At 41.5% G+C, this 59,249-nt stretch overlaps 6 protein-coding genes across 6 annotated transcripts; 2 read left to right on the forward strand and 4 right to left on the reverse strand.

Moving 5' to 3' along the window:
- Positions 1 to 4,096: 4,096 nt before the first annotated feature.
- On the reverse strand, positions 4,097 to 17,960 carry mthfd1b (methylenetetrahydrofolate dehydrogenase (NADP+ dependent) 1b). Its single transcript, XM_038728126.1, has 27 exons — positions 17,767 to 17,960; positions 15,230 to 15,314; positions 15,060 to 15,119; positions 14,880 to 14,933; positions 14,465 to 14,601; positions 13,572 to 13,672; positions 13,303 to 13,439; positions 12,946 to 13,057; positions 12,714 to 12,841; positions 12,280 to 12,377; positions 11,318 to 11,491; positions 10,626 to 10,762; positions 10,496 to 10,542; positions 10,297 to 10,404; positions 10,125 to 10,199; positions 9,934 to 10,036; positions 8,979 to 9,055; positions 8,648 to 8,788; positions 8,488 to 8,556; positions 8,082 to 8,193; positions 7,760 to 7,899; positions 7,235 to 7,276; positions 6,880 to 6,980; positions 6,372 to 6,549; positions 5,924 to 6,031; positions 5,618 to 5,770; positions 4,097 to 4,915 (listed from the first exon to the last, which is right to left on the reverse strand). Exons 1-27 carry the CDS (start codon positions 17,802 to 17,804, stop codon positions 4,826 to 4,828), a joined length of 2,805 nt encoding a protein of 934 aa, XP_038584054.1. The 5' UTR covers positions 17,805 to 17,960; the 3' UTR covers positions 4,097 to 4,825.
- A 239-nt stretch (positions 17,961 to 18,199) lies between these two features.
- Positions 18,200 to 21,476, forward strand: cunh14orf28 (chromosome unknown C14orf28 homolog). Its single transcript, XM_038728127.1, has 5 exons — positions 18,200 to 18,486; positions 18,714 to 19,238; positions 19,515 to 19,604; positions 19,695 to 19,829; positions 20,256 to 21,476. The coding sequence occupies exons 1-5, from the start codon at positions 18,401 to 18,403 to the stop codon at positions 20,437 to 20,439; spliced, it is 1,020 nt and encodes a 339-aa protein (XP_038584055.1). The 5' UTR covers positions 18,200 to 18,400; the 3' UTR covers positions 20,440 to 21,476.
- Positions 21,477 to 24,627: 3,151 nt separating this feature from the next.
- LOC119909876 (kelch-like protein 28) lies at positions 24,628 to 29,628 on the reverse strand. Its single transcript, XM_038728128.1, has 6 exons — positions 29,473 to 29,628; positions 28,308 to 28,568; positions 27,574 to 28,211; positions 27,003 to 27,446; positions 25,379 to 25,587; positions 24,628 to 25,291 (listed from the first exon to the last, which is right to left on the reverse strand). The coding sequence occupies exons 2-6, from the start codon at positions 28,566 to 28,568 to the stop codon at positions 25,128 to 25,130; spliced, it is 1,716 nt and encodes a 571-aa protein (XP_038584056.1). The 5' UTR covers positions 29,473 to 29,628; the 3' UTR covers positions 24,628 to 25,127.
- Positions 29,629 to 30,993: 1,365 nt separating this feature from the next.
- LOC119909879 (TOG array regulator of axonemal microtubules protein 1) lies at positions 30,994 to 46,919 on the forward strand. Its single transcript, XM_038728130.1, has 23 exons — positions 30,994 to 31,252; positions 31,789 to 32,964; positions 34,563 to 34,629; positions 35,976 to 36,101; positions 36,294 to 36,559; positions 36,672 to 36,956; positions 37,039 to 37,268; positions 37,767 to 37,867; positions 37,959 to 38,123; positions 38,233 to 38,298; positions 38,583 to 38,752; positions 38,852 to 39,023; positions 39,379 to 39,615; positions 40,034 to 40,157; positions 40,406 to 40,511; positions 40,764 to 40,999; positions 41,423 to 41,581; positions 43,746 to 43,872; positions 43,968 to 44,083; positions 44,835 to 45,018; positions 45,163 to 45,382; positions 45,494 to 45,580; positions 45,672 to 46,919. Exons 2-23 carry the CDS (start codon positions 31,933 to 31,935, stop codon positions 45,926 to 45,928), a joined length of 4,533 nt encoding a protein of 1,510 aa, XP_038584058.1. The 5' UTR covers positions 30,994 to 31,252; positions 31,789 to 31,932; the 3' UTR covers positions 45,929 to 46,919.
- A 551-nt stretch (positions 46,920 to 47,470) lies between these two features.
- On the reverse strand, positions 47,471 to 53,726 carry ccdc28b (coiled-coil domain containing 28B). Its single transcript, XM_038728129.1, has 6 exons — positions 53,509 to 53,726; positions 51,909 to 52,334; positions 50,756 to 50,925; positions 50,383 to 50,537; positions 49,095 to 49,117; positions 47,471 to 48,969 (listed from the first exon to the last, which is right to left on the reverse strand). Exons 2-6 carry the CDS (start codon positions 52,142 to 52,144, stop codon positions 48,915 to 48,917), a joined length of 639 nt encoding a protein of 212 aa, XP_038584057.1. The 5' UTR covers positions 52,145 to 52,334; positions 53,509 to 53,726; the 3' UTR covers positions 47,471 to 48,914.
- A 769-nt stretch (positions 53,727 to 54,495) lies between these two features.
- On the reverse strand, positions 54,496 to 58,263 carry tmem39b (transmembrane protein 39B). The gene is made up of 9 exons (XM_038728131.1): positions 58,088 to 58,263; positions 57,193 to 57,395; positions 56,809 to 57,028; positions 56,505 to 56,588; positions 56,142 to 56,296; positions 55,477 to 55,810; positions 55,177 to 55,364; positions 54,964 to 55,084; positions 54,496 to 54,866 (listed from the first exon to the last, which is right to left on the reverse strand). Exons 2-9 carry the CDS (start codon positions 57,321 to 57,323, stop codon positions 54,633 to 54,635), a joined length of 1,467 nt encoding a protein of 488 aa, XP_038584059.1. The 5' UTR covers positions 57,324 to 57,395; positions 58,088 to 58,263; the 3' UTR covers positions 54,496 to 54,632.
- Positions 58,264 to 59,249: the final 986 nt, after the last annotated feature.

Genomic DNA, 59,249 nt, shown 5'->3' on the forward strand with positions numbered 1-59,249 from the left:
CTGGCTGGCATGTGTTGTGTTGAAAGTTGTCGAAATCGTCCAGAAGTTTCACAGACAGAGGTTAATCTTTGATGATATGAGACCTTACTAGATAACACATTCGGACATTGTTAACGTTACTGTAAGTGCTGTCAGTCTTGTTGAGCTTTGTTGGCTAGCTTGCCACCCAAGTTTCAAGTAACATTGTGATGCTGCTGGTACACAGAGGCGCTGGTGTCGAGACAAGGCCGGGCGAGCGGGCAAAATAACCGGGCTCAGCAGCCTCTGGACATAACGTTAGATAATGGCATAGATATAGAGACTGAAGAGGACATTAACAGAGGAAGTTAAGAAAAGGAAAAGAGAGTGACCAAGCAGGATGCTCTCGGATGATAGCAAGAGCTTCATGAAATAAAAGGCTGCAAAATGTTTGGCTGTGTTAGCAAAGTTTTTTACTCGCTAGTTTTTGAAGTTATGTAATCATAACAAATGCACAGCTATCCTTATTTATTTGACTTTAGACCGAGCCATGTCAGCTGTTTCTAGTATGTTTGCTAAGCTAAGTAGCATGCAGTAGAAGTTATATTTGTAGATTGACAAAAAATGAATGAAGTGAATGAGTGCATTTCCCAATATGTCAAACTACTCCTTTTTGACCATCCTTTGGTCAGTTTGGTGCTTATATGTTGAATAGGATGAATGGGGGATGACGACTGTTGGCCTTTGCTGTAGCACCACCAAGAGGAAAATGTCATAACACACAAACAATTTCACAATAGGCAGTTCACTAAAAAATATCCCACACATTTATGCTCCCATTGGGAAAAGCTGTTTTGATTTTGATTATAACAAGGCCTTTCCTCTGCTGACATCCTCTATACAAAAATGTACAATTCTTAACACACAAACATATTAGCTTTCACTCCATAATAAGCTGCTCAGTGTCAGCTGTAGTGATCCAGATGGGCAGAGGTAGCCAGCAGTTCATCTTTAAACTATTTCGGTGCATGATATTTCTAGCAGGGAAAGCTATCTTTTCTCACATTGTTTCTCTGCATTTTGCTGTGTGTGCTTATGTAAAAAACACCATCAGATGTGATTATGTGTAAAATCTCCACAACAGCAACACCTGTCAAAGTGGCTGCTGGTATTTTGTTTGCCACTGGCCCATATTCTGCAGCAGCATTGTGGTGAATTGAGGATGACTCACTGTTGAAGGTAAAGGGGTAAACGCACCCCTGGTGTTTATGCTTTGTTATTTGTACAAAATTGTCCACATCTTGAGAACAGCCATGACTCAATGTTCTGTTCTGAGCAATGCAGGAGTCCTCTAAAGACTGTGAGATCATCTGGAGCTCTGCACTACCTCACACCCTCACCCAGATTTCCTTTCCACACCATTACTTGCATGTGAAGGAGTTTTAGAAGCTTCACTTTCTTTACTGCAAACAAGTCAGCTTTCTCCTGAGCATTTTCAGTTTTCATGTCCCTAAATGTTTTCCTGCTGATAGAAAAAAAAGCATTTGTTTAATTTTAGTTCCCCCCAATATCAAAAGACAGAATTTATGTCGACTTTGCAGTTCACCACACTGATACAGCATCTGGTAATGTTTTCCACACCAGACAGTCTGAGTCACTGAGTCACTCTCCTTTGGTCAGTGCTGATTAGACCAGGGGGTTTTCAAAGTCTGAGACTGCAGGCAAATCAGACAAATCGCCCCACCACCACATCTTTAGTTTACTTGGTAAGTTTCGCTCAATGCTGATGATTATATTATTTGATCCTATAGACACTCAACATTTGAACCAAAATAGCATAATACTGCTGTTTAACATAACTTCTGACTACACCAAATAGTTTTTAAAAAAGGTCAGTCCTATGGCATTTATTAGTTTCTGATGGGGGGCAAACAGTTCCCAAAAACTACTGTATCTCTGAACTCACACATGTAGGCTATTTTATGTGATCTCCTTTTGATAACTAATGCAATAAGTGATGTAATATTGTTTCACTTCTGTTCACTGAGCCTCCCCTGAAACGCCCCCCTAGGGAGTCCCGCCTCACACTTTGAAAACCCCTTGATTAGACCTTTCTGAGCACTGCTGTCTGATTCATCCAGTGTTAAATATTTATGGCAGTACATATCATACAATATCTTACTCTCCAATAAATGTCTATTTTAAAAAAAAGTTACTGTCCAGTGTAGTTAGTGGATATTTTCAAAAACACACAACAAATGACATTCACTCTAATTTTTGAAGTTTTACATATTTCTATCAATTAAACACATTTCAGCTGACGACAAAATGCATGCATGTAAAAGTGACAAAATTTATGGCGACTAATCTATCGCGGTAGATTTCCCTTACTTACACGGTCTGTGGCACACCTTTGCAAAAAATTGCCAACCCCCTCAGAACACTAATCAGCCACCAAGGGTGTAGAATTTTATTGGGGCGGGAATTATCCACCCTTGAGTAGCGTTTACAGATATAGTTTTTACTATAGATGTTTGGTGTAACTTGGGAGTGAGCAGGCCATGTGACTGTAGAAAGTAACCTAATATGAAGTAGGCATTCAGAAGGAGGAGGTTCGGGCGGGTGCAGGTCTTTCTTCCTCTCCTGTAGAGGAGCACAACAGCAGATGGAGGGAAAGAGAAAGCCCATACATTCTTTCAGAGTTTAGAGTAATGTGCCTAAAATCAGTTTCAGGGGCAACCCCCACCTCCTCATGTACTCTGATAGCCACTATAGGCCTAGTCTACATCCTCTAGCCTACAGGTTCTCATTCCTATCCAGAAGGTGAACCGTAGATGTGTTTTCATGTCAGTTTACAAGAATGTTTTTCTAAACACAACAAGAAACTGATTTATATTCAACAGTCTTTCATGAAAGGACAATAATTAATTAATTCATTCACTGTAACCTCTACCTTTCATACAAGGTAGGTTGAGTGGGGAATCTTTCTTGCAATAGGGTTTCCCCTCAGAAACAGTTCAAGTGGTAGCATCCGAAACGGATGTGTTAAAGTGCTATTTTCTAGTTTGCCATCTTAACAGTCATCTTAAGACGGAGGAAAAGGAAAAAACCTGCTGCATTTTTGCTTTTCTCTGCTAATCAGGCAAAAACCTGTAGTGTTTTTAATCAAATTCAAGGAGGTAGAGTTTAGTAGGGATGGTCCCTAATATCCAGTGACTACTGGTAGCAATAATTCTGATCAAAAGAATTAAATCCAACCACTGTCCATTAGCATTTAATCCATGTATTTGGTACATAAATTGTTAACAACTCTTGTTCTCTACTAGGAGTCCAATCTGGTTTTTATATTTTGAAAGATTATGTCCTCTCCCCTCATATGCCTCTGCTGCCTACCTTTTTCAGACCCTCAGCCACTTGATTTCTAAAAATCTCCAGCTGAGTTTGTTTTACTGTCCCCACCAACAGTGACATGAAATATCCCCCTTTAAAAATAGGATAATTTCCCAAATGATGCCATATTGTTATCATTAAATGCATTTTAGAAACCATTTCCTGATTACTGTGTGATTTTTAGCTGAAAAACCTTCTACAGTCATTTTGCATTTGTGCAGTTTGTTCCCAGCATGTGATCACACAGCATCAGCAGTCAAGCAGCACTTGTACAAATGATTCAAAGATGTATTTGTCACATACTACATAGGCCTATTTGTGTGCAGTGAAATGTGGTATACTCTAGATGATGCGCTGAAAGGCTAATGTGCAATAATAACAATTCAAATATGAGGGGGAAAGAAGGCAACAACAGTTATAAGAGAAAAGTAAAAAGTGAATTATAATATATATAATTATTATATATAAATGTTAAAGTCAATCTTTTCAGTTCTTGATCGTGTTAAAAAAAAAAAAAAAAAAACACAACATTTCACATTTATAGGCAGTATTCAATAAGAAAAGTGTACACCCGCACAGGCAAAGTCAGACCATTATCCTGATGGTCTGAGGGAATAATAAAACTAATACTGACTGCAAAGGAAGGCATGGAAGTGGTAGAATAATGTGACAGACAGCAAATTGTAATTTCTAAGAACAGGTTCAAGAAATACAGTAAAAAAAAAAAAAACATCTCACATTTCAGAAATGGGTTTGATATGTGGCTTCAAGGACACTTTATTTGACCACTGATTTACAACAACATGACACTTTCCCAGTAGTGGCGACTGCTCCAGCTAGGTTAGAGAGGATTCAGTTCGAAAACAAGACAGGCAAAATAGGAAATTTGACAATAGACACAAGATTGCTCAGAAATAAAATATTATAAAACATTTTGTAGGGCAGCATTATTTTTATGTTCAGACCTTTTTTGTAATAGATTTGTTCCAAAGCACACACAATTCAGTGGATTGTTAAAGTCAACGGCCTGGAGGAGATGCTCATTTTGTAGTGAACACAAAATATACACAACTAGTTACCACAAGCCTCCAGATCTGCCACTTAAGCATCTAGGATTATTATTGCCACTGGAAAATACACGTGGGGCTTGTTTATGTGCAGAGAGCAACGTAGCTGTAAGAACTGTCAATAGGACATGTCCCCTTTACAAAAAGGTCTATCAATCAATCTCAGGGGGATGAACTGTTCTGTGATAAATTTTCTTGATTTACCCTTCAGCAGCCATCTGGGCAAAGCAAATCAATTATTTACAGATATCAGTGAGAGGGAAAAACGACAGAGGAGCTCGAAGCGTTTCTAGTTATTAGTACATCACATTTCATTAAGGCTCAGTTAGCACCCGAGCCTGCTAACTCCAGTTTGAGATTGGCATCTGTATGTATTCCTTCCTTACCATCATACAGTGCAGAGCCCTGCTTCAGAAGAGCCCGTTGACCTGTTCCGTCTCAGGGTCAAGGTCAATGTCGTAGAAACAAGGCCTGGTGGGCAGACCTGGGATTGTGGGCATCTAGGAGGAACAGCAAGTGAAAGAGGTTTATATAATCCCCATCATAAAAGACATTATATCAAAAAAGGTAACTTCTGGTATACTGTACACACATACAATGCAGCCTTTGAGCCAAGCAAAAGAAACAGACACAAACAACTTCTGCAGAGATACATGATGAATTTCAGGTGATGCCACGAGACTTATTACTAATTTTAAATGCATCGACAATGAAATGCATCTCCTGTATAGCAGGGTTAGATTTAAAGCTGAAATTATTAGTTGTTTAATGTATTATTATTATCATTGTTATTATACGAACAACTTTTTCAACTGATGTATTGTTTAAATCAATTATGGAAAAAAGTATTTGCTGGTTTTAGCTCTGCCAATGTGAAGTTTTGTTGTTTTAATTTTCATTCTTTGGGTTTTGGACAAACATGACCTTTAAAGCGTGACGTTGTCACACTGATTACAGCAGTGCGTGTTTACAACAAAGCTGACAATGTGCGATGCGTGGTAATTATTTTAATGAAAATATTGAAAGACAGCGGTGTTGAGTGAATACAAGTCACAGTTTGTTTTTATGAATAGGATTTTAAAATCCAGTTTTGTACATTTTGATGTGATACCTTTAATGCCTCCCAGACGTGAATCTGCTGCAAAACTGTGCAAAGCAAACAGGTTTTTTAAAGTTTTGTTCCGACATTAATGAAAGCTTACCGTGCCAACCAGCGGGTACAGAAAGCCAGCGCCCACACTGGCTCGGATGTCTCTGATTGGCAGGATGAAACCTTTGGGCACACCCTTCTTGTCTGCCTCGTGAGATAGCGACAGGTGAGTCTTAGCCATGCAGATTGGTAAATTGCCGAAACCCTAAGGGGAGAAGTGGGAACAAAGAAAAAAAAAGTTAGATCTTTTACAAAGGGCCTACTAGAGTATTCTCCTTCCACTAATGATGATAAACAAACAGCCAACAGTCCTGACAAGATACATGAAAGAAACTAATCGGCTAGGAGAGTTGCTGACCTGCTTGGTGTAGAGCTCCACCTTGTGTTGAGCCTCTGGGAGAAGTTCAATATCATCAGCTCCGTAGATCTTCTGGGCAATTATTCGAATCTTTTCAGCAATTGGGAGCTAGAGTGGAATTAGCAATATACACACTGCTGTCAGTGTAGTCCTTAAATTGACATGTTGGCCCACTAACGCCAAACAAACAAAATGTTAGGGCCCAAATATAGGAGGCCATTTTCTCTGAGCAACTGGATGCATGTGCCAGAGGGCATTTCTCAGTGGATGTGAACTACTTTTTTTTATCCTAAGTATGGCTGACATTTTTATTCTCCTTTACAGACATTTACAAATATAATAACATAAATGTTTTCTGGCAAATTCATTCACATACTTAACCTCAACCAATTTTGAAATACCTAGTGAATAGCAAAACGAACAACAGAAAATGCAAATGATCCCATACCTCCAAATCATAGAGGAACTTGAAGTTGCTGGGGGCCCCAGAGGCCCTCTGGACAGCCTGACCCAGGGCCACCGCACCGGCTCCACCCTCGGCCCAGTGGGAGCAGCGCACAGCGTCGAAGGCTCCGGCAGCTTTGGCCATGGTGCAGACCAAGTCCAGCTCGGCCTCAGTGTCTGTCCTGCAGAAGGGGTCAGAGCAGCAAAAATGCATTGGAGATCAACAGACACAGACGCTTTCATCCAAAAGGAAACGAGGGAAATCGACAGCCTCAAATTTGTGCATGTAAACATCCAGCAGACATTGAGCAACATTAGCATTAACTGCCGAGTTGGTTGATAATCTCTAAAAGACACCCTTTTCACATTGGACATGGTTATTTGATCCATTATTAATAAAAACAATATTGACAGTGGAGGTTTAAGTGAAATAAAATAAATAAAAGTTCTCTGTATCTGTGTGTGAAATGGATCATTTGTCAATTTCTACTGTGTTATCATCCATCACTTACTTGAAAGCATTGACCGCCACCACCACTGGTACGCCAAAGTGCTGTGCATTCTCTATCTGCTTCCTCATGTTGCTGCAGCCCTTCTGAAGCAGCTCCAGGTTCTACACATAAACACACGTTTAAATAAGCTTATGAGAAGGTAGTTAGCAGCAATTCTCAGTCCACATATAATGCTTATAAAAGGTGTTGCTTTAACAAAGATTTTAAATTTGAGGTGCTGTGCGGCACCTCATGCGGAATTGTCTTAGGCCCTCGGTAAAACCTAATAAATACACAACGTTGATTACCTGATGTTAATTTACACGATTAAGTTAAAATAAAAACCACACTTTGGTAGGCTGTGTTTATGCATTACCTCCTCAATGTATTCCTTAGGCAGCGGCATCCCAGCAGTGACCTGAACAAAAAGAAAAAAAAATGTAATGTGAATTTGAACAGCTGAAAAGAGATAGAGGAAATGTGGGAGGGGGGAGAGAGAGGGGGGTGACATGCAGCAAAGGGCCACAGCAAACCCAGGCGGCTGCAGACTTTAGCCTTGTGCATGGGGCACATTCTCTAGCAGGTGAACCGTTTCCCTCAACTGTTGGGTTCAGGATCATTAAGAAGCTAACAACTGCATGAATGAAGAGGTGAGTTATTGCTTTGCAATTACACTCCCTGCAGTGTGCTTTCCCTGAGGGAGGGTGAGACATTGTTTTGTGCAGAGGAAATACTTATTGTGCTGATGTTATCTTCAGACTTAACAATGGAGAAATGAAAATATCACATAAAATTAAACATAAAAAATGTAAAAGCACATGTTTTTTGTTTTCTAAATAAAAATCACTAAAGTAAATATTTTGTTATTAGGATACTGAGGGGAAAACTTGAGCAAACTCACTGTTGGTCCTCCTCCGTGCATCTTCAGGGCTCGGACAGTGGCCACCAGCACCACAACGTGGGGTCTCAGGCCTGAGTAACGGCACTTGATGTTGAAGAATTTCTCCATGCCAATGTCAGCACCAAAGCCAGCCTCCGTCACTGTTGGGAGACAATTGACAGGGGTTGGGAGACAAAGAGAACAGTAACAAAATGACAGCTGTGAGAAATATCTAATAGAATCTAATATCTGCCATCTGCTGCCACCTACCGTAGCACTGCAGTACCAGATCAGGCATGATGCAAACATGCCAAGATAGAGACATTTTCTCAGCTCAGCTTACCTACAAAGCCCTCGGGTCCAACCAGCTTCAACGCTATTTTATCAGCCAGGATGGAGGAGTTGCCATGGGCGATGTTGGCAAACGGGCCAGCGTGGACAAATACAGGGGTTCCCTGTGGATTCAGACAACACACATGTGACACAAAACCCATAACTCAATGCAATGTCACCCCTCTGGCACACACGAGGTTTGGATCACAAAAAGATTTAGCAAAAAATAAAAGGAGCCACAACAACAAACAACCAGAACATCTGAACTTTCAAAGCTTGTAAGATTTTTTTGTTAGTCTAAAACTATAAACACACATGTTCCTAACCTGATTAAAGTTCTAGGTGCTCTCGCACGGTCTTTGGTGTGTAAAGTTCTTTTGAGAGGAACTGTAAAGGTAAGCGCGTGTTTCACCCACCTCCAAGGTCTGCATCAGGTTTGGCTTGATGGCATCCTTCATTAGCACAGCTAGAGCACCACTCACACCCTACAGAGAAAAACATTACATTATAGGAGGCTGGTTTCCACAATACTTGATACAGAAGGTCCCGTCATGAAGGAGACTCCAGACTACTGACCAGGTCCTCGGTGGTGATGGGCTGTCCGCTGCGGCTGGTGGCCACGACCATCTTGGCAAGACGCTGGCGCATGTCCGCCAGGCTGCTGGTGAGGGCGAGCACCGCCATGATTTCACTGGCAACCGTGATGTCAAACTGGGCCTGGAGGACGGAGAGAGGGAATGTCCCCTTATCATTAACAACAATGACTGGCACAAGCAGAAAAGCTAAAAGCGCTGAAATCTGCTTTCTGAGATTAACTTTTTTTTGGGAGAGTCCTATCCTCAAGGACTTTAGTTTTGTTGTTAAATGAATTACATGTGTATTATAGATGTGGAGCTTATCTCTTTACCTCTCTCGTGTGTCCCTTCTCAGTTGGTGACTGGCCGATTGTGACCTTCCTCAGAAATCGATCATTTGTATCCAACACTGATTTGACACAAGGACCACCACATTTTGTTAGCTGTATATAAAGTCTGGGGCTCATTTATAAAACTGACTAATGATCAATTTTGATCTTAACTTATACAGAAAACTACATATAAGTAGTTATTAAAACCTTACTTGGGCGTCTAAATTATCTTTAAACAAAGTCTAGACTTGATGTAAGTAATATCCCTGCTGGTTGTGCAGGGGTGTTGCAGTTGCCCTGTTGTGAACTTTGCATTAGCTTCATTGAATAATGTCATCAATGTGAACAATTACCAAAAAGATGCGAGGAATTAATTGAGAGACACTCCCAAGCTAAGTGTTTGGCTTTTGTTGTCCACCCTTTATTTAGTTAGTTTATTTAACCTTTTATTTATTCTGGGAAGTTTCACTGAGAGGACGCCTCTCTTTCACAGGAACGTGCTGATCCCATTCGCACAGTTACACATTCAAACTGCCCAGAACAACCAGAGTCTGAACAGACGACCCACAAGCTCAGTTCTCTAACCTTTATTTAACCAAATAATAGTAATAGTTTTGATCTTGTCTTCCAAAAAGTTTCCTTTTCTCTTTTGGTCAATGGCTATTCCTGAGTAAACCCTCATTTGTGCTAGTGAGGGGAAATCACTGATTGTAAGCCAGGTGCTGTCAATTTAAAGTTAATTTGAGATTTATAGATCACAGGCACCAGGCGCGTAAGTTACTAATGTGCTTCTAACCTGCGTAAGCGAGGTTATTTAAGGTCAGTATCTTTTAGCAATCGAACGCAAGCACACCTGTCTTAAAAATAAGTTACAGTTAAAAACTGAGAATCCCTGGTCAATACACTCACTTACATGCATGCAGCAAATTTAATGAGGCGTCTCAGGTGTTCATACCTCTCTGCCAGGTGACAGAGCTTGGTTCCATGTCCAGGCGTGCAAATCGGGTGATCTCTTCTTCAGTCAGAGCGGAGGGATCCGTCTTTTCTATGCCCAGTTTCTAAACAAATGCAGAAAACTTAAATGTCTGCTGTACTTTGGACTGCGAGTCAAGTCAAAACTTACAAGTCTGTGACACGATCACTTACTTTCAGTCTGTTGAGCTGGATGGGAGAGAACGTCCTCTGTCCTCCACTGAGCGGGACCAAGCGGTTATACAGAGCCTAAAGATGCACACAGAGATCAAGATAATAGTTACAATCCATTAATTAACTTGCAAAAGTTGGATTTTTTTAATACATCACTGAACGGAGTACCAACCTTGTCAGATTGTGTAGCCTCGTGGAACATGCGAGCATCGATGGCAGCAGCCACCAAGTTGTTGGCAGCAGTGATGGCATGAATGTCACCGGTGAGATGGAGGTTAAACTAAAATGAACAAATTAAATAATTAATTAATTAAATGCAATTTGCATTCTTATACAAGCAGCACAGTTTTTAACTTGAACCAGCATTGTACCTCTTCCATTGGAATGACCTGAGAATATCCACCTCCCGCAGCACCACCTGTAGACAGAAGACAAAACTACAGATTCATACCAGCACACCTGTGCAACCAGTCACTGGGTGTGCATTATTCCAAAGCTCACCTTTAATGCCAAACGTGGGTCCCTGAGAGGGCTGTCGGACACAAGCAAACACATTGAGCTTCATGTGGGCTCCCAGGGCCTGGACCAGGCCGATGGTGGTGGTGCTCTTTCCTTCACCCAGAGGGGTGGGTGTAATTCTGCAGATAGAAAATCTCCATCAGCAGGGCCAGAGATGAACCAAGCACCAAATGACAATAGAATTTGGCTTTGGCAGATCAATTAATGCAGGTAAATTCAACAGAACATGTGGCGAGGAGTACACGTTAAAAAGATCTTTTGCCATTTTAAAATCTGCTGCATGGCACGACGAAGCATGAACTTGGTTAGCTGTGTAAAGTTGCCAGGTGATATGAAAGAAAGTAGCATTACAAACACAGGTAGGGATTAAATGGTTCTATATTGCTTATAACATTCTATTAAGATAATAAATAGCGCTATTGTTTTTGCCCAGCATTGATCAACTGTAAAGCAATAAATTATCACACACTGCCAGATTCTAGAACAGAAAAAAAATATATTGTAAATAATAAACTGATTTGACTTCTTAAGTTGACTTTTGGAGGTCAACTTAACCAGCTCTTGGCAGGTGACATTTTTCTGACACTGTCAGCATATCATTATGTACAAACTGAAACTTAAAAGTATAAAATAACACATTTTCCCACAGCATATAAAGAGTGCTGACAGCATACCCGGTGACCACCACATATTTGCCGTCTGGCTGGGCCTGCAGGCGTTTGATGATATTTAGCTGGACCTTGGCCTTAGTCTTGCCATAGAGCTCCACCTCATCACAGAGCAGGCCCACCTCTCTGGCTAGACGGTCGATGGGCTTGGGCACACAGGAGCGGGAAATCACGATGTCACTGTTAATAGAGACAACGCACAAAATCACTTATTGTTAAATAAATGACCGCTATCAGGTACGTGGGAACCTAACACTGACATACAGAAGACCGAAACTCGTAAATACTTTAGTAAAAAGTAATTTCTTCTTCAGATTGTAGAAAGTACAATATAAATCTTGAATACGAAGGATTTGGAGTCAGAATGCAGGATAGCAACATTTCTCCAGGCATCAGTCTTTAAACCTTTCATACTAAGATCCTCCTGATTGGGTGATGCTTCTGGTTGGCTAATAATAAACTCAGACACAGAACTTTGTCATTGGTGTGATGTTGAGGCATGCATCGTGTGTCATTACGCTACGAAACTATCCCCTACTTTCTGGCATCAGGGCTCCAATGTCCAGTATTGATGCTCTCATCCTCTTCCTCACAAAAACACAACTCTGGTCATGTCAATCTTCTTGTATGAATGACTGTTGTCTTTTTAAATGCTGGTGTGCTCAACTATACTTCATATCATCAGTGCTTCATATTTTCTTATGATTTAACTTAACACACACAGGTTTTGCAAGTAATACGTGTTCTTGGATTAAAACAAAACACAGGTAGGTATTTAGCCCTGATTATTCAAATAACACAATTTCCTTCAACAATGTAAGCACACTGTTCAAACGTGAGGCAAGCCATTAAACCAGCTCGTCTGTGGATTATTGAATTTAACAAATCCTTCCATGACAAGTTAACGGCGCACATGACTATCAAGAAAAGGGTTAGGGTTAGAGAAGGGGGAAGGTAAGGAGACAAACCTTGGCACCGGCTTCTGGAGGCTGAGTTTGGTGTAAGAAATGTTCCACATCCCTGGTTGATGGCTCTCCAGGAAACGCTTTGCGCTCAATACGGTGTTCTACACACACACACACACACACACACACACACACACACACACTGTGTGATGTATTTTTTCAACCTTATATACTGTGTTAATACATAATAAAATTATTCTTGCAGTGAAAATAAGAAAATGTCTTGAAGCTGCAATAAAAATGCACTTGCTGCAGCACTGAAGCAAGTCGTGACAAAATAACTGAAAGAGCAGATTTAGTCATGAATTAATAATATTTATTCGTCAGGTCTGATAACTACTGTGATGTATACAACACGCCCCTGACACTTTCTGAAAAAGCTAAATTAATGCAAACATTAAATTCAGCTCAGGATGCAGTCTCCGCATTGACCTTACCGCCATCAGCATGGCCACAGTCATGGGTCCTACACCACCGGGTACAGGGGTGATGAAGCCGGCCTGCTCCTTGGCTGAGGCGTAGTGGACATCGCCCACCACCCGCTTCCCGCTTGGTTTAGTCTCATCTGAATCCAAAGAAAAAGAGTTAAATACCACACAATCCCCTATGACTTCAACTGATGAACCTCCAAAGTAGACTGAAAAGCTTCAGGAGAGTGCAGAGTCCAACCTGGTATGTGGTTGATGCCACAGTCGATGACCACCGCTCCCTTCTTGATCCACTCTCCTTTCACCATCTCTGCTTTTCCGATGCCGACAACCAGGATGTCTGCTTTGCCCACCTGGACAGAAACAGCAATGGACATGAATGTTTTAGGAATAGAAGACTACCATGTGTAACAATGGTGCTAGGCTTGGTGGACATTCATTTTATGAGAGTTAGTCATTTTCAAAATCTGGCAAGACATGTTGTTATTGTTTATGCCACACAAGGGCAGCAGAGATCTTTAATTCCCAATATGTCATCACCAACCGATGCTATCCTGAGACTGTATTGCTGGGTTGGGTGAAGGTGTTACTCTTTTACCTCTCCAGGGAGATCAGCGGTTTTAGAGTGGCAGGTGGTGACGGTGGCGTGGTTCCACAGCAGCAGGTCATGCATCGGTGCACCCACAATCTTACTGCGCCCAATCACTACCGCTCTCTTCCCTGCCACAGACACACCTGCAGAGAAGCGGTCGGGCCGTCAATTCATTTTGGCCTTATGCAGTTCTTTCTCATATTATTATTATTGTGCAGCACAGACACTGATTTGCTGGGCAACAGATGTTTCAGGGTGTCAGTTGTTGCATTTACCAGTCTGTCTGATTAACTCCATGCAGCCATTCGGTGTGCAGGGGATGAAGCAGTCACCCAGGTCCCCACGAGACAGCTTCCCCGCATTTATGCTGGTCAGTCTGTAAACAGACCGGAACACATTGAACACTGCAAATTAAAGGTTCTGTAAATGAGATTCTGAACATTCCCTCCCTCTGAGTTTGTGTGTTGTCATTCGAGCTTCTTCTTCATCTCTTTTTTTTGGTAGCCAGTCTGGGCGCTCGTGCACGTTAGTGCATGTGACACCCAAGCTGTGAAGCTTTACATATACAATGGATGTTTGTATTGTCATCTAACGCCAGTTTTGGTGAGTTTTGTTTTGTTCCTGTCCAGCTTGAATGAAGTGTGTTCAACAATGATCCTCTTGGTACAATTATTTTTTCAACAGTCTAGTGGCTGGTCTAAAAAGGTCTCTCTAGGGATCCTTTCCATAATGTCTCATGTTGCACTTTCAGTGGATGTAGGCTACTTTGACGGGTGCATTTGTCTGCAAGGATTAAATTGTAGCCATTGCAGCCCGTTTCACAGTTACCCGCTGAGGCATAGAGCCAGAATATTTCAGTGAATTTATGGTCTGTTTAGACTACACCAGAGCTGGTGATTGCTGGAACACTGGAAAGACTAACAAAGACGGTGTTTGTGAGTTTTATTTTGTTTCGGTCCAGTTGGAATTAAGTGTATTTTATGATGATCTGCAAGGTTAAATTCCAGTTTTTCCTCAATGGAGTCTGGTGGGCCATAGCACCCATTTGTTTTTTTACGAGGCGCTGGTGCTCCAGTGCAACACTTAGTGGCAGTGAATTTCACATACAGCTCCTTTAAGGAATTCTAACAATTAATATGACCGAGTGAGATTTTTTCTTTGTGCCTACCCATCAACATCCTTCTCTGGGGCCACGGCGTTGGTGACCTTCTCTGTGTCCATCTTGTGGATAGAATCTAATGGCAGCTGCACGATGAGGCCATGGACAGACGAGTTCTCATTCACCTCTGTGATACTGTGAAGTACCTACAGACAGACAGAGAGCTTTTACCCCTCAGGTACTTTCGGTTTGTCATTTACGAAACCTTGTTTCGTTATGGCACCAATAGCACCCCATATCCCACAACCATGTTGAGTTTTAAAACATCAGCTGTGAAATTTTGGGATCTGTGGGCATGTCAGAGGTTGCACGCCTCAGGAGGTTAACTGCTTGGAAATTGGTAGAAGCGCCTTATCCACTGCGCCACCCCACAAATAGACATATAAAAGACTGGGCTATGCTAATACTTCAAATCCAGTCTCACCTCCTCTTCTGTTGCAGTCTTGGGAAGTCTCATATGTGTGGCATTTATTCCAATCTGTGTACAAAGAAGAAAAGATTAGGCCATAAAGTGTACAGTAGAAGTATGGTGTACATACTGTGTATAAATCCCTTGGATATAAAAAAAGAAAAAAAGAAAAAAAGAAAAAAAAGGTCTTTTTGCCTCTGCTGCTGCCTTCAACTTCATGCTGATGTACAGGTTTGAATCATCGCGGTCTCCAACCTGCAAAGACACACAGCATCACTTTGCATGTCTGTATGACTGTATCCATGCAGGGGCAAAACTAGCGAACAAAACATCCACAAAATGAGCTTTACACGTCTTATATTTACCTGTAAAACTACTAGACCAGGTCTGAAGTTGGGGTCCTGAAGCTTCATCTGCTCCACATCCTTCTTCAGACGCTCCCTGACCTGCCTGAGAACACAACACAACAGAATAAAACCCAGCTGTATTTTTTTATCTCTATGCAGTGACAGGTGCACCATTAAAATAGGAAAGGGATAGGACCTACGGTGCTCAAGCCACAGGCCAAATTCTTTTCTTTCCTTTGGTTACAGATTTTCTGCCCAAATACGTGACATCTGGCTATCTCGTTGTGAAATCGGTAATCATTTTCATTGCAGAGCCAGGTCCTTATCTTTATTGTTATACGTTTAATGGTTTGGTTATGGCACTTTTAGCTCAACTGTTCCCATAACACATAGATTAAGCAAAGTCAACCAATCAAAGATAAGACAGACAACAGGGACACAAAGTTACTGGACTTTAACTCAGAGCAATTAGAATCTATTTTAAGATTTATCATGTCTGTCTTAACAAAGCTCAACTCTGATTGCATTTCTTTTGTGTTCTATTCACACAATCAATCACACAACTAATCAGCTATATTGACCTGAGAAAAAGAACAGAGCTACTGAAAAATCTACACAGACTGTTTGTGTTTAACACACAGTCTTTATGCATCACATGAACTTCATTGGCAGTGGTGATGGGATGCACCATGTGATTACTATTGATTATGGATGCATGGAACAATGGAGGGACAACAGACTTAACAGTGTTTGTGGCCTGGTGTCTGTGGCAAAACTAGTGTTTTATATTCTAAAATGTTTGTCCAAAGGTTCATAGCGTGCTCTGAAATCCTTAATCAGAACCATGGATGATGTTAATGCTTTCATTTCCCATTACAAACACCAGGCATAAGACAAAGACAATAACATTTCAGCCCTTCTAAAGGTTAGGATGCAGAGGAAAACAATGACAAAATACATATTTTAATACATAACATGTAAATAAATAATATAAAACTTAGACGTGCTATTTAAACTTTGTTATTTAGGTAGATTTGTTTTACATATGACCTGCACTATGCTGCTTTTTATTTTTTTACCCAGGGATAAACAATAAAAATATACATCATCGCCAGACTTCATAAAAACAATCATTATAACATATTGCACAGCAATCCACAATCACAATGGCAGCTCATAAAATGGCATGTAGATCTTAATTTGAGGTCACTGATTAACAAAGGTCATATTCAAATAAAAGCTCAAAGCCTTTCTATTTTACTCTGCCTACTCTACCCAGTAATAGCTAAAAAACAAAAAACAAACTATGCTTTGCATTTAAATAGCATTATTTAGATTTTTTTTAATTTTTCTTAATTTACATCGACAGTTATTGTTCTAAATGGGGGAGGGTTGCTGTGTTCTTCCATCTTTTATTTTCACTCGATTTAAAATGGTTTAAATAAAAAAAATAGTTTAACTTTTAAATGTTTTTCTCTTGTATTGACTGAACTTTGGCATTTTTAAAAATTGTAAATCTTTCACCTAGAAATGAAGTTGCCTTGCCTAAACAATGTATGTACATTCATACAAATCACTTGTCCAGAATAATCAATGGCATGTCAGCTTTCGTCAAACTTCAGCGATAATAAATGTATAGCCTCCTGCTGAAGGCCCAGCAGATCTGTGGTTTGTGTTGCATTAAATAATTGAACTAATGAGTACTGTGAGGGGCAGTTAACAGGGTGCAGGCTGCCATGTCTTGTGACAAGCACATGCAACTAAATGTACTGCACTTCGTTGTCTCTTTGCCAAATATAGTTTGCTCTTACACCTGCCTCCCCCTGCCCAAACTTTTGGTAATAACCAATATTTGGATTAATTCAAAAGTATTAAAAACATAAGAAATGCATTTGCAGATTGTACTCAAATATGAAAACAGTGACAAATGCAGGATTAGACAAAAGTTTCACCACTGTCAGTCTCACCACTTGAGAACACTGGACCAATAGGACAAAGATCATATCACCACAGCTTCTTACATAATGCTGCAGGACTTGCAACCATCCAGTTTTGAATGATCCAACCTTATGAATTACCGTCAAATTGTAAATTTCACAGACAAAAGTCATTACATTTAGTGAAAAAACATTTAGACATATATGACTTAGACCCATCTACGCAACTGTAAGAAAACAAATATCCCATGCAAACTTGAGAAAGAGTCCACTGTGATTTCATAGCTGGTTATCCACAAGTAACGTTAATAGTGAAAACCGCTGGCACACTTCATTCACGTGGATAGCATCATGTGCCACCAATTCAGTGTCTGAGTTATGAAAATCGTTTTCTCCTTGCAAGACCAGTGTCTTTAAATACATAACAGTTGCATGGAAAATATGCATAAGGCTGGATCATGTACAGAAGTTAGTGGTGACTCAAGTGTGAATCAGATGGATAGTTAGCTGCCTAACGTTAGTTAGCCAGTAAACAGACACGTTTCTTCAGGCTAGTAACTTAACCCAACTCGGTTATGTGAGCATCCACAAACGTGCTTGATACAATATGATACTTACGCCGAAACCTCTTTCCCACTAATGATCTGAGCCGACATCTTTTGGTGCTGAAAATCCGTGTTGTAGGGGTGCTGGTGTGTCTGCGGCACACTCACTGCCTGACGAGAGGAGCGCGGCGAGTAGTGTCAAAAAGTTAAGTTTATGGCAAATAAAGCGCTACCGCCGAAAGAGAGCGTATTAACTTTCAGGAATTGCGTCGAGCGTAAAACGTAGCGTCGCTGCTGGGCATGACGGGCATGACGACGGAGAAGTACGGCTCTGGGCGGGGCTATTGGCAGACTGTTAACACTGACAGCCAATCATATACCTAATACCACACGTTAGAGGAACCTCAAAGCCAATAGCATTCCCAGTTTTGCTACACCACCCACGGGCGGGTGGGTGAGTGGGCGGGACTTCAGAGGACGTAATTACGCCGAGAATCAGCAGAGGGCAGCACTGTATTTACACACCGCTTAGATTATCCGTCACAAAAAACACAGCTGTGTTTATATGGGCCCAATTTGACGTTTGATCGGGATCGTTTTGATTAATCACCATTCAGGTACTTACCAGAAAGTGCTAGAAAATACTATACTCTGATATCTGGCTTTAAGTCCGATGTAAGTGAAGACATGAAGAAACACAGAGAGCTATGGAGAGTGGATTCTGTGTTTTGAGCGACAACGAAGACCTCCAAACGCTAATATCAAACACCGAGAACAAACTCCTCTTCGAAAGGTAAATTCATAGCCGCTGCTAATTTTGATGTGCTTTTGGGCTATGTGTATTCCCTGGAGGACAACTGGGCAATACTCGTCAATGCGTGGCTTGTTTTGTTATTGCAAGTCTGTTTGCGTAGCCTCTATTAACGCTAGTGGTAACGCCGCCGTCTCTTAAAATTATACAGTCCAATGTCCATCAGCGTTCAAACCAGCTCATCTGCTAACTCATGTGTGTCTCTTTAGGTCGAAGACGCTATTTGAAGAAATCCGCGCCTCCATAAACAACAATGACGAAGAGGACCGCTCCTTCTGGAGGCCTGTGCTCCCGTGGGGTGGCGTCTTTACCATCAAGGCAGGACGGAAGGCCATATCCTGCACCCCTCTGTACGTCAAAATCAACCTTAAAAACACTTGCACCATTGACGGCTTTCTCATGATCCTGTATGTGATTCTGCGGGACAACCAGGGCTTTCCCAGGGAGCTGGCAGTCTTCCTGGGCAAACATTTTGTGGAGCATTTCCTCCACCTGATGGACTCCTGTGACTACACCACAGTGAAGATTCTGTGGATCTGGGACAGGATGTCTAAAAGACAGTATCGCTCTGAGATCCACCAGGCGGCCCTGGAGATTGACCTGTTCGGGAATGAGCATGAGAACTTCACAGAAAACCTGGATAACCTCATGTCCACTATGCAGGAGAGTCTTTGCACTAACTGGTGCTGCCCAGCCCGCTTCCAGGAGTTCATCAAGACCACAATCAACATCAGGTATACTGCATACAGGCAGTGTGCTATCCTGATGCTACAAAGGGAACTTGATGCAGTTTTTCCCAGCTTCCTCCTGTGAACATTAGCAGAGATTCGGTGTGTCAGGACTTAGACCAGGGTTGTGCCAGTCTTCATCTAGTGTTGTTCTGCAGTGTTGAATTGTCTTTGTACTTGTTTTCTTTTTACAAAGTAGGTCAGTTCTAGTTCCCAAAGTGTTGTTGGATGGTTTACGTGATTTTCATATCTTGTGATTTCACTCCTGTGACCTTCCTCTAGCCCACCAAATGAGCTGCCTCACAGAGACCCCATTCAATCAGCCGTGGACGAGTTCTTCTGCCCCAAGCTCCTGCTCTGCTCAGAACTGGGGTGAGACATGAGGAGGGTGTTTGTCATCTTCTATTTCGGTTCAGTCGTACATCACTTCCTTCAAAAAGTGATCCTTATGTTTTTTAACAGGTGTGATGGTCTACGGGAGTTCTCTCAGAGAGTTTTCTGCCATGGACCCCCACCCTTTGTCATTCTCAACATGCAGCAGTGGAAGTCAGAGGAACTGTCCTATGTTCCTTACCATCTGGCTCTCTGCCAGCACAGGTAGGGCGCTCTCCACAGTGTGTTTCTATTGGCTTGGTATACAGTTCCATGCTTTAGCCACACCGTAGTGCAAGCCTCAAGCCACCACAGTAAATGGAAATCTAATAAAATCCAGTTTTTCTGTTACACAAATAATCTTAGCTGCTGTGTTTAGTTTGTATAAGTTGGAGAATAGAGACATACCTGAGGCAGGAAAACTGCTAGTAGTCTAAGCAATAAGAAATGCAAAAGCAAGGTGACTTTCTCCACATCGGCAAACAAGAAGAAAGTTAATTTAAAAAATATTTCTCAGTTGAAAAACACAAGATTAAAAAAATTGTTATATATGACATCCAGCACTGAATTTACATACATTTGTTTCTTTTTTTTACTTTTGAGTTTCCTGGACAGTATGAAGAAAACGGTATTAACTCTTTTTCTCCACAGGTACTTACTAGAGGGCGCCACACTCTTCAACAAAGAGGAGCATCACTACTCTGCAGCCTTCCAGATAGACGGCTGCTGGATGCACTATGACGGTCTGAGGAGTGACAATCTGATCCTGCTATACAAGCCACCAGAGTTGCTGCTGCTGTCCTCTCTGGTCTACATTCGCGCCTCTGACAAGTGACCTAGTCTTATCACAAGCGGACACACCGGTGTGGAGTCACACCAAGCACAAGAGTGAAGGCACTGACCACCCATCCTGTGATTATTCTGTCATGACTCCATGGATGGTATTACAGTGTTGTAATATTTTTTTACATAGCACACCATCACATTTTTTTTAATGAATTCCTGTCAGCTGTTGCTTCCTCTGTTAGCGGTGTAGAATGGCACATACATCCATTTCACCTGAATGCTTGCAGAGAGCTTACTGAGCAAAATGGAAATGACTTCTCTTTGGGCATGCTTGGAATCCAAGAATATAGTGGACTATAATAGTTCTGGGTTGATATGCATACGTGACAGTATCCGTGAACGATGCACATTGTATGCATATACAGTTACCTGACAGACGAGGGAGATTGATAAGATTTAAAAATGTCACAGTTGTTAAATGGATTACACTGCATTTGCTTTAAAGCAGCCTTGTACCGGAGATGACACTGACTGTATATGACATTACAAGTGTACAATTTTGGCAGTCTAATTTTACATTTATGCATATCAGCCCCTTCCTAAAATGAAATTGGTGCTTTTTCTATGTATTCCATTTACCAATAACCAAACAAGGCCAAAGTCCATGTCAGCTTAAAGTCTTAAAGTTTTTTTTTGTTAAGATGTTTAAATTGGAGGCAAGCATTTGTTACAGTGAGTCAATGTTTAGATACAATGTTCTTAAACTGTATAAAAGGGCAGTGTGAAATCTCATTTTAACTTTCACTACAAGCTTAAATATTACCCGTTTGTCTTGCAGGGCACAAAGCTGGCAGCATGACCATACTGATGCAAGCATTATTACACTCTAGCTCAGCACGTGGCGGTTAACGAAACAAGAATATGTAGATTTACATGTTTTTAAAAAAATAGTTTTTAACCTCAAAGAATTACAGGTATCACACAGTGCCTCTTCCAAGGAAAGTTTGGAAAAGTGAATCCTATGAAATATAAATCCTTGATCAAGATTTGTCTGCAAAATGCAAATACAAAATATTTTGTACTACACTTGTATTGATTTATTTAGTTGCACTTGTGCATTGCATGGATGGGTATAACAAAAGCCACATAAAAAAGCAGATGTACCTTTTAAGGCAGGCATTTATTTTAAACTGGGTACAACTGCACCACACAAGCAGACTAAAGTGTATGTAAAATGTCTTCAATCAAAACATGATAAAATGTGAAAAGCTACTGTTTCTACACCTAAGGTTATCTTGTACTTCCAGTATTAATCCACAGGATATAAAATTCAAGATAATCACCTTACTCCAGACACACAATGGGAAATGTAAAAGAAGCAGAGTGGTCATTTGGCAAACATTGACATCAGTTTCAAAGGAGTTTTCTTTCAGACACAAACATGAGAGTGGTAGTCCATTGCAGAACAGGTGTTAGTCGTCCATCTGCTTTCTTTTGAACAAGCACTTTGGTGAGAGTGGTGGCAAAACATGACATTGGTTAGGCCATCATAAAAATACGTACAAACTCAATTAGAACATCCCTTTTTTTTCTCTTCTTTTTTTGCAGATTCACGTTTGCAGATTTTCATCAGCATCTCTCCAAAATTCATTAAAGCAGTAGTTACTATACACCTAAGAAATCATGACATCGTACATAACATTGATGCTAGATGAATCATGGCAGCAGCACACAATGACGCCTGCGTCATTTGTGCTGCGGCTGTTGAGTGACTAACACAAGCTAGTACAATAAACAGAGAGCAGAATTGGCAAACAAAACCAGGTTACAGAACATAAACAATACAAATTATAAATACAAAATAAGTCATTCACATCTTTCTGAAATAAAATATTTGCAGAAATACGCTTGGGTTGGTTAATGCGTTACTCTTTCAAAATAAACCAGAAATCGAAAGGAGAGTACTGTACTATATAAGGTGATGTAAAACAATCTGCAACAAACTAAATGTCTCACCCGCAACATCCCGACCAATTTGCAAGGCAAATGTTGTTAAAAGGTTATCATCTGTAGTGATGGTTTCCATTAGCATTTTATTAATACGTTTAAGTCTAGTGTACATGGGTAAAATGGAAGAGCACATGTCCTGTGTAGTGTTTACAAGACTTGTATGTGGTGCAATCAGCTGAATTGTTTTTGTTGTGTTTTTTTAAAGCTGTTTACATCAAATTTGGCCATTTATTAATAAATTGTGAGCAATCCATCTGAATCTGCCTGAACAAACATAAGCCTTGTAAAAATTAACCAACATGCACAACAAAATGACAACACAAGATGTGTGGTGGGATGAGACAAAGTCAATGATAACATTTTTGTCCACATTACCAGCCAACAGTGTGAATCAACAGACATGCCAGGTGGGGTTCTTTTACAGCAGTAGGAGATGCCTTGGCTTTTTAGAGACAAACACGAAAACATATTCATCCACAGAGAGAACAGAAGTCTTATTGCATTATCTAAATGCCATTGTCCTAAATTAAAACATATGTACAAATTACAATATGTATCAAATAGTTTGGTAAGTGCAATGCAGAGCTTGGTTAAAGTTTCCACTTAAGTGCAAACGTCAGTGCACAAAGCAACTCAAACTAGACTTGAACATCAACAGTGACTCAACAAGACACAAGACACCTAGCCTAGCCTTTAGTAGTCTAGTGCCCCCTCTATTGCTGCGCATTGCTTGACCTGGAGTCCCCCACACCCATGGGAGCACTCCGGTTTGTCTCCCAGGACTGGTGACAGTGGCATCATGGCCTGAGTTGGCTTAACACAGCCCTTGGTGCTTTACCATCCATCTCCATATGACATCATAGAAGATGTTATGCTAATATAGTTCCAATAAGGATGAGAAGATCCCCGCCCCGCCAATTGTGGCATACCAGGGAAGAGGTTTCTAGCACTGAAGGTGGGACAGATTTTTTATTTTTTTTTATTTTTTTTAAAAGAGTCATGTTTTGGCACTTCACATGAAGCTGTGAACAAATTACCTCACACCTGAGCTTGCAAGCAAGACCATGGCCATATGAGGTTCATATGAGTTGGTGAGTGCAAAGAGCAGGTGTCAGGCCCTATCACAGGCAGAAAAGTCTTGTTCATAATTAAGAGAGTGACTTTGCACTGAGAACAGGCATTGAGATGATAACGATACATGCTCACATCCTGCAACAGGGATAATGTGAGGGAAAGGGAATGCCAGCGAGGACATTTTTTTAAAGAAAGAAATTTAAATAAAAACAGACAGTGCTAATTTTTAGAACCACAGCTTCCCTTTCAGTAGGACTATATTTTATTGCATGGTTGGGGCTATTAAATTTTATGTATTTAAATGCACATAAACCAAATAACTAACATCGAACGCAGTAATGTAGAAGAGGCTGACCTAATTGTGTGAGGCAACACAAACAGCTGAATCCTGAATCCTAAATATAGCACCAGTTGGTATTGTGTACAGACCAAAGGGTGAAAAGAGGGCCAAGGTCGATTTCCACTATTGTGAAGAGTAGCAAGTGCATGACCTGACCTTAGGAAGATGTAACAGAAGCCAAAACATGGAGGTTTTTAAATGGCTCCGAGGATGAAGCAGATACTACTGGCAAATGCTCGTAGGAGAATTTGTCGTTCACCTCTACACTGACCCTTGAAATCAAACTACAAACACACATCCCCCCCCCCCCACCAGTGCAGAAAAACATTTACAGGCAATGCACTAGAGATAGATATATTCATTTCTATATATTTCATTTATACTATTTACAAGAGAGAAAAAGGCAGCCCTTTGAGATAATATAAAGATGCAACTTTTCTCTTTTTTGTGAAGCACTGATTTTGATGCAGAACTCCTGCGTTGCTGAGCCCAAGCATCAGTTCTGCACACAGACACCTAACAAAACAAACAATCAATCCTATCTGACATGCATGTACCCCTCAAACATACACACGGACATCCACACTACATGGCCAACAACCACATATTCATACCACTACATGAGCAAACTGCAGTGTTCTACAAAATTTGAACACATGGTTCCAGTTGCAGCAGGAAAAACAAAATAAAAATTAGTTTTCAGGTGCGTGTGTGTTAAAAACAATGAATGGCATGAAGGACACAAAAAAAAAAAAAAAAAAAAAAAAAAAAAAAAAAAAAAAACACACACACACACACACACACACACACACACACACACACACACACACACACACACACACACACACACACCACACCCCAACACACACCTTGATGTCTGCTAACACAACAGAATTTTGAAACAAAAGTGACAAGTTTTCTCCCACAATCCTCTGGGAAATGGCTCAGAGTCCTCATTGTGGTCCAGCAGCAGTAGAGCGGTCGTCTCCTCTTGCCCGTGACAACAGCCATCCAATCATCTTCCCCTTCCCCCCCGCAAAACTTTAACAGTGCTTTCTAATCTCAGCAGCCAGTCTGTGGTCCCCCTCTAGCCAGCCAGCTAGCCCGGCACATCCATCCACCCAGCAGGCTCTCTCTCCCTCTCTCTCTCTCTCTCTCTCTCTCTCCCCCTCCTCTGGTGTGCACGTTGGTGTGCAGAGCACCTCTGCACCTGGAGGATGAATGTGGGGAAGGAGGAGGAGACGACGACAACAAAAGAGAAAAATCTTTGTGTCTAAGTTCTCTTATTGGGTCCTAGCTGGCTGAGCCATAGGTCAAAGGGCAGTCAGACCAAAGTTGCAACGGCAATACATCATGCCGCTCGAGTCCAACCAGCTGTCTGAGATAGGGTCATAGCGCTGGACAGTGTTCAGGTAGGACGACCCGGAGTGACCTCCTACCACATAGAGGTAGTTGTCCACGATGGCAGATCCCACACCTGGAAGATAATGTCACGGTCATATGTAGCAAATTATATACACCTCTAAATCCTTAAATCTGTAGTTAAAACTTGATGTCTACTCACCAGTGCGTGGTTCATTCATTGGCCGACAAGCTGTCCACTGGTTCTGATGTGGATCATACCTCTCAATGCTGGACAGGTGTGACACTCCATTGTGTCCGCCCACAACGAATATGAAGCCCAGCATGACACCCACTCCGAAGTTGATCCTTTTATCTGCCATGGGGGCTACCATTTCCCAGGCATCCTTGCTGGGGTCGTACCGCTCCACGCTGTGCAGAGCAGATGTAGCACAATTAACAAAGTCCAAATGTAACTTGATTCGACTACACAGCCCTGTACAATTCCGCAACAGACCCCCAGCTAAGCCACATTTCAAGAAACTCTGTAAGTGAAGCAACAGCTATCTGGAATATGTAGTATGCTTTGTTAACAGTCTGAAGTACTGTTAAGTAGGGCTGGGCAATATGGCCAAAAATGTTATCACGATCAAAAATTTCGTGTCAGTCGACACAAGTATTATTAATTGTGTTTTAAACTGTTCATTATGGTCAGAACATGATGAACACCTGCAAGACAGTAGATCATTTCACCAATCTGAGGTAGAACATTCAACATAAAGTCTTTTTTCAGTGCTTTTCCTAACAAACAAAAACAAACATCTTAATAGAAAGCTGATTTGTTTAGGATTCAAATTAACAGTGACAAAGAGGACAACAGTTCAGGTGGTCTGATTTCACACACATACACCCAGTGCAACTAGTAATGAGCCCACCAATGGCAGTGATAAATTACCAGACTTGACCAGAGTCCAATGAACCCCCCTGACAGCGACTGGAACACTGGGAATTTGGGATTGTTTTGCAATGTGCAAGGACATTAGCACCGGGGGGGGGGGGGGTCCCTGTCCAAAACACATTCTCCTGAGGGGTTTTGGGAGTCAAGGAAACAAGCAACAGAGACACTGCTCTCCAGAGATCCTGTGCAACAACAGAGATCTAACCAGCAGCACAGAGTCAGGCACCCTCTCAATGAAACTTCTGTTTGGACTCTTCTTCAGTCATTAACAGGGTACTGGCCATTTTCTCAACAACACTCCATGTCCTTCACTTGATTCCCAGTTCTATTAAATAACTAACAAGCCCTTGAGGGAGAAAGCCAGGTTAGGAGGTCTAAAAGAGCTAGAAGCTTTTCACAAAGATCAAAGACCCTTTTATTTAAATAAACCTTAGGTTTCTGATGTCAAATGTCATCTGTTGGAGCAAAGAAAGGTTAGTTGCATGTTTTGATCCTATGTGGTGTTCTGCAGTCTTCAAATTATACAGACACACATACATACATACATACATATAAAAAATGAGCAGCTACAGAATGAGTGATTCAGTGCCTTGTTAATTATTGGGTTATATACAGAATAAGATAACAGTTATTAATGTTCATGTAATTTACCCATTAAACCTGCTGCTGTCCAAATTGTACGGGGACTGAATGCTTTCCTATTCACCATTTATACATACAAATAAAATGTATCAAATTTGTTTAGTTTTGGCACTTCAAAAAAGTTAATTAGATAAATTGGCACAGATGTAACTCAAAATCCCCTGTTCCTGATGTTTAACAGTCCATAACATACAACACGTTACCACAGGTTAACCAAAAACAGAGCATATCCTCTCAGTGGTGGTACCTGTTCATATGGGCTGGGCCATAGCCGCCAATAGCGTACACCATGCCATCCAGTACCGCGGTGGCAAAGCAGCTGCGGGACTTTGTCATAGGTGCTACAGGCTGCCACTCCTTCAGCTTGGGGACATATTTCTCGACTGACTGGAGGTAATACTGGCCGTCATAGCCTCCGAGGGCGTACAGCTCGCCAGCCAGGACCACCACCCCGAGTGTGCTGCGGCATTCAGCCATCCGCTCCACCGAGGACCAGGTGTTGCTTTCAGGGTCCCAGCTCTCGACCGTGCTCTCGTGCCTCCGATAGCTAATGCCCTGTCTCATGTGCGTGGCGATGCCTCCAACCACATATACCTTGTGGTCCAGCACTGCCACTCCAAATTCATATCGGGGTACACTGAGCGGCGCCAGTCCTATCCACGAATCTGTCTGAGGGAAATACATTTCCATGCTGCAAGAGTAAAAACAGTATTATGATTAGCCTGTTTGTTTTTAAACACAGAACATAAAGAAGGCATAGAAAATATAGTTGCCTTTTCAAAAGTGCTTAAAAATTATGATCTAGACATCATAATTACCTTTCTAATGTTGCAAATAGTCCAGCCTTGCCTCCTACTGCAAGCAGGACCTTTGGGGCACATCTGGGCCGTGCTGACAACACAGTCTGATAGGAGAGCCGGTGCTCAGGCATAAAATGATATTTGAGGGCCTCGTTGAGCAGGTGCTTGCACGCATGATCATCTCTTATAAGGTGGTTGGCCTCATACAGGCGAGTGAGAAATTTGACGCTGAGGAGTGGAAGGCGAACACAGTGCAGCAGCTGAGCCAGATGTTGCTGTCGTTCAGTTACGTCATATTTGATCCACGATTCCAGGGCGTAAAATACAGTCTCCTCTGTGACCACCTTAAGGCAGTCATTGGACACAATTTCATCTAACTCAGCCCTTGTCAGTTCAAAAAACTCCTCTGTCTGACAAACTTCCTCAAAGTTCTCACAGATGAACTTGGTTGCAGCCAGGCACAGGTCATGACAGCCATAGGTCTCTGCAAAGCGGGAGATGCCAATACAGTTCCCAGCGTCCAGCTGGCTCTCTAAGAAGGAGCAGCACTCCTTAAGTACTAGCTTAACCTGGAGTAAGTTGGCAGCCGGTAGCAGAGATTCAACTGTTTCCTGGGAAATAAAAACTGTGCCAGTGTAGGCGTACTCAACGATAGCCTAGGAGAGACAGTAAAAACATCACATAAACAATAGCTATGGTACAGCAGTTAATCAGTGCAGTTTGTAATTGTGTCTTGCTGGCTCCAAGCATACCTGCAAGGCAGTCTCATCGATGCACTGGAATTCGACCTCTGAGGTCTCCTTTTCCGACAGGTTACCCGTGAACATGGCCTTGAAGTAAGGGCTGATGCTGGCCAGCACTACTTTGTGGGCATGGATCTTGGCATCACCCACACGGAGGACAATGTCACATAGTTCGTGATCCTGCCGCAAGAGCTGGAGGCCTTGCAGCAGCTGCTCTGAGTGAGGCCGTTTCAGACTGGCAAACATATAGGACTGGTCCTGCTGGTCCATCTAAGAGCAGGAATCCACATATCAGTGCAGTGTTGACTGTGTTGACATTTTTTCAAAGGCTAGTGATTCAGCAAAATGTTCTGATTAACTGGCATGTTATCAACAACCAATGGAAATACAGCAAATCCTAGAAATGAACTAGTTGTCAGCTTGCCCATGAGACTACAAGCCGGAAAAGTCAACAAAAAATATAGGCCTGTGCAACATGACGTAATTACAGCACGCGTTAAGGAAACATCCCTGGGCAGTTATGCATTCAGGGATGTTTTGAAGTAATGCAGTAGTTATAGACCCGTTGTAAGCAGTCTGTGAAGCAAGCTAAAGATGCATGATGTTCTAAATCCAGTGCTAACGCTGCTTAACCAACCGTACTGGACAGAAGACATACACATTTCAAGTTAAGTGCGCATACGCTGCTGGGCATTTATGCTTTGCAACATTTAATCCCAATAACGTTATCTGTTACTTTGTTGACTGATGCCTTGGCTTGATTTCTGAACGAAGGACCTGGCTAGATCAAAACTCGGTAGCTATCCTCTTAGCTTTAACATTACATCAGCAGACAGCTAGTTGTCGCTAGCTAAGACACAGTAAACCATATGAACAGCTTGAATTTTGCAAAACACACACACAATGTCCACGGTTTCATATTGATATTAACATCGGCGTTCACGGGAACATCGTTATCGTCAACAATGCTCAACACCAGCAAATACACAGTGCCTATATCTCTGTCTCATTGCACTGCAGTCAGCGAAGGTTAGCTGCTAAAAATAAAACACGGTTCCTGTGGCTAGCTGCATCGCTGATTGATATACAGTAACATGGCTGACAGATGCAAAACGTGACGTTATAGCTAGCTGTCAGATATTATTTGTATATCGTGACAGAATAGAAAACAAACCTGTAACCTATAGTCCGTCTGGCGTGCCGCTGTAATGACCGATTTTGCGGTGGCGGAGTTCAGCAGCGACGAGTGTGAACCCCGGGCGGCTATCAGGAAAACAACCTACTGCCAAGCTAGCCACAAAGCCACAGATGAGCTCTTTTAATAACGAGCAGCACACCCACTTCCGCTTTTTTCAAAATAAAACGACACGGAAAAGCACTGATGTCAGCATGTGAAACAATAGTAAGCTTTACCTGTATTTTTAAAAGGATTTAAAAACATTACTCTGCAGAGCTTTTTGATAGCAACAAAGCACACACCGCAGTATAAGTATGTGTTGTATAAAAGTATATACTTTATAGCAATATAAACTATTTAGTAACAACTTAACTTCACTAAATGTATAAAAATAATTTCAGCAAAAAATACTATATCTTGTCAAGGAAAGGTTCTTCAAAAAATCTGTTTTAATATAATACTCACATATGTAGAGTGTTTTTGTGTGTGAAAGTTAGTCAATGTCAGTGAAATATATATTGCATTGGATTATTATTGATGCTTTCATTTGTAACTAGCATTTCACTGTTGTAGCTGGTCCAGGTGGAGCTAACTGATTTAGATTAGATTAGTTGGATAGTTTAATCCATCACAATGCATCATATTTGAAGCTCATCCTGGGATATGTATTTAAAAACTAAATTTGGAAATTTACAAGTAATTGTAGCTGTCAAAAAATGTAGTGGAGTATAAAAGTAAAACATTTGCCTCTGAAATATATTGTGAGAGAAATATTGTGCATAAAGTTGCTTAAATTTAAAGTAAAGAAAGTCACATCAAAAGTGTGCTTTAGTACAATACTTGAGTAAACATACTGTTTTCATTGTTCATTGTTGTTTTCATTTTATTGTTAAAAGCCTTTTAGCATACATTTTAGAACCTCATTTGTGTCCCACAACATGGGTGCATCCCTGAAGGGCATTTTAGAAATCATCAATTAGAACTATTCTAATGTCTAAGTGACCCAAGTTTTTTTTGTTGTTGTTCTAATAAACCGTGGATGTATAGATGGCTAATAGAATATACTATAACATACATTCGGGATTTGTAGCAGTCAAAAATGTAGTGGATTAAAAAGTATAATATTTGCATCTAAAATATATTATGAGTTAGATATTTATTAAAGTTGCCTAAATTTAACGAATAAAAAGTTCAGTAACCTGTTTTTTTGGTTGTTCTATTAGTAATCAGTTTATAATCCGTGGATGTATGGCAAATAGAATATACTATATACAACATAGAGAAAGAGAAAATATTGACTTTTCTTTATAGCACACACACACACACATATATATATATATATATATATAGATATGTGTGTGTGTGTGTGTGTGTGTGTGTGTGTGTGTGTAAACCAGTGCACAAACATTAAATAAACGCATGTTACACGTTGTTTAGGTGGTTGTTTCATTTTAACTTTTCCACTGTGCTGATGGTGATGGTACAGTCTGGAGCAGGAGCCTGGAGGAGCGTCACCATGGGAGCGCTCAGTTTGCGACATGTATTCGCCATTTTGCTGCCTCGGCGTGTGTATGTGTGTGGGCTCCTCTCTGTGAGAGTACCTCTGAAGCTCCCAAACATTCAACACTCCAGACACCAGCTTAAACAACCAGGGAAAATGTCTGCACTTAGACAACTGTAGCTGCCGCAGCATGACATGGACATTTGGACGACGTAACATTAGATAACGTTAGCCTCGTCGAGCGTCACCGAAGAGGACCTGGGGAAGAAATGCAAGGTCTATTTTCTTGCTGTTTTTGTAACTTTGCTCGTCCAGTCAGCCAGCATTCACCACTAACACCATTAGCGGAGTAACAGTTAGCGAGTTAGCTTAGCGCCGTTTGAACGATGTTGCTGTTAGCTATGATTCTCTTTGGCTAACTAATGTAGGCTGCTTAACGGGAACCGTGTAGTCAGGGACTGATTGCAACATTAAGCCCATTGAATGCATTACTTAGTATCGAATAAGCGCCATTTCCACTTCATAGTTACTAATGTTAACAGTAGCAGAGAATATAGTAATGACGTTACAGCAGTAAACGTTATCTCAGTCATTCTGCTGATTACTAACGTTAAAGCCTGGCAGCCACAAGTGGTTGTGTGCTCTAATCAAACGTAGTTCATGGTGTTGAGTAGCAATAAGACACTCCCTCAGTTAGAATAATGCACAATTACTGTGTTATAACATACATAATTACGGGGCCCCTTTCCCCTAAATCGTAATTTATTCAGTCCTGTGCCATGTTATTAATTGTCTATGTTTTGCATTCACAGCTTGACAAACAGGAGAGTGGTTTTCCATCAGCAACCACTCAGGATGAAAGCACGAAGTAAGGAGGAGGAATATTACTGTCCTCGTGGGATTGCGTTTGCTTTTTTGGATTCTCAAATTTGACCACATCCATAAGACCATCAATAATGATACCCGGATTGATCTCCAAGGAGTTACACATGCAGCTTCTGGACCTGAAGAATTACCAAAATCGCACAAATGGGGTGGAAGAGCTCAAACATGTCCTCTCAGAAGTGGACATGAAATCAGTCCCATCTGGCAGTATTGACGAGTTCATCAATTTTCTCCCGCGACTTCTGGGTGACAGTAATTTTAAAGTATTATATGGCACCTTACAAGTTTTAAACTTGCTCATTCAGAAGCTAGATACAGGTGTAGACAAATATTTTAAACAGATAGTCTTAGTGGCTCTGAAGGCCCTGGGGGACACTCGCACCCTCACCAGAAACGAATACATGAATGTGTTTCGACAGCTGATGAAAAGTGTGGCGCCGCAACAAATATTGGATCATGTCATTGGCAACTTGAAACACAAGAATTCAAGGGTTCGTGAAGATGTCCTTAACATCATTATGGCAGCTATGCTCACTCATCCTAGGAAAGATTTCAACATCCCCAAGCTTTGTTTTGAGGTTGCACCATACCTGGCAGACAGCAAAAAGAAAGTCCGTCACGCCGCCCTTGAGCTGTTTGCTGTTTTTGACTATTGCCTTGACACAGGGAAAAGGCAGCCCCTAATAAAAGCTGTGGACATGGTCGAACTCAATGAGGATGCAGAGGGTCTTATGGCAGCTGTACAGGCAAGACGAGCAAGGCACGTCCTTCCGAAACTCACCTCAGAGGGGATAGTGGAGTATGGCTTGGTGGTGCCCAAACCAGGACAGCGGTGCTCCCTGCAATATGGTTCCGGAGCTGATCTGGACTGGGTGATGAACGGAGGGCGGACAAGCAGTGCCAGGAGCCACAGAACTGAGCCAGATTGCGACCGATTGTACGGCTATGGGAGCGTAGGCTCCCTCACCGATGACCTTCCATTTCAAAGGAGGATTGTCAGCGCGGGTAAAGGGAAGAACAAACTACCGTGGGAGATGTCAAGCTCCTCATCCACTGAAAATGACCAGCAATGCAGCACCCCTAATGGAAAGTGCTCTGAACAGGTGGGGTCCACCAACACTGTCGACTACTTCCACTAACTCTGTGATTCTCTGTCAAAATAAGATATACAGCTTTGAGGGATGTTCTGGTGTATTGTAGGTTAGTTTACCCCGATAACAGATGGAAATTTTGACATTAACAAAGCAGTTATTGACTCAACAAGCAATGTTCCCCTTATTTTTTGTTCTTAAAATACTCTTTGAAATCACCCAAAAATAGGGCTTAATCAGTCATTTGTTGACTGCCTGTACAGGGGATTTTAAGAGCACCAGAAGGTTTTTCATATTGACTTTGTTAATTTGATTGGCTCCCAATCAGCTAGCAAGTGCAGGCATGGCAAAGAGCATGGAAGGGGTGGTTATTTTTGTGTGCTTGCTTTTTCCGCCTCCCTTTTAGACTCGTTTAGTTCACAGAGGAATTATGAAGCTAAGCCTCATTAAAAATTAATCTTCAAAAATCTGGGGAGTTGGCAGTTTGTGTACTGTCAGAATTTTACACTAGTTGTTTGAACAAGTTGAATCACACCCAAAGGCCCCAGAGAAGTCCAGGGAAAGAAAATTAAATGCAGCAGATAGGGACAGTTTTATCTTACTACACTACTATTGTCATCTGTACATGAGTGCTGTTTATTTTTTAACATTATTAGCAATCAATCGGTATCTGTTTGCAGGGTAACAATAGGCCAAGTTGTATTGTTGAATATGTGGCTCTCAATTCATTATAAACAGAGAGAGGAACAGATCCCAGAGCACTTCAGGATCAGTGACTATTCCTGGAAGAAAAACAGTAGATGACTCATACCCCTGCACAGTGACACTGTCGCTGCAAGGATGAGTATCCATTGTCTCGAGAATAGGCCCTGTAACAATCTGGGTCAACCTACCACTTTGTCAGGTTAAAGGACGTACTGGAATGCATACTGGATCACATTTTATTAGCTAACAAACTAGAATGCTTTGTTAAACATAAGCTTCTATAAGCTCTTTTCTAATAATGTCTATTGGTTTTGGATGAGTGTGTTTGTTTCATGAGGTATTACTTGACCCTTTTTTGTTCTGGAAACTATTATCCAGCTCAGAGCCTCCATTTGAAAAACCTTCTGTTTACAGCGGTGTCAGTTTCCCAGCAACCCCATTACCACACAGCACACTTATCGAAGGGGGCGTGAAGTATAATTGGTAATATCACAGGGGTTATGCTTGTAAAACATGGCTTATTTACGTCTGTAGTGTTGATTGCTATTGTGCTAAGTGCTCCACACACACACTCTCTCTCTCAAAGGCTGAGATGCATGAACTGATGGAAAACAGTCATAATTCTCTCCCAACTATATTCATTTATGTTGGACCAAGATTTCAAAGGTTGCATTTAAAGTTTCATGGGAACAGTTAAGATCTAAGTCTGTTTACAGTAGCAGAAGATTCACCTAATTGCCAGTGTCTCTTGTCTGAGCTGGCCAAGTATCTGCTACATCCCTTTGTTCAGGCCAGTGGATGGAATTACATTTAGACTGTTTATTTAAGCATTGCTTTACATTCGTTATTTGAACTTCATCCACTTTTGTTGCAATTAAAGGAAATAATGTTCTGCCTACTAATAGGTCGCCAGTGAGGATTTCCCTCACCTGTCCAGGAAGCTGAGTCCAGAGACTTACATTCCCAGTTTCAGTAAGTGCCAGTTCTTCTGTCTCCCAACATTACACTCACATGTATCCCATATGAGGTTACAGTTATTTGGTGACCATGACAGGACTTCAGCTGGACTCCAATTAGAGTGCCTTTAAATTGGATTAGCATGCTGAATCAGAGAGGTCACCATGCCGTATGTCACTAAATGCCCGGAGATGAGCACGCTCGCAGATAAGTCATACCTGTTACAAACACGCAAGAGACCATTACACAATACCACCCACCAACTGTTTAGTTTTCTAAAAATCTAGCCTGCTGGATGTTATGACTCCTAACAGAAAATAGTCATCAAACTCTTAATAATTTTACCTTAAAAGTTTCACATTGCCGGATACACTGTATGCTTTCTATGGAATAATACTTACCTCAGTGCATCCAGTGAACAGATTCAGAGCATGCTGCAGTGAGGCAGGCTAATTGTGAGAGCATAATTCACCCCTAAATGTTACTCAAGCTTAGTCAGGTAAGACAATGTTGTAAAAAGTAGACCCTGCTGTATTCGATTTATCCTCAAATATCTTGAAGCTCTTGCAATTAGCTGACTGCAAAAGAAAACTAAGCCTAGCAAATGTGTGGTGTCACTGACACTATAACTGTAGCAAGGGGTCGTAGGTTTATAGCTTGTCAGTGGCATCAAGTTAAAAATGACCTGCCAGCTGCTGACTACCCATTAGTTTGGACACAAGCAGAAAATGTTGGGGAATGGCCAGATTTATGACAGCAAAAGCCATTGTTGCCTACTAAATTATTTTATCCTCACTGAATCTTATGTTGAGTGTTATCACTGGCTATTTGATTCTGACCACTTGCACAGAGATTACACTCACTTCCAATACTGCTACTAATCCTTAATTTAAGATTACAGTGTAGGACGTGTGCTCGAAATATTAGAATGCAGTCTTTTTTTCCTATAACAATCAACTGTGTGTGCTGCCAAATTGTTCTTGTGTAATTGTCCAGTTTTTATGGCTGCAGCTGTGTGTGACTCCCTCTACATAGCCTCTTGTGTGTCCCAACTCTCTGTTTTCACTGGCAAGACTGGACTTGAACATTTGTTCAGTGCAGCAGTCAGGCACAGACATTGAATTATGTATTAAATAAGGTTTTTAATAGACAATAGATAGAATAGAAATCAATACCAGAAAGAAAGAAATTAAAGTAGCCGAAGATAGTAACTAAAGTTACACTCATTATATCCCCTTTGTACTATCCCCTTTTTAAGTCATCAGTTTACGGAAGGATTGTTACTGTCATTTAATTTATCAGAGTATTGGGCATCCCTGTTAGGTATATAGAGTGAATGGCAAAATATACTTTTAATGTAGGTTCTGCAGAGCCTCAGAAGCCACACTCCTCCAGAAGGAGGGTGTCCCCTGCACGCCTCAGAAGAAGTGGAAGCCTCAACTTAGACCCAGACATCTTTAAAACCAACTTCTCTGACACAGATGTTGGTAAGGAGTCATTACTTCGTACCGTCACTTTAAAGTTCCTTTTGAATGTGTTCACATACAGATAAGCAAAAATGAATAATAAGAACTTGAGTCACATAAATGGACAGTTTTCAGTATCCAGCCATAGTTCCACCTTGTTACAACCTACTCAGTTTTTCATGGTTCCTGACCTGTGAATACTCTGTCTCCCAGTGGCACCCAAGGAACACATGATCTCAAGAAACCCCAGTGTTGAGCGCACATTTTCCCTCCCCTCGAACCCCACTACGTCCGGCTCCTTCCTACTGCCCTCTTACCCATTGGCTACACTCCCAGGAGGCATGCTTACTCCAACACTGTCCCGCCGTCATGCAGACTCTTCCCTCTCTATGTCCAACACCTGGCCCAACAAGAGAGAGAACAGCCCTCACCAGCGAGACACCAGCCCCTGGAGAGACACAGGCGCAGCCAAGGGTAATGTAGTGAAAACACCTAAGTCGTCATGTGGGCTGTCAGCTGAATTTAAAAAAAACATTGTGGCTCCTTTGTGTCATCTGTTTTTTCTTATCCTCTGTGTACTACCCCTTTTAGTCGGACCATCTCTCTAGCAGATGCTCTCCCAGGCCTCTCCGTGCTTCCCTCATGAGTTCTTCTTCCACTTCGTCATTCCGTCGGGCTCTGAGCAGTACCAAGGCAACCCTGTCTGTCTCGCCAGTTGTCCCTACAGCAGAGCAGGTCCAGTCCCACAATGGCCAGAGGTCCAATGCTCCAGGCAGCCCTCAGAGTCAGCAGCTAGAAAGGGACCTTCATCTGGACACTGATAGCATCATTGCGGTGAAAGAATCTCAAGAGGATGATCCTCTGGACATGCAGGAGGTCAGTAAACTGTCTGTTTTTCCACAGAAAAGATAAATAAATATATATACAATTTTTGTGCCAATGTGTGTTTTGCTCACAGATGTTGAACTCTCTGCGCTCATTGCGCAACAGCGCTGCCAAGAAGAGGGCCAAAGTGAGCCTTAGCAGTTCAGATCAAGATCCAGACAGCCCTGACTCAGCTGTGAGGCTGGATCTAGGCCTGGACTCTCCATCACACACCTCTCCAATGCTTACAAGCTCAGCCAGTGAGAGTGGTCTTTCCAGTCTGAGCTCAGTCGCTAACTCCAGCTTCAATGGCATCAAAACCAGGTAGAGGATCTACATTTTGTGTATAGTCACTGCACAGCCACTGTCTGCGAGTAGACTCTTACTTTAAATATCATAGGTTCCTCCTGTAGAGTAGATAATCCAATTGGATGTTATTTTGCATATTTAGCAAGGCAAAATAAGACATATTAAGGAGAAACTCTGCATGTTTTATCATGTGGGAGCTTTATTTACATATGTCCCATGTAAACAAAGGCATAAAGACACTGTATAACACGTTTTCAAATGATGCATTTGATTTTACGATTTCATTATTCAAATTGTGTTTAATTTGTAATGAGGATCATAGTATGTGGGGGACATTAGTCAGCTCTAGTACCTGTTGTTAAATTCCAGTTAATTGAGTAAACGTTGTCACAGAGCTGGTGACGGGTAACAGCAGTGGTAACACAGTACCCATCTTGTGTTTGTTTGACAATGTGCGGAAATGTGTTAAGCAGTTTTCCAGCATCATTTGTCACCTGTCACATCTGTCAACAGTCCCAGAAACAGTGCCTCTTCAGAAATGAAACCTCGCATTGCAAGAGTGCCTTCTGCAAAACTGCGGTCTTCTGTGTCCATGGACTTCAGCAGCCTTCAAGGTATAAAAGCGATAAAACGGTTTTGCCCAATCTGTTTTATTGTCTATTATCTATCTTATTTATGTCTTTGTTTGGTTTTTTTTTTTTCAAGGATTGTCTCAGAAGAGCGAATTGTCATCTGAGGTGGGTGTTGTTGGGCAGCGAGTCACTTACTCCAACGGATCAATCAAAACTGAGGAAGAGACAACAGGGCCGTGCCCTCCACTGGTCAAAGCAGCCTTCCGTGAATCAGTCAGAGCTCTGAAGCCTGCCAAAGGTCCATAAGCAGTGATATCAAACAGAGCTTTTCCTGGATTTTCCTGGTAATAGCATTTTGTGTGCTTAAATAATTAAAGCCATCAGTATTCCTCTCCTTTGGTTCTTAGGATCTCAGAGTCACAGCAGCAGAAACTCACCAGCCACAGAAATGTCCGAAGGAGTCATTGGAAGAGGTCGGTCTCACAAGTCATCGTTCAGTTCAACAATAAAAGTCCTGTTCTGTTGCCAAGGTCTTCTAGCTGAGTGCTGTTTTACAACAGATTGAAAGGAGTTATGCAGAAACATTGCCAAAGGTTGCAGTGGGCATTATTTTCCAATTTGGAAATGGAAAATATTGCTCACTGCAACAAAATTCTCAGTGTAAATAGATGGTATTACTGATTATTCTAGTAGCTGAGAAAGTTTGGTGTCTACCTCTCTGATAATACATTAAAGCAATCCCCCTCATGCTTCTCAGGCATGTTTGGCACCACAGTGTCCTCCAGCCGTCCAGGAGTCGGCTTGTCACTGGAGCAGGGTGATTTTGAGGCCAAACCCCCCACTGATCCCTCAGCAGGCATCTACAGCCATGCTCTGTCTGGCAGTCACCCAGACGGTGATGACAGCCCACGTCCGGATGAGGTTAAGGTTAGTCACACTTTGTCCTGTGGTAAATCATAGTATGTCATGCAAAATTTCCAGATACCAAAGTCCTACCTGGTGTGTTTTCTACCAATGCATGTGCAGCAGAGGGGGAAGAATGCAAGGTTTAGCCGAGAGAAGATGAAGCTGCAGTGTCTCGATCAGCAAGAGGAGCAATTCAGTCAAGGGAACCACACACGAGACAAGATTCGCCACCGAGTCCGACAGATGCTGTCTGACTCGCCCACTGAGGAGAATAGATTATTAATAATCAAAGGCAAGAGAAAGATTTGCAAACCTCAACCAGCTGTTTTTATTTTGCGTATAACTTTGTATTTCTTTATACTGTGGGGTTAAAGGCAGAGTTTACATTCTAGCTTTTCCAAAGATTTTCTTAGCTTCTCATCGATCTTTGGCTGCGTCGAAAAGTGTTAACTATATTTGATATACTGTATATATGCCAATGTAAAAAGCCAGTGTGGAGAAGAATGTCCACTAAAACACATAAGGCATAAATTTGTATCATTTTTGTTGCCATATTGCACTTTCTGTGTTGTTTTATAGTTTATCCTCATGCTCAGCTCATAATGTTTGCAACCAGAGACTTGAAAAGTTGATTTTCTCATATGTAGATCTGCATCTGAACGGCAGCACACTGACCTCCACTAAAGCAGATCTTCTCTCCGAGGAGTCCCCTATCAGCCCCACGAGTCCCGTCAGCCCACCAGGACACCAAAGCCCCATAAAGTGCTTCACTCTGCCCCACCAGCCGAGCCCGCCCACTGTTCCCCCCAACCCCAAAAACCCGTCCCGTCTTAGGAGGGCCCCTAGCCTCAGCAGAACCCGACCATCGCTGTCCCACAGCTCAGGTTAGTGGGTCTAACCTGAAAAACTAAGACTTCATCTACCTGCTGCACCAAGTGACAAGCTCAATCGTCTGTTTTTTAAACTAAAAAATGTGCATCTTTATTATGCTGCTATGTATCATCTCTCAGTTGGTCTGACACAGGCTTGTATTGTAGCAATATTCCGCCGCATTATTAATAGATGAACCAGTGCTTTAACAGGTCTTTGTTGATAGAAACTGTTGGAACATTAATTAGACTGTCAGAGCCATTAGAGCATGGGTGAATAAGATGTTTGCTTTGGATAATGTGCCACAATGCTATGTTTTGACAACCTACTGTTAATGCACTGCCGCCCACACACGCTGCTTGTTTTCAGACTGATAGAGATGTAACATGAGACCGAATCTGTGTGTTGTGTGGTGTCTGATGGGCCATCTAGATGAGCTCTCCCCTGGTACTGCTGGCCACAAGAAAAATCTCTCGGAGCCTCCGGAGCTGTGTCCGTTTTCCAAGCCTGAGCAGGCGCTGACGCAGAGCTTCAACCTGCTGAACTCAGAAGAATGGTGAGGAACACTTGCATTTTTCAGCTGCACTGCTTTGGAAGAGAATAGTTTTGATCCATCATACTAATAAATCAAATCTAGGGATCCTACAGAGGTTTCTAAAATATAGAATAGCATGACAAATGCACTTGCAGGTGTTATGATACAAACACCACGATCATCATACATCATACTAACCAGGAAGCGTATCTTCTCTGCTCTATCAGTCTATGAAATGGCCACCAACTATCTTTATTCTTTTACTTCAGGGAGAAGAAGATCGAGGGTCTGACGTTCCTGCGCAGTCTGGCTCACTACCACTCAGACACACTCCAGGGCAGGCTTCATGATGTCTGCCTATCTCTCGTTCAAGAGGTACTATAACTTTGTTGTGTAACACTCCCACACCACTTTGACCTATATTCATTTTGCTAGTTTACTCCATCTGAACTTGCTTCACTTCTAATTTATCTATATTGATATCTGATTTTGCAGATCACTTTCATAAATCCGTGCCTTAGTAATCAGGCTTGTTTAGTGTTTTTGTCAGAGTTATGTCTTTATCTATATTTGATGCTGGAATGATCCTGTTACCCGTGAGGTATTAGTAATGTCCATCTTATTCAGGTGAAGAACCTGCGGTCAGGTGTGTCCAGGGCTGCAGTGTGTACACTGGGCGACCTATACACCCACCTGCAGAGGGCAATGGACCAGGAGCTGGAGGGGACAGTTAAAGCTTTACTGCAGAAGGCCGGGGAGTGTAACGCCTTCATTAGGCAGGATGTGGATGCAGCACTGGACTGCATGGCGCAGCACTGCACAACCACTCGTAGCATCAGTGCTTTACTCTCTGGGGGTATCAGGTCAGTGTGTGTGTCCACATACACACACAGTGAAGTGCTGTTTCACTACACTTACAATATGGAATGTCTGTGGGTTCTTGTGAGGCGGCTGTGGGAAAGTGGGTCGTCCATTAATAGCAGGGTTGGTGGTTTGTGCCCACGACTCCTCCTGTCAATGTGTCGAAGGGTCCTTGAGCAAGACACTGAACCCCAAGTTGCTCCTGATGGGCAGGCCAGCGCCTTGCATGGCAGCCCTGCCGCCATCGCTGTGTTTGTGTGTGTGAGAATGGGTGAATGAGAGACAAAACTGTAAAACGATTTCTCTGTTAAAATAGAGAAGTGCCGTATAAATGCAGTCCATTTACCATTTACTTTTGCACTGTTCTTAATACCAAAGGCTTTTTGAAATTTGAATTGCTGAAGTGGTTTCCCATCTTCCGATAGTCACCTTAACCCAGTGGTGAGAAAATGCACAGCCCAGCATCTGGCAAATCTGGTAGAGAAGGTCGGTGCTGTCCGTCTACTGTCTGGAGGTAAAGATCTCAACGACAGAATCCTACCTGCCGTCACCAAACTCACTCAAGACTCCTCACAGGAAGCCAGGTATGTAGAGGCACATTTTTTGTTGTTGTTGTCTGCATGTGTTTTCAGTGAGGTATTTACAAGTTAGAGCCATCGGGCTTCATTCATGTGTGTACACACAGATTTGATTTTGGCTTTTGCGTTGGCCTAAACTTGAGTGCAATTCATTTATATTTTCAGTTTTAGAAGATGCTGGTTGGAATGAAACAAAGAGTTGATGGGTCTACCAGCTAATTCACAGATAATCCTTAACATGGTTTGTAGAAAATTCTAGGCCATTCAGTGGCTAATAAAACATAACTCATTGTGAAAATACAAAATATGAAATTTTCCAAAGGATTTCATCCTTTCAAAATTTTCAGGGTTTTTTTGTTTTGTTTTTTAATTTCAAAGTAAATTAGATGAGTGATGCTTTAAAGTGGTTGCTGCAAGCTATGAAATGACAAGTGACAAGAAAAATAGACTACAATGTAATGCAAGCTTCTAATATTCAGTTTTTTTGACACTATCTGAGGATTTTACTCCTCGGCCCTGTTTCAGAAAGCAGGATTAGTGAAAATTCTGAGTATGTTAAGCCTGAGATGAGGGAAACTCTTGAGTTTTCCGTTTCAGAGGGCGAGATCAGATAATCCCTAGATCAGTAACTCCGGCAACTGATGCTGTGAATCAGTTCTCCTCCCGAGGAGGTTAGGTTCACAGGATAAGTTTGAAAACACCAGTTTCTCTCTGACTTTCTCCCCTCCCGCGGAGCCTGAGGCGGCTTTCTGACACACCGTTTCATTTCCTCATTCATTCTGTCGATATCAAAGCACATATCTGAACGCATTTACATCTTTAAAAACTATATAGGCTATTCGTTTTTCACCCAAACATGATCTTGAACATGACCGCTTTATGATCAATCTGTCATCAATGTAAGGACAGATCTCCGCACATCTTGGATTTGTCCTCAGCACAGAATAAAATTTATGTCCGTCTTTAACGCTGTGACTCTGTGGACAGTCGCACTGAAAACACTTCCTGTGTGCTAAATTACTGCAGTAATCACTATTTAATATGTAACCTATAAAACTGATCAATGAACAGTAATCTTTCATATTGTAGGCTAGTCGCACAGATTGGAACATTCTTATCGTCGTTAACAACTGGAGATAATGTGACTGTTTCTGAGTGAGGATGACTGTGATGCAGCTGAAACAAATAGGCCTAAATAAGGTTTATAAGTGAGTTTTTCTTTATTCACTGCTGATAGTCTGAATGTGATTTGACAGTATTAATAAAATACGGAATGAGCAAGATTTTATTAATGTAAAATAGACGTCTAAAACTTTAAGCTATAGACACATTTTCCACTGCAAAAAAAAAAAAATGAATAAGCTAACCTGCTGTGTGTGACTGTGACTTTACAATCACAGGTCCATGAGTAAACTGGTTCTTATATTTGATCTATAGGCCTATTTTCATAATTAGGTAGCCGAATTGCCACCGGCATTTTGTCCTGTCGGGTTAGAGCTTAATAAATATAGCCTTCCTATTTAAAATCAAATGTAATGAGCTGTAGCAATTTATCATTCATTAAGGAAATTCCAGTCGGGTAAATAATGAATGAGCAACGCTGTATAGTAGCCTGTTAACGCATTGATCCTTCTTCCACTTTTATAGCCTATCATGGTCTGCTTTGGAACGCATTCTTATTAGGCCTACTAGCTCCACTCGATTCAAATGGAGACTCTGCCCTTATTTACCCGTTGCCATGGTGAATCGTAGTATCGGCAATCCATTGATGATGGCTTTTTTTCACCCCCATGCACAGGCTCAACATACTCAGGGTTGATTGAACTTATTCTGATCAGCTGTTCTGGAACTGAAAATTTCAAAGTTTCCCACCTCAGGCTTAATCAACTCAGAGCTCAGGGATAAGCTCAGAGTTTGTTAAGCCTGCTTTCTAAAACAGGGCCCTGGTCAGTGTTGATGCTGTTTTTGTTGGTTGTCTATCATTTTGTAATATTTAGTTGCCCTGTGTATGTAAGTAGGAATAGAAAAGATTGTTTCAATATAATGCAGTATTTCCTCCCACTGTCCAAAGACATGCATGGCCAAAGATAGCATCACCGCTGAGAAGCCACTGTTAATATCTAAAAGTGTCAGAGTTCTCACTATTGCACTGGTTCCCACACGCCATCAGGTACTTTGGGCGTCGGATGCTGCTGTCCCTGTCATCCCACCCTGACTTTGACAAGATCCTGGAGAAATATATCCCCACCAAAGACCTGCCGACTGTCAGAGACACGGTCATCACTCTCAAGACAAAGGTACAGTGTTTTTTTCTTGTATGTGTTTATAACATTGCTGTTTTTGGTACAAGTCAAACTGTCATCTTCCCTGGACACTGATGGGTTTTTTTAAGGGTCTTGGTGAGATGCCTCAAGACACCCAGTCAGCCAGGGGTAGACGCTCCCTCCCAGGCAGTGGTACAGTCAGAGCCTCATCTCTCACCAGGGAGCCACCTAACCAGACCATCAGGTGAGTGTAAATACCAACCAGTAAAGCAGTGTAAACTAAATTCTGCCTTGTAGCAGAGGTGTACCTTAAGCCTAGTTCACACTACACGATTTTTAGCCCGATTTGCTGCTCGGCGACCATCAGACTGTGATCGGGGGTAAATCAGTGGTCGATCGGCGGTCGCCAGTTGTTATGTGTGAACTACACAACAACACATTTCTGACACCTTGCCGACGTCTGCCAGATATCTAGCATGCCAAATATCTGGAGGAGTTGGCCGACTTGACATCCACATCCAGCCAATGAGAGCAGGCAGCTACTTTTCACCGCAAAACACTTTTTACTCTCTGTTGCACTGACAATCCCTGCTACCTGTGTGTGCTAATCTATTCTTTCATCCATATTTTCTGTCTTTATAATTGGTATCTTCATAATAACAAATAACAGTTGTTTCATGTGTAGATTTACGTCATTTCCCGTTTCACATTTCACATGTGTTTTCTTGACAAAACGTGGTTTGGAGACCAGCATCGGGTGAGTCCTTGTCAGCTCGTGTAGTGTGACCCCATGTCACTGATCAGTCACGTAGTGTGAACGCCACAACGACTTCAAGACGGCAAGTTGTGTAGCGTGAACAGCACTGTCATTGGCCGACGCTGAAAGTCGTGTAGTCTGCACGAGGCATTACATAAACTGCATAATACACAGTGAAAGTGTGTTATTTATACTTTCCTCGCAGTTTTATAAACAGTTTGTATTTCATCATCTACAGGGAGTCTAATAGCCATTACAGCTGTAGATCTCAGACACAGAGTATTGCAGACAAGACTGAATACATCAAGCAGATCTCAGGTCTGCTGGGTTCAAAGGACTTCAGAGAGAGGATCAAGGGAATCGACCAGCTTGCAGCCGACTGCCAGCACAACCCCAACATGGTCATCAATAGTATATTCCAGGTTAGTTCTTGCATTTATTTCAAATCCTATCAATATTTCTTTATGTGCTTTACCATTACCACTGTACAATTCAGTTTCATCATGAAAACCAAACTCTCTCTCTATTGCCTTCTCCTCTTTTCCCTACGGTTTCCCTCCTTTCAGGTGTTTGATGCCTTCAAGGCCAGGCTGCAAGAGTCCAACAGCAAGGTCAACTTGCATGCCCTCGAGTCTCTACAGAAAATCATCCATTTCTTGAAAGACAACCTGTCCCAAGTGGTCAACATCCTGGTCCCAGCAATTGTGGACAATCACCTCAACTCCAAGAACAACGCCATCTCTTCTGCTGCTATTGGAGCTATTAATGCACTTATCTTAAATCTTGGTACTCATTTCTAGCATTCACATTATTTCTGGTAGAGGTAAAATTAGAAGCTCAGTCTAATTGGAGAATTGTAATTATTTGACTGTGTGATTTTCTTTGTTTCCATGTCAGATAACATACTTCTTCTTCAGCCTTTGTGCACCAAGGCTCAGTTTTTAAACGGCAAAGCAAAGGTGGATCTTATTGAAAAGGTTGCAGGTATGTTTGTTGTAAGAATTAAGAGCACTGTAGTTTGTTTTAGCCTTATTGGTTTAAATGTCTGACCACCTCTTGTTTCTTCTATTTCCAGATCTTGTGACAGAGCTCTACCCTCGCAAGCCCCAGATGGTGGAGCACAAAGTGCTGCCCTTGCTGTGGCATCTCCTGAGCACCTCTACCCACAGCGGCACTATTCAGGGCCGGGGCGGCAGCGTGAGGGGTGCTACCGCCAACCTGTGCCAAGCCCTTTACGCTCAGATGGGGCCCAGCCTGATCGAGTGTGCTCAGGCCTCCCAGCCTGCCAATGTCCATAAATGTTTAAATGAGGTCCTGAGGACCTTGTCCTAAAGGTAAATCAGAGTCCAAACACAACCAAATGTTGGAAGAGAAGAACGTTAACACTGACCTTACTTGAAGACGGAGATGTTCTACATTTCTTACAGTGCCTGCACTTTTATATCAATAAAGAGAAAGTCCTTAAAAATTAGGAGCTCTTATTCTTATCTCAGTGAGATTTCCTCTGGTACAGAAGCATAGACAATTGTAACATACTGACATCAGGTCTTACACATACTCAACCTGCTCTCTTTGCACTTTGAAAAGGTAGCTCATTATCATGACAGACTTCATGAGTTTTATATTTTACCATCCTATTCTTTGTCATGCTGTTGCTTTTTTTTCATAATCTAAACATGTACTGTAGACAAATCAGACACTATTGCAGAATGTAAAATTGAAATGCACAATATGTGGAAGACAGGGACCTGAAAGATGTATATTTTTGCTGTTTCATCAAATGTGATGTGTCTTATGCAGTTGTTTTGCAGATTAGTAAAGCAAGATTAATTAATAGTACAAAATACGTTTTGTACAGCTCAGTTGTGTATTTGCACAGTATTAGCTTAATCTGTTATCATATGCTGTATGATGGTACAGTTTATAATTTAACTATTGTGTAATGGTTTAAAAGTCCTGTTAATGATGTGCTGAGTTGGTACTGTCTGTCTTTTTTTCCCCCTTGCATGAACAAAATTTACTGGCAGAATCAAAATTGTGTATATTTTTGTTAAGGAGTTATATATGTACGCTGATACCTAGATCAAGGTTGGGTTCAAACCATTTCCCCAGGGTTGGGGAGAGCGTGAAAGGAAAAGGAGATGAGTTTTACTCCAGGTGTTGCCCGAGAAACCATGAAGGCCCATATCTGATTCTGTGTCAGTATAGTGCCAGTCTTCAAGTAGCCTTTTAACTCATCTATTGTTAAATTATATTGAACTTGTTTGTGAACAAGAGCAAAGACAGAATGCTATATAAATAAAGTGTTTTATTTCTGTAAAATTAACTTCCAGGTGCCTCATTCAAATGTTAATAGGATTGGAAATGGGATAGAGGGGAATTGACCACAGCAATTCGTGTTTAAACTTGACAAGTTACATTTGACTGCTTCTCAAAATGAAAGGTGAATTAAATTATATCCAAGAAACACATTATATGCTTTATAAGGTACCTAATTTACCTTTATTAATCAGTCGGTACGGTTTCTAAATACACATGCGATTCTTACCAGCTTTTACCAACTACCAGCTTTCTGTTTTGACTGTGCCTAATTCACATAAGGCTAAAGGTAACCAGTCTCCTGGTGAATTGCCCTTCTTAATATGTGAAGTAACAGTAAATACTCGCTGTGAAGCAGAGCTGCAACAATCAGTCGATAGACAGAAAATTAATTGGCAACTATTTTGATAATCTATTTGTTGTTAAATATTGTTTAATAACAAAAAAAGCCTAAATTCTCTTTATCCAGCATCTCATGAAACAGCATCTGATTTTCTGTTTTATATCACTGTAAACTGAGTATCTTTGGGTTTAGGACTGTTGGTCAGACAAAACAAAACATTTGAAGACATCGCTTTGACATTTTTAAGCATTTTCTTAAAAATTAATGAATCGAGAAAAGAATCTGCAGATTAATCTTTAATGAAAATAATTGTTAGTTGCAGCCCCACTGTCAAGGATCCAGAATAAGAAATGTATTATGTCACTGTAGAGCGCTCCCAGGCCAAGGCCTTAGAAAAGAGGTAGGCTTAGCAAGCAGTATAAAAGACTTCTGTAATAACCAAATACACCAATGCTTTGACATGCCATGATGTTTTAGATCGATCACTAATATCATTTTTATTGGCTTTTCAGGAATTAAATATTATGGTCAAGGTGCATCGCTGCCAACTTTGTAATTAAATACAATGCAAATCTTACTCCCCCTTACTTTTAACTATAAAAGTAGCTGCCATTTTGAAATTGTACTGTACAGAGATTTATGCCAGCGGCATTACTCTGAGGATGTGCTGTCCAAGACAGTTTAATGAGAAGTGAATGTCAGACTGGACAAAGTCCCTGTGACCCTAAATGTTACAGCAGGTGATTTTTACAGTATTTCAGTAGCAGGTTGGACAAGATTGCGCTTGGAGAGATGGTGCTACTGGGTCCTCATTCACAAAAACAAAGTATAAAGGCAATCCTGATAAAGCACAAAATCTCCTCCATCACCAAGTTATGTTAAACCATTGTCAACAAATACAGTAGCTGAACTGCACATTGGCAAAACACATAAACCATTTCCAAATCCCTTCAAAATGTACAGTTATAACAAAGGTTAACCCTGCTTTTATTAAGTCCAGTCTGATTTCCAGTATTAAACTTTAACAGCAAATATATAAAAATGAGGGAGTGTATTCAGGATAATAGCAAAAATGAAAACTCCCTTTTAAAGTTCTGAGTTAACCACAGTGGTGTTGTCGATAAGGGCAAAATTGTATGCATACTATGGCCAATCCTTAGCTTTGCTAACAGAGACAAATAGCTTCTGAAACTATGGAAATGACGAGGCATGACTTAAATATCATACAAATTCTTAAACTATCATGAAATGCACTTTTTTGTGAACACAAATCTATAGAGAACCAAAGACTACACCTGGATTCAGTTATTTGTGACCAAATGATGTAACTAATAACAGGAGCCAAGGCCATGCTGAAAACTTTAAAACAACATATGTCCTCTAACAAAGCTGTTCAGTAAAGCCTCTGATCATTTCTTGTGCCATGATTGAGGGTGGGGGGTTTATGATTTTGGTTTGAGTGTTCATTTAATGCTCTGCTGCTTCGAGTCACTGTATTGTTCCCTCGGCTTCGCTGACCAAATGGAAAAATGGCCCCTCCTCCTGTGGATCTTTCCATTCCCTTATTAAGGCAGCCGGATTAATGCCATGGCAACCTGGACTGGTTAGATGGTGGGAGAAGATGTGTGTGGTCGCCATCCTCCGCACCTCACTTTGTCAGGGACCAGATGTCTTGGGCAGGTCCTGGTTCTCAGCCAAGTGGAGCTTTTGTCTGAATGCGGACACATTAAGGATTCACACAGAAGGTGGTTGAACTGAAAACAGATTATTTAAAACCAGTGTCTGCGCCCCAGAGTGCCGGCTGATTCCCATAAATTAACATTTGGGAAAGGATACATTGAGGTGCTGAGCTCCTCCAGCTGCAGGGACAAATGAACAAATGGATGAGAGGTGTATCATTTACAAAAACAGCCTAAAATAGAAACTGATGTGGCAGCACAAGGGACTAACCACTAAATGTGATCATATTACATAACAGCCTGTGTGTCAGGTCAATATCCGATAACATTGTTTACAAAAGCAAATGGAAAACTTCCCTGCTTATCCACACAAATCACAGTCACTTCACAGCCCATCTGCTCTGAGGCACAATTACCTACTGCTGCTACAGCTAGCAAGTATTCCTGGCAGCAGAATCTGTAATGAGCTGAAGCCTTTTTCCTCACCTCCCTCTCACACGCACAACACTGCAGCTTCCCCACAGCCAGCATACCAGCCTGAGGCGTGGGTAACCAGGAGCCACACACAAACACGCTAACAATAGAAACGCTTTCAAGGCATTCTTGGACTGCACTATCACTGTCTGCTGAATAATATTTAACATTTAAACATATTAAAAACCCAGCAAAGCATACGACAATGTTAACGTTGCTATATGATTAACCTCAGACTGTCGTTACTCTATTGTATTTTTTTAATAGGTTTGGTGCATACAACAGACTGCATGTCGTGAGCTCGACCCATTAACACTGCATACGTGTGATAAATGCCTCACCTCTCCTGAGCCTCAGAGCAGCAGAAATAGTCTGTGACACTTGGCAGTTAATAACTAAATTTGGGTGCTCCCGTGACCTTATAACTGAATTCACTCCCGGTTTGATATTGTTTTTAAGCGATAAATAATTGGATGTACTCAATGTGTGGAAAATGCATTCTGGTACGCTGCTATAAGGTCACAGCTATAAAATGAAATACACGTATTATAATCTATCAAACTGCATGCCTTCATTCATTCAAGACATTGGACCTATAACAGAGGTTTGCCTGTCAGCTTGTTATTTGTAGTTAAAATGTCTCACTGGAGAAAACAGTGCTATGTGCAAGTACTTTACTCCATAGCCTCAGGCTTTTTATAAAACCCAAAGTGAAACCTGCCTCACTCTGCGCTAAGGAACTGCTAACATAACTAAACTAGAGTAGACTTTCAGTGGAGAGCTGTAGTGTCACATGATGCAGTTTCAGTAACTTGTGACACCATGGCAGCAACGATCATGAACCTCGCACGGATTTCTTGCATGGAAAAAGTGAAATCTGAAAAAGGTTTATGATCTGGTGAAAACTGAGATTATGCATCTCTCAAAAACACAGATGAGGATGACCCTGTGCTGCCGTGGTTTGTGCTTACGTTACAGAGCAGGTGCTCCAGGTTGTGGTCGGAGGCGCACTTCCTCTGGTCCTCCGAAAGCTCCTCCACGTGGCTGTCGAGGCTGAAGTGCAGCCGTGCCAGCTTCTCCTGCATCTCGCGCACATGCTCCAACTGCTCGAAGGAGCACACCTTACCTAGAGTTCAACCAGACAGGGGTCACTTCTGAGGCACAAAGTGTCATCTCATTTGGTTAAAGTCAAATGTATTTCCATGGCACCAGGTGTGTAAAAATAGCACCACAGCTATTTGATTTCAGTCTGAATCATCAAATAAAGCCACTTTTCAACTGGCTTTATTTTCAGCCCGTAACAGAATACTCCCTTGGTGGCCTCTCTAATCAGAGTTATCTTACCAAAAGCCTGTAGTTTGCCTGAGTGGAAGTCGTTGAGAAGGTTGAGGAGGCCTCCCTCCATCTCTCTCACGTCTGAGACATCTGTGAGAAATGAGTGCTGCAGAGGAGAGGACTGGACTACTTTGCTAGGTCCTGCTGGCTGCGGGGCCCTGGGTTTCTCTTTGTGGGGCCTGCGGAATAACAAACATCACAATCATACGTAATCTGTTGTTGTAACTTATTGACTCTCTTTCATTACATTTTAAGGTGAAATGCAATGCTCATCTATTTCTGCTATTCCCAGAATGGCTTTGGACAACCCTTAAAGTAAGACTGTGTAGCTTTTTTAGGGAAAAAAGAATATCAATCTTCCTCTTACAAATGAAAAGTTCATAAGCACTAAAAGCAACCCATGCTCAACACACTAAGGGGTTTTGCTGATGCAACCTTACTTGATCTGGTATGACCTGTTGCTGATGGAGGCTAATGTTTATGTAAATATTACTGTATACAGACATTACTGTTAGAGTTTGCTGACATTATGACTATTAGCAATTTAGCTAAATGCTGAACAGTAGTTTTGCATTCACTATTAACCAATAAATGTTCAGAAAGACTTACACAGTCCCCCTTTAAAATATATATATTTTTAAATATCAGTGCAAAGTGATGAATGCAGTCTCATTCCAAAACAAACCATTTTCAAGATTATTTACTCTTTTTTTTTACTATACTCAGATGTAGCTGTGGTGGAGATACTGCACACTGTACGTGATCTCACATTATCTCATTTAGCCAGTTATCTGTGTACAATGGTCAATTCAGTTTGGATAAGGTTGCCAAAGAGTATGGGCCACAATGACTAAGATAAACACAGCGATGAGAAAATCAAATCAAGCTGGACTTCCACAAGATCAGCATAAAGATAAGATAAAATGTTCCTGTCTTAATCACCATCATTATCATCATACGTCACTCCAGCCAGACGTTAGGGACTGTCTTAGGAGACAGAACCTCTGGTCCAGCTGATTTGTGTTGTAGTACTTCTCTGTTTATTGTCTTTTGTTAAATAAATTCTTCAAAGACAACGGTTTGTTGTAACTCGAGTATTTGCTCAGACCCTCACCAGGAATATAATTTCCACGACAATTTTGGCCACAGCTGAGACACAAACCTGGTGGTCTTTGGTGGAGCTAAGACGGCTGTGAACACTTCTTTTGGCTGTCCTGGTGCTCCCACGGACCGCTTAAACTTGCCTCTGTTCTTGGGGGAGGGGGGCTGTGGCAGGCCGAGAGAGAAGGTGGCACTTTTGCTGGCAGGCAGGACAGAGAGTTTGCGGGGGTTGATGGGGGGAGGAGGGGGCTGGGGGAGAGACACCTTGGGGCTCCGCTTCTTGCGTTTGTCTTCCATTATTAAACTTTTTTATTGAATTTTTGAAGTGAAACACTCTGGGGTGAGATGCCTGGCTTGTGTTCAGGACGTCCTGATAACAACAAAGGTAGGAAGTTCAGAAGCAGCAGCCTTCCCCTCCCTGAGGAAGGAGCTATGTGGAGATCCTGACCGTGCCAAAAATCAGTACTGCAGCTCAGAAATCTCCACTCTGCAAAAAATGAAGGGATGCTTTCATTACTTTAACAGCATCCATACATAATTGCAAAACAATATATCTGTCACAGAAAAAATGCCACTGAAGTGCTACTACAGTTTAATATTAAGTGACAGTGAGGAAGATTATTCCACTGATATACCCAGATGGGATTGTATTCAGGCAAAAGCTTTTAATGGAAAGCTATTTTCCAGTTTTTTCCCCATAATGCTTTCATGGTGTAAAAAGTGTGAGTGAAACAACAGCCTAGAAAGATATTTTTAGACCTGCCTCAAATTGGATATGACTTTAGAGAATATTACTGGTTTGATGACACTTTCCAGCAGCCAAACAAACTGTAGCAGTAGACTTTGCTTTTACCTTTTTACTACATGAATGACTGAAATTCACAGACAGACAACTGATTGAACTGCTGCACCAATATGCAGAACATGAGTCCAAATGTATGTTATACAAATGGAGCAAATGTACATAGCTTTCAGACAAATGGCTGAAGGAGAAAATCAATATACTGCATTATTATTGAGCCTTCTCTATGGTAGGATAGTGAAGTTCAAAGGCCTTATCTATTTACACTCTGTGACCAGAATATTATCCCTTTACAGTATGAAGCAATTATCCAATAAAAGACAATGTCCCTGCAAAACACTCAAATATTCTTATACTAAAAAGGTAAAATTAAAGAACTTGTATTGAATTGCATTTGTTTCTCCTTCGCTGTTCACTTATATTCATATAGTATTAATATTCATATTAGGCTCTTGCGGTGACATCAGAACCTTCACCCTATCACAGCAGTAGAGTGGCTCTTTATTATTATATTAACAGGCCAAGTGAGTGCATTAATGTCATTATGATCTCGGCACTGAGCCTAAATAACTCTTAATCCCATTACAATGGCTAAAATCACTGTTGTAATAGATGCTGTCTCCAAAACACTGCGCCAGCCTCCGTGCCAAGTAGAATCCAAAGATGGCCACTATAGACATACACAACAGCAACTTTATACGCTGAAATCCTTCTTTACTTGGACTCTATCGATAATGTAGAAAAGCTGATGAAAAAGCGATGTGCTAATGTCAGTCTGTTACACCGTGTTGTTAAATTCAGTGTGAGAGAAGACGTGTAGACGGATTTATCGTCTACGAATGACACAAATAAGACTTACCGAATCAATTACGCACCGGAGAGCAGACCGGCTGGGCACAGCGTCACATATCTCCGCCTGCCACTTCTAACGATTAAGTACACTTCATATAAATGCGACTTTATAAACAGCGATGGTGTTGAATTATCCCTGCAGGGGAAGCAGCAGTGTAAATTGCAGATGAAATGCAAAGAGCGGCATCGATGCGCTCGGTTCGTGCGGAGCTGCTGTCTTTATCCTTCTTAAAGGGCCAGCCCACCCCGCTGTGCGCCGGGAGAATGCTGCCGCCTGCCACTCAGGTGCACTGTGTGTACTGCACACTGATCAGCTGATGTACTAACATCCCAATTTATAGTTCTCTATCTTTCGCTGACATCTTGACCATCAGTACCAGTTTTGTTGTTGTAAACAAGCTTTCCTTGTAACTTTACACACAAAGACCTAAACTGTGTTTTCTTCTGTCGAGTCAATTTGATTTATATAGTCCCAAATCACAAATTTCCCCCAAAGGGCGTTACTATCTGTACAATATAGAAAAAACTCGTGCAAAAAAAGACTTCAATGTGCAAAAAAGAAACTCAAATCAGAAGGATCTCACTTCTTCTGTGGTTATGCATAAAGCTTTCCAAAGACAATATAACTCTGCTTCTTGACCTGCAGCACTTTCTCTGCTCTATTTGTCTTTCTTATAGTTTTCTACCTACTAAGTTTATTGTTTCTACCTATTAAGTTTATATACCTACTAGTTTACTATGCACCAAAACACCAAAGACAATTCCTTGTACTGTATGTGTAAACCTACTTGGCAATAAAGCTGATTCTGAAAAACCCATTAAATATTGTAATCCATAAATTGTAAATCAACTAGTTCCCAGCAGCATTAGTCCACCTTGTCAACTGAAATATTTACACCTGTCTGCTCAGAAATTGTTTAATTTGTGAAACACAGAGGCCTCTTGTGGTCAGAATGGAAAACATATTGTAGGGTGAAATAAAACTAAACAAACCTTTAAAGTAATACAAAAATATTCATTTTTATTATGGCAGATCAGAACAAAAATGTGACACAAATTGTAGAAAAAATACAGAGCTCTTAGGCATGTTTGTGTTCTTTCTAAGCAAATGCGACCAATAATAACGCAAGTCTAACTGACTTTCTGGTCTGACGAGCTGTTCGAGTACGAGTATGCCTTTCCTAAGACTATTCTGTCTCTGAGAAGCTTGAAGAAGGCGTAGTAGTTGCTGAAGAGAATCAGAGCCAGCGATATCGTCTGATGCCACTTTTCTGAACATATCAATGAGTAGAGCTGGTAGAATATCATGGCACCTTCCAGGATGATGAGTATGTTCAATATTCGTAAAGGCTTGTTGAAGAAGAACTAGGGTAGGGAAAGAAACAGGATGCAGTCAGTCATTTAATAAAAATCAGTTAAGGCTCTCTGAAATATCAGGAACTGCTCATTTAGGAATACTCACATAGAAGCGATAATGGGACACATCTGATGGAACTGCAACATTGTAGTGACCCATGGCCTTGTAGACGTTTTTATTGTGTTTTACCAGGACTCCCTGTGGCCACATGTACTCTTCTGTCCATCTATGCAAAAAAGAGACAGTAGAGATTTAAATTTGACTCAGTTTAGTCTAAAAGGACCTAAAGCCTAGTAATAAACTGCTCACAGTACATACATGTGCTGAAGAACATTGGAGCAGAGGGAGGGGTCTACTTTCTGCCAGCAGCCCAGGTGAGCTGCAGCTTTGTGAAGCAGGTCACAGTATCGAGGTGGCAACAAGTGTCTCATGAGGATGACTGACGTGCTGACTGACACCAGGATGAAGAGCTCACAAGACCAGCGCTTGTCTACATACTGTGTACTCTGAGGGAATAACATACAGGCAGGTGGGAAAAAAGTGCTAATAAAGCATTTTAAATGAGTTAACATTTAAAATGTTACATTTAAGACTTAAAGAAGTCCAACAGTTTCCTACCTTGACAAACCAGACAGGTACAAAAGCCACATAGTAAGCACTGAGCATCGAGCTGACCAGCACCTCCTTCATCCTCCAGTTGAAATCCATCTTTAGGTACTCCACCTCCTTGCGGATGAGATCCGGGGAGAGGCAGCATGCATGAGTTGGCATGGCCTGGACGCCATAAAGCTGGCTGGTGTGCTGCTTCCACGTCTCTTTCAGCACTGTTAAGTAGTCCCTGCCCCGCCCCACGCTGCCCACCTCCTTGGAGCCGATGCTTGTAATGGGGGAGAGCGGACCTGCTCGCCTGAAGTCACAGTTCAGCCGGAAGAACGGAATATACATTCCAAATCTGCGGAAAATAACAGCTACAATTCACTTTTACAATACCTAAATCCCTGCTTCAACACTGCCCGGTGAGATAGGGCAAATATTCTTACACTGAAAACATATGTTTGTGACACAACAGCTTGCACTGATGTTAACCCCCCCCCCCAAAAAAAACACAGCTCCAAAATGAAGGTTGACAGTGACAGTGCAGATAGTTTTCAAACTGCCAGACATTATGCTCAAGACACAACAAAAGGTACACAGAGGTAGCAAACATGACTTGGATGATCACTCACCATTCAAATCTTTTCATTCACACCACTTTTAACCTTTTTTTCCCTGTGAATACTTACGGGTAGCAGAGGAAGAGCAGGCTGAGGACAGAATAGGTTCTGAAGAGGTAAATGAGGGAGCGACACAGGCTCCAGCCTGTCAGCGTGAGCACAGCAAACCGAGCCATCACTAGAAAGATGGAGTGAGGGAAGGATAGTTTCCCACTCTGTGACGCCTGGGGGAGAGAGGAGGAGGGAGATATAATAGTCAAATACAGTAATACAATTTTGTCAGTACACCTTTATTTAGCACAGAAACACGTTTAAGGATGTAAAAGAAAAACAAAAGAAAACTTGCATCAATTACAACATACTATTTTATATTTGAATGTTTAAAGAAACAGGTCAGGGATAAAAGGCTAAAGCCAAAAGTACAATTCTTACCTCTTTAACAATTGCTGCAATTAACCTCCTTGCCAGTATGATGACAGTGAACACCAGCATGTTATAATCAATAAGGTGAAAGTTCTGAAAGTAATAAGATTGATTCAGGATTATTGCTCTCACCTCACCCACTGACATTATTTTGTCAACATAAATAAGCACAGCCCTACAGTACCAGTGTACGCTACCAGCTAAATAAGTACATTTCAAACCAATAGGGATGCAGTGATCTGCGGCAGCCCACACTCTAAAAACACAGCTGCTGAATATAATACCCGATAACCATAATAAACATGGTACTCACCAGAGATGTGTGTGAGGGAGGGTGTGACGGGGGGTACCACCACACAGTCTTGTAGATGTTGACATAATGGACAAAGAGGGCAATGAGGTGGCAGAAGAAAAGATGGAGCTCGAACAGCACGTTACGATCCACCGATAACTCGGGGATCTTACAGTGCTTCAGAGGAACCACCGTTTGCGCAGCCAGTGGGGGGCTGGACATGCACGTTCCCGAACCATTCCTGCAGACCAAAAAAACAAAGCTTTTTATTATGATGTATATTATTCTTTTATTATGTCATAGTGCATTCCTGAACCCAAATGGGAAGAAATCCTTTGTGACTCTCAGGCTGCACTTATTTATTCTTACAGTGTGTGTTTAGCAGCAGCATATTGGAGCTCCTACCTTGTACGAGATCGCACCCCTGTGACTGGGGAGCTGGTTGAGTGGTTGCCATTGCTGACCGAGCCTGGTTCACTGCTTAGTGGAGGTCTGCAGTACGTGGTACGGTTAGCCCCTCTCCTTCCACCAGCCATTGCAGACACACCCACGGCACACGTCTCCCAGCCCTGTGTCTAGCTTTATGATTTCTCTCCTTGTTCTTGTACCTGTTTACAAAAACAGAGCAGGTCATTGGGAAGGCTGGACTTGGAATATCTAACAAATATGTAATAATATGTCTTGAGTAATGGGTGTAAATTATTTCACTGAGTATGCGATATGTATCACGCTGGATAGAATTTACTAGCACAGCATCAGCCAGCAGTTAGTAAAGCATTTTACGCTATAGTTTGGTTTGTGATTAGATTAGACACAGAGCTGATGAAAGGAGTGGTGCACAGTCATAACAAATAACAACAACAACAAATACATCTTTTCAATCTTAAGATTTTTTTGCCAGTCAAAGCACGTGCACGGCCAGCTACATCAAATGCTCTGCAACAAAAAAAATCACCTCATAAATATGCATCACAAACAGCAAGCTTTAAAGAAGTTTGCTTTAGCTGCATAGCATCCCTCAATAAGGTGCAAGTTTTGCGGAAGCTGACATAACTAGCTAGCTTAGTTGCTACTTCATTTGCTCTCTTCCTGAGTCAAATAGCTCACGAGCCATTTCTATATGGGACATGAGGCAGACGGCGAAAACAACGTGGACAATGTGCCACGGACTCCAGTGTGTCCGCCAAGACCACGCTTGATTAAATACAAAGATTGAGGCCTAGGCTAACAGTATCTCTGACCAGCTAGCTAGCTTCTAACCACCCTATCATACAGACTAGACAAGAAAATGTAAGCTTACCAGTGGCAGTGTCTGTTGCCTGTGCTAGATGCTGCTCTGGTGCATTGATAAGAAGTTAAACGCAATACATGTTCACAATATTTATTGGAATACTGGCGTGTTTTTCTTTGAAATTAGCAAAGACAGTCATTGTTGATGTGAAAGTAAGCCGCTGATAGATGGGGGCGCGGATATGTTACCGACCTGTGGGAGGAGAGTCACTTAAAGGGACATCCCGCCGATTTCCACACAGCCACAACAGGGAAGGGAAAGCCATGTGTTTTGATGATATATTTGCACATGTTTTGGGGATATTCCTTTGTAGCAGCACAGAAGATCGTAAAAGTGACAAATCTGAGGTGCTTCTTCTATTCCACTACATCTCAAGAGGGATATATTATACTTTTTACTCCACTACAATTGTCTGACAGCTTTAGTTACTGGTGACTTTACAAATTAAGATTTGTGTACACAAAACATCCCAAGAGCTAATACATATAGCTTTTATATTATCAAAAACATTTCATGGTTCCAGCTTCCAGCGACCCTGTACGCAGGATAAGCAGTTGACGACAGATGGATGGTTCCAGCTTCTCATGTGAATATTTGCTGCTTTCCATTTCAATTATTTTGAATTTTGTACTATTGGTTTGACAAAAACAAGCATTGTGAATGTCTTGCTTTGTCACAAGGGACATTTGAATTTAATAAAGTACGTTTTCCCAACTTTTCTTTCATAGGCTACTTTCAAAGCAGGACTTGAGTTTTATTTAATGTGGCTTTAATACTTTAAGTAAATGATCTGAATACTTCATCCCCCACTGCTGTTTACAATCATCAAAAAATGGCTTGCTGCGACATGTACAGTTTGTAGTGTATCACCCATTATTTTAAAATGTATTATTGACAAACCTTTACTTATGTATAGCTCACGTGGAATTTGGGAACTAAACTGAGAAAAGGTATGTGAAATCTAATATCACCATTGTTTTGGGCCACATTTAAAAGTGGAAATACATAATTTGTTTTGCCAATATAAAAGGCACAGATGGGAATTTCATGTCCTCAGCGCTTCAGCTGACCCCCCAGCAGCAGACTGGCTCTCCAAACTACCACTGGCTCAGCTATCGTAGCTAAAATTCTGAACTGTGTTCAGGGAGGTTCAGTATGCAGTGTATACACT

The sequence above is a fragment of the Micropterus salmoides genome, unplaced genomic scaffold (genome assembly GCF_014851395.1).
Source record: "Micropterus salmoides isolate LMB-PRFRI ecotype aquatic unplaced genomic scaffold, ASM1485139v1 Ms_hic_scaffold_19, whole genome shotgun sequence".
NCBI lineage: Eukaryota > Metazoa > Chordata > Actinopteri > Centrarchiformes > Centrarchidae > Micropterus > Micropterus salmoides.

Coding starts and splice junctions, on each gene's coding strand:
- LOC119909879 (XM_038728130.1), top strand. CDS start 31,933: ATGATACCCGGATTGATCTCCAAGGAGTTACACATGCAGCTTCTGGAC. Junction 36,957..37,038: donor ATCCTCTGGACATGCAGGAG/GTCAGTAAACTG, acceptor TTTTGCTCACAG/ATGTTGAACTCTCTGCGCTC. Junction 43,873..43,967: donor TCATCACTCTCAAGACAAAG/GTACAGTGTTTT, acceptor GGTTTTTTTAAG/GGTCTTGGTGAGATGCCTCA.
- cunh14orf28 (XM_038728127.1), top strand. CDS start 18,401: ATGGAGAGTGGATTCTGTGTTTTGAGCGACAACGAAGACCTCCAAACG. Junction 19,239..19,514: donor AAGACCACAATCAACATCAG/GTATACTGCATA, acceptor ACCTTCCTCTAG/CCCACCAAATGAGCTGCCTC. Junction 19,830..20,255: donor CTGGCTCTCTGCCAGCACAG/GTAGGGCGCTCT, acceptor TTTTCTCCACAG/GTACTTACTAGAGGGCGCCA.
- LOC119909876 (XM_038728128.1), bottom strand. CDS start 28,568: ATGGACCAGCAGGACCAGTCCTATATGTTTGCCAGTCTGAAACGGCCT. Junction 28,212..28,307: donor TCGATGAGACTGCCTTGCAG/GTATGCTTGGAG, acceptor TGTCTCTCCTAG/GCTATCGTTGAGTACGCCTA. Junction 25,588..27,002: donor GGCCCAGCCCATATGAACAG/GTACCACCACTG, acceptor TGCTCTGCACAG/CGTGGAGCGGTACGACCCCA.
- tmem39b (XM_038728131.1), bottom strand. CDS start 57,323: ATGGCTGGTGGAAGGAGAGGGGCTAACCGTACCACGTACTGCAGACCT. Junction 55,365..55,476: donor TACCTGTCTGGTTTGTCAAG/GTAGGAAACTGT, acceptor TTATTCCCTCAG/AGTACACAGTATGTAGACAA. Junction 55,085..55,176: donor TCCAATGTTCTTCAGCACAT/GTATGTACTGTG, acceptor TTTTTTGCATAG/ATGGACAGAAGAGTACATGT.
- ccdc28b (XM_038728129.1), bottom strand. CDS start 52,144: ATGGAAGACAAACGCAAGAAGCGGAGCCCCAAGGTGTCTCTCCCCCAG. Junction 50,538..50,755: donor AGGCAAACTACAGGCTTTTG/GTAAGATAACTC, acceptor GTTGAACTCTAG/GTAAGGTGTGCTCCTTCGAG. Junction 48,970..49,094: donor GAGGAGCTCAGCACCTCAAT/GTATCCTTTCCC, acceptor GTCCGCATTCAG/ACAAAAGCTCCACTTGGCTG.
- mthfd1b (XM_038728126.1), bottom strand. CDS start 17,804: ATGTCGGCTCAGATCATTAGTGGGAAAGAGGTTTCGGC. Junction 14,934..15,059: donor AGTTGAAGGCAGCAGCAGAG/GCAAAAAGACCT, acceptor CTTTGTACACAG/ATTGGAATAAATGCCACACA. Junction 9,056..9,933: donor CTCTGTCACCTGGCAGAGAG/GTATGAACACCT, acceptor GTGTCAAATCAG/TGTTGGATACAAATGATCGA.